Raw genomic sequence first — 71,161 nt, 5'->3', positions numbered from 1 at the left:
TGCTAGCTGAGGAAGTTCTTCCCTGTGAATCCAGGTGCTGAGGTCAGCTGCACTCCTGGGTAAGAAAGACATTAGTTGTTTTTGTAAAAACAACTTAGATGGAGTGAAAAACTGCTAACTCTTGCTGCTGAACAGTAGATCTCTTATATCTGTCCAAATAGTGTTGCTGGGTGCACATATTCCATCAATGCAAGCCACAAATGCTGTACATGAATACCTGATGAGAGAGAAGGACTTAAGAAATCATTGATACTGAGCTGGAAATGCGAGAGAAGGGAAAGGGAACCAAGGAGAAAGGTCAAAAGACGTAAAAAAGAGTTAAACATGGGTTAGCAGTGGAAGAACGAAGTCCAGAGATGAAAAGGAGAGAATGGTCAGCCTGCAGTTTTGTAGATCTTTCTAGTGCTTTTCATTACAGAAGCTCTTCCCTTGCTGTACGGTTGATTTGTTAATCAAGACAGGCAGTGTGTCACCAGAGCTCTGTTCTGAGAGGAGCATGGCATTAGCAGAAACCGGTCCTGATATTTGTTTGAAGGACAGTGATCCTGAAGAGTCTGACAAGTGCCAGTCAATCTGCCCAAAAAAATTACAACCAGTGATATATGTGATGTGTGTATGTGATTGGGGGGGTTCTTTTTCTGGGTGCCAGTAATCGGCAAGTTAAATTTGTAGCTAAACTTATAATTGAAGGAGCTGGACATGCCACTTCATTTCCCCTTTTTCTTGACCTTGTACAAAAGCAGATTTTAAAACCATTTTAACAAAAGAAAAGAAGATACTTTCTTTTGTCGAAGCAGAAAAAAAAAGGGGACACAGTTTTGCTGTTTAAAAAAAAGGCCACTGCTAGGCCATGCATGGAAAATCTGTAGCTTAATGGGGATCGGGTTCCTCAGAAAACTGACAATGTGAAAATGAAGAATTAAAGTGAACTTTTAAGCTAATCTTAGCTTTCACTCTTGCTCTAGCAAAAGAGCTGATATGCAGAGGCCCTGGTTGGAAATTATCCCTTGTCAGGAAAGCACTCAAGCACTTGCTTGAATGTATTCCTGAATGGGGATATAGACTATACACAAGGATAAACTGTACGTTCAGAAATGGTATTTATAACATTGCTCTTGATTGCCACTTTATGAAATCACTGGTGTTGCCAGGGTGCAGAAAAAGATAGAATACGATCCAGTGAGCTTGTTTCTCCTTACTGCCTCAAAGCAAGAAACGTTTACGGTTGTATTACATGGTAGGTCCTGCTTCACATGCTAACGGTTTTCTCAAAGCTTTGGAACAGGCATTTGAGAACATGTGATCGAAAACCAGTTCCACAATTTGGGAATGCTGTTTAAGTCAGCTCTCTGTCAGGGTAAAAAGTCATCAGTGCATCCATTCCTGGCTTAGTCCCTGTAAGGTGACATATTAATGCAGGTCGTCACTTGAACTAATACCTCCCTGTTGTCGAGGTGCTTGATGCTGAGCTCCCTTGGCCAGACAATTTTTGGCAGAAGTATGGGTCAAAGGTTAAAGGCTGGGCACGTGTTCATCCCCCCAGATCTGAGAGCTGAGTATGAGACATACAACTTCATCCTGCAAAGAAAGAAATATTCTCCTCTCAGACACAAAGAACAATTTGAAAGCAGAGAGTTATATTCCTAACATAGCAAAAAGAAAGAAGCAGAGTAAGAAGGAAATTTATCTTCTTTGGGGACTTTAACAAGTAATCAATACCTCAGTCGGGATCTAGCTAGAGCTGGGTGTAGAGCCCAGTCAACAGCAAGAGCAAGGCAAGTCAAAGTCAGGCAATAGAAAAGTAAAGATATACAAGGCAAGCATCTAGGCAAGAACGGGGATCAGAAGCCAAGCCAAAGGACAGGAAACTGGATACGGTTGTACCAAGCCGAAGGGCAAAACAAGAGGAAGGTCAGAGGCAAAGGTCAGAAAGCCAGGGCATTACAATGCAAAGCAGAGCATGGGAAGGGGAGCAAGACACGAGAGGAGCCAAAGGCAGAACGAGCAGTTAGGGTGTGATTATTCCTTTGACACCCGGGGCAAAGGACCGGCCAAGGTCAGCTGGTTGTGTTTATCCGGTCTTTAGGGGGCGGCAAAGGCTGAAAAAGAGGGGCCTGGCAGGTCCCGCTCGCCGTAGCTGCAGTTGAAAGGTTGAATCAGGAAATTGGTCCTCTCTGCTTCCCAGTACTCAGTCAAACAGAAGACTTAAAACACTTCACCCTGCAAGCAGACATTTTTAAACAACTGTTCTGAGACAAGCAAGAAAAGGGCTGAAAAAAACACTCTGTGCCTATGTGCCTGATTTGCTCAGCTGCACGTGTGGAGATGTGGATGTTGAAATAAGCAGGGTCCTGACCTTGGTCCCCAGATGTCACAGAACATTGCACTCAGAGACATTTGTGTCACTAGTAACTATATCCTAAGTATTTCTATGGAAATACACTACAACAGTAGGTATAAAAGAGAGAAAATGGGGTGAGATACCTCGCTGTGGTTGGTTTGAGGGTTATAAAAGTAAGTTTTTAAGGTTACAGGAAAGGAGATACCTTCAGCAGATGGTATAATGATGCATAGGAAGGCATATATTCATGAAGTCTATTCAAATTTTTCCATATTTTAGAATATGTTTTGAAAGAAAAGTCACGCCAAGAAGTTACATTACAGCAATATTGTGATGATGCTTAAATTGTATTTAAATTGATGCTTAAAGTCTGGAAATGATATGGTGATGGAATTTTTTCTAGGGAAAGGGACAGCTAGGCTCCCAGATCACACTAAAAGTCAAAGGCAGTCAGGCCTTTCATTCTCAGTTGTGTCTTTGTCTTTCCTGATCCTGAGGGGCTGATCCTGAGAGGGGCTCCACATGACCTTACAATTTAAGTTTTTCCTTACCTTCCATATACGTTAGAGTACAGTCCTTAATTTCATGATTGCCTACCTGTTCTCAAATCCCACAACATGAACAATATTGTTTCTATGAACACCTTTAATAATAGATTGAAATGCGTGAGCATTCTCTTCTCTCTTGTGCATAGAAGTGGAGAGAAATATGAACATTACAACTGATGTGTTTTTTTTTAATTGGGGCTTCTTGAAGATGCTCAGAACATTGTATTACAAGGGGTTCAAAATGCTCTACTAAAATGAAATATGCGCAACACAGGTGGTGTTGATCATGTGACTAATCAAGAGTTGTGTAATAAACTGAACTAATACCTCTCTTTGGTTTGGAGAACAGAGGGGGAAGGTGGCAGATGGGTGAAGTTCCACCACAAAGGTGATAGGTAATGCAGCACTGCTGTTCATCAAATCCCATGGTAGGAGAAGTAGAAGTTACTCAGTAAAAATAATAGGAGTCTGGTTTAAAACAAAGAAGAGACAGTTCTTTTTGCCCACTGGATAGTGTTCTTCCAGAACTTGCTGCCACAAGAGGTTGTGGAGGCAGACCCTAAGAAGGTCTTCAAAACAAGAGTCAGAAAAATTCATGGACAGCAAATCCATAAAGAGGTATAAAAGGACTAGACAGGGAGATGCCCTCTAAACCCCCTAGTATAACTATTTGTGTGGTAGGGGAGTGCAAAAGAAATGGACTGCAAATAATGACTAGGCTCACATGCTGTCCCTGAATGACACCTCCTTTTGCCATTGAGATGAAATACTGGGCTAGATGGACAACTGGTACAACCCAGTAGCTTCTCATGTTCCCATGCATTTCACTGCTTGTTTGTTTGGGTGACCTCACCAACGTGCTATCTGCTAATCCATTCCTTTTGAAGCAGCTTCAGCAGCTCTTTTCCACCATACACTAAGGATTTCTCTGCTCACTGGCCACAGGGTATCTATCTCTTGTCGTGAAACAGTTGATTGGACGTAGGATGAGGTGGCTATTTGACTAAGCTAATCTGGGAAGACGGAGTGTACATCAAGACTAAATCCTGCTCTGTACAAATTAAGTGTGACCAGCTTGTCAGAGAGATAAAGAGATGGAGAGAAAAAGACCATTTAGACTCAACCTTGGGATAACTACATGATTTTATTCTGTCACTAAGGGTCTTCATTATCCTTTGTAACTATGTGGTCAAGTCTGGATTTTGTAAAAAAAAAAAAAAAAATTATTTGTTTCTGCATTAGCCAGTCTTGTGGTAAGGGTAATGTACAGACTAACTGGTACATAACAGTGCATAACATTCCTAGAGGCGAGGTGGTTACAAAAGCTGAGATGCTGGAGCATTTCTGAAGTTCCCAGCAATGGGGGACCATGTGGTTGCACAGGCTGGCTTGAGCACTGGTGCTGCCAGTGTCTGTGTAAAAGAGGCACCTTCCTGCAAACATGTTTAGACAAATAAACTCCCTTAGCAATAGTAGGATAGAGGAACAGTGACTTAGTGGGATTTCGAACAGCAGCATGCAAAACCAGTGCAAAGATCTGAATTCTTAATGTTGTACTTAACTGACTGCTTTGTTCCAGTTCAAATTTTCTCCATATCATCACTTTGGTCATACATTCCTGGTTGGGAATTATTGGTCATACATTCCTGGTTGGGAATTATTTGACATAGGTTAACTACAAGAATACAGTTACAGGTCTTCTGTAAGTTGAACAAAGTCTGTAGGAGTGAGCAGGGAATGCAACTCACTGCAGATGGTGCTTGAGTGGGAATCTGGGACTCTTAATCCTCATTTTTCTACTGGTCTGGCAAGTCCTGCTTGTTTTCTTCAGACAAGACGAGGGAGATCATAAGACAGAAAGTGTGACTAGATGTTGCCATTTATTCTTTGGAGTTTTCCTGAGGCCCTTTTCTAATTCAGAATTCAAGTTCCTGTGTTCAGGTACATGGTTCTTGCGCCATGTTTCTGTCTCCTGATAAGAAGAGGGAAGGATTTAGGAAGAGGTGAACTTCTGCGTACTGAGAACTCACTTCTAGTGAATATTCTGCAATACATATTTAAATAGTCCTGTTTGTTTGGTGAATATTCTTACCAATGAACTTAATTATTTGAGCATTTTTAGAAGAAAAAGTATATAAGCCTAAAAACATATCAAAGAGAAGATCACTTAAAACATGAATATTTGTGGGCATCTTCTTTAGATATGGTGTTTCGTTTTCATTATTATCCCATTCCTGGCAAGCATACAAAGTTTGGGACTGCAAACTTTGAAATGAGGAAAGCTTTCTGTTAAAGCAATGTCTGTAGGACAGAGCCCATGGTCTGGTGTACTTTCCAGGCATGTGTGCGCTGATGGACCAGTCTGCACAGTGTATTGTGGCCAGTTTCATCTAGTGAGTCAGAATCTTTTATTTATGTAATGCTGACTCCCATTTTTTGATTTATGTGACTCCAGCTCCCATTTTTTTATTAAACAGGGTTCTGTGATATCCAGCACAATATAACCTGTTTCTTAGAGCCACAGTAAAAGCAACTTGAACCACTTCATGTAGATGTTGTCCTTGTATGTTTTATTTTATTAGAATTTTAGATAAGTTTAATATTAAACATTTATCAGAAGACTATTCAGTTTACATAAAAAGTATATCCTCTTTCTAAGACCTCCATTCACCTGAAGAGTTCTGATAACATGTATAAACCACTCAAGTTCCATTTTTGTTTGGTTATTGCAATATCAGATCCTCAGTTGAACCAAAACTGCTTCTGCATTATCCCACATTAAATTTTTAAGCTTCCAGCTTAATATTGTTCCTTCTTACTATTCATCAAGTAGACAACTGAAAAAGTGTTCCCGTTTGTATTGTGATTTATGTGCACTTTAAATACTTCAATCCATTTTCTCTTAAAGTTTCCTGAAATACTAAGTTGAAAGCCAATTGAAATTCACTCACTGAAGGCACTGTGTTGAACTGCCTCAGCTTTCTCTCTAAACCATGTGTTGCTTTGCTTTTAAATCACTGCACTAAACTTTGTTAGGGCTCGTCTGTGAGTGCTACACACAATAAATTGGCAAAGCCCAGAAAAGTAAGGAAGGCAAATTCGGATCATCTGGTGGAGCTCAGCAATTTCTCTTCTTGCTCGGAGATCACCTTACCGTTCCCCTTGCTACCGTGCATTACATCTGGTAGCCCTGGCTCTGGCCTTCTGTCACTCTTTTTGCACACACTCCCTTACCATGTCAGGTTCTTTGTTGTTTTTTTTTTTTTTTTGCCTATAATTAGTAGTTGCAGACATTTTCTGTAGTCATTGGTTGTGCTGCGAAAGTGTAATTTGGTGAAGGGGCATTTGCACAAAGGAGAAAATGGAAGGCTGATTTCAGTAGTAGGGGGCCGAGTGATTATGAGGCAGAAAGAGTTTATGTCAGTTCCCAAGCAGCGTAAGGTCTACTGAAAAAAAAAAAAAAAAAAAGACTTTTATTCCAGAATAGTGTCTGTGCAGGAACACCGAGAGTTACACAAGCAGTAGCTGCTGCAGCATTATAATTATACTGCCATAGTTCTGCCAGTTAATTTCCTCACATGGACAAACCCTCAATTTTTTACTTGCAAGGTCTCACCAAGAATTCTTATTCTGGATTACCTTCACGAATTCCTGGCCTCTTTTTAAAAAATGTATTGCTTTTTAAAACTTCAATTGTTAGAAGATCTGTGAAGTCTCTCCCGGACATCACAATGTCTTTGAAGCACTGTGCAGATTTTATAATGTCCAGGAAATACTCTCTGGGTTGCATTTTGTCATTGAAATGCTGTGCAGACATTGTAAACCCTCGAGATGGATGGATGGACCTGACAGCATTAATAAGAATAATAACAACAAGTCCCCTTTGCAAAAATTACTGTAGCTGCTAATTGCTCTTTAGGCGTTAGGCCCATTAAAGTTGCAGAGTAACGGGTATGCAACAGCAAAGTGAAGGTGTAAGTTACGAGTGGGAGTCTGAAGGCTGAAACGATGCTTGGATAGACAGACTGGCAGTTCCTCGGAAAAAAACAACTTTATGACCTGTGTAAGGAGCATTGCTTTAATGCCTTCCTCAGCCCAAAGCCAGGGAAGGGAACGAGTGGGATCGGACCACATTACCACTTTCTTATCTACACAGAGGTCTGCTGTTCTTCCAGGTAGAGCAGCAATACGTGCTCCACCCATGAAGGGGTAAGCTGTCTCTCATGCAAACCACTGTCTAAGAGACTGGCAATATTGATGTAGTTACCCAAATAAGTAAGTTTGACTTAGGTAGTGGTAGACTATGACTGCAATTACTGGAAGAGGACACCTTTCTAGGAGCGTATGCAAACTTTTTAATGAATCTCTGCATTCATTTATGCTGTACAGCTGGGGCATCCTCATCTCCTTGTTACTGCTAGACTTTTTGTTCACTTGAATATTTAAATAGTGTGAGTGTATTATTCTATTAGTGTAAGAAATACAGAACATGACCTTGCTAAAAGCATACTTAATTTGAAATATATAATTAACTATGGAAGAAAATTGTTAAAAACCTGGACCCAAAAGGGAAAGCCAGGAAGTTCTATAGTCAACATCCTAAATAAACTAGAGTAAATGCCCATATAACCCTGTCAGTACAACTGTACAAGGTTTTTTCACACTATTCTCAGGAGAGTTCACAAGCAACAAAGTGCCTCTCTTTTTTCTGCTTTACTGAATTTCGTTACATTCCAAGGACAAATGTGCATTTGCTCCAGCATAAAGCTCTGATGTGTTCTCCTGTTACATTAGGACCCTATTTTCAAATGGGAACAGCCTTTACATTGGAGACAACCAGCCTGAGAGCCTTCAGGGATCTTCACTGTAAGACAGCGAGTTCTCAGGCTCTTTCAGGCACCTCGCCTACCCGCTAATCATGTGTCGCTGCAAATGGAAGCCATATTTGGGATTTTAGATTTATTTTTCAGAAATACTTAGCTTTATAAAAAAGACTCTCACTGCTTCAGCCAGCCCCCTTGGTAAGCAAAGATTCGTTGTATTAGTGACCACTTACCCTATCCTGATCCACTAGTTATTTCTGTGTACCTGGGCACAGCAGAAAAATGAGCTGCTACTGTGAAGTTGTGTCTCCTTATGTTTATGAATAGGATCATATGCATGGTGTCAGCTATACAAAGTAATGAACCTGATGATAAATTAAAAGGTCACTTCCAGTGCTGTTACTACTAAGAGAATCAAAAGGTACGCCCAGAACCACGCTGGCTTCAATCCATGATCCCCAAAGAAGGGCTGAGGACACACCGGTCTGTAAGAAAAACAATCTGATTCAATAACATTGCTTTTATTAGGCTGAAATAAGCTCTGTAAGGTACACTGACTTTGAAGTCTGTTTTGCCCATCTTAGTTAAAAGTTTTTTGCACCGTATCTCCTTTGTTGGGTGAACAGAGGGTATATCCCCAACTGTTTTCTCTGATTATTCTGGGTAAAATTCAGAACAATTTAGGTTATTTTGTGATTTGTCTGTCACAAAATAGAAGCTGGGAATTTGGCAGAGGGAAATATAGTTTTCCATTATAAATTTGTAGATAACTGCAGTTGCTCACTGCCTTGGAGAAGCAGACCACAGAACATCCTGGAGTTGTTCCCTGTTTGATCAACATCCACTCTATTTAAAATTGCCAGTCTTGGACAACCTGTCACAGTCCCTTGGTAAATAGGATATCCTCATCTGCTTCGCCTCATTGAAAGAAGGAGATAAAAAAGGACTTAGTTTTGTGTTTTGCAGACCTGCTAAAAGTACTGGTTTTTTCTATCTTTAACAGTAGTGTTGGGAGGGAGGCTGGTTTTCTTTCTTATGGTTTTACCAGGGGGAGAGGAGACAGGGTTGCATAAATAGCACAAATAGGAAACTACTTATTTTTTAAGTTCTGGTTTCAGACCCACAACTCATTGATTCAGTAGGAGTTGTAATGCCAGAGCTAAAGCTCGAGTTTGACAGTTTGCATTTATTTTACTTGCAGTCAGTGTTCCAGATAAAGACTTCTGGGAAGACAAAAAAATCCCACAGTGTGGTGTAAAGCTGACAAAACAAGAGAAAATGAGAGGAGAATAATATCAGAGCTCATAGGCCTCCCGTTCTAACAGCTCTGCTCCTAACGCTTTCTTCCTTCATTTAAGCTTCCAGTAAAGTCTCCCTGTGTTTACCTCTAATTTAAGAAACTGTCCCTTAATCCCATCCGTTCCTATTCTCTGTCATCCTCTTGTTACTTCCTTCCTCTTATCTTTTAAAAGCTTGCTCACTCGCTCTCCACCCCCACCCTGGCTTATTTCTTCCATATTAATAATAATCTTAGTACTGAGCACTTATATCGCTCTCTACATGTTCAAAGTGCTGTACAAACCTTAGCTAATTAATCCTCACAACACACTACCCTCCCTCTGTAAGATAGGTAAGTATTATTATCTCAGTTTTACAGATGGGGAAATTGTCGCAATGACTCAGTGGCAGAGACACAAGCACGGTAACCTTGTTCTTGCAACCTCTATTTTGAAAATACCTTCTCCAACCCTGCTTGCCTCTATAAATACCTTCCCATCTCCTTTGTCTCCTAAATCGTCAAGACAAATCCACTGCCTACTCCTGCTGCCACAGCTCCCTTAATTGTTGCCATCTCTCTCGCTCCCTCAAACACCTCCTGCAGGAGCTTTGCCAATGTATTGCTCCTCTGGCTCTTTGAATACCTTCCTCTTGCATCTGCAGTTTTCATCTCACTTCCACCAGGCAAGATTAAAGTAACCCCTTGCGGGGTAACCCTCGTGGCTCTTCTTTCATTCTCCTTGCCTGGGTTTCTGTCCCTGGATCGCATCAAATTCAAGGCGTAGGTGCCTGACACAAGGCTGCGCATTAGGGATCTGGATCAAGATGGCCTGAATTCCCTTCGCGTCATTTCCTAGTAGCCTGGCATTTCTGAAGGCGTCCTGTACCAGCAGGAAAACAGCAGGTGTAGGTTTGTTGGTAGAATTTATGCCCTCTCTATACATGCAGCTCTGAATCGGGCCACGGTGCTCCTGCTCAGGACCGTGTGTTGGTGCAGGTGCAATCCACTGCTTTGCATTTTCTGTTGGTGAGCTGCTACTTGCCCCACAGGCTGGGGCACTGCTTGGTCATTGAAGATGCCGACCTGTCCCACCTGACAGCTTTGTGTGCCCTGAACCACCTTCCTAGGATCTGGCATTTTAATGCTTAAATAATTTTCTTAAAGTAGATGCCCTGAATGTGGCCCTGAGAGCAAGTGGATTGACAAAGGATATTCTTAAATTTAGGAATGAAGTGTCCCAGTTATAAGTAAGCACATCTAGGATTGACCTGCCTCTGTCGTTCCCTGATGTGACGCTTCCTTGTTCCTGTACGTTGTAAATGGGTGATCCTTGCTGTCATGTCCCTGTGATCACAGAATATGTGAGTCACTTGAAACACTGGATCCAACTGCTAATTACTGAGATACTGTCATTGATTTGCTCTCTCCAGAGTGGTGCTCTTGGTCTTATCTCACCAATGAGTAATGACAGATTCTGACAGCGTGGCTAACTGAGGATCTTGCTTAGCTGCAACCATAAGTTTTGTCAGTCTCTTCTTTCAGACCAATTAATTAGACATGATTATATGAATTTGCTTTTTAAAAGACTCTGCCATAATGTCGTGCCCTGTCAGGAACAGTCTCTTTAATGGATCAGTGCTCATTTTGTCATTTTCTGTTCTGTCATATGACACAGTATCATACCTCTGCAGGTGAGCTATCAGTCTCTATGATGCTGTACTGAGGATTTTTTTTAAGATGCCTGCAAAGACTTGTTTTGATGAGACTCCACAGCAAGTTCTTACTCATGCTTATACTAATGAGAAGCTAACCACAACGAACTGAACACAAAGGCACATCTTTCTTTTCATCTTGTATATGCATCAGTGTCACAGAGGCCAGAGACTTGGACGAAGATGTTGCTGGCTTCTTGCAGCTAAGTTTTGCTGACCTATACCCACTTGTACTGCTGCCTTTTTCATTATTCTATGCCAGTTTAGTTTATACATGTGCTATCAGTCCATTACTTTGTCATGCATTGGGTCCTCGCCTTTTGTGAAGGGTGAGCAAGGGAACTGGCCTACCGCAGCACCGTTCTTCAGGAGTCTCATCTCGGTGTCAAATGTAATTTACTCAGTGTTTGGCTTGATGCCCACAGTTGAGGTGGTGGGACCAATGTGCACCTGGATGGCCTGCTTCTGCGTTTGTTCAGGTTTAACGAGGTCTCTGTTAAGCCAGGTTTCTGGGGCACAAAATGTGGCGTCACTGAATTATTCTGTGTAACAGTTTATTCTCAAAAACCCATGAAACTTTGGATACCCCCTTCCTACGTTGTTCCCTCCTCCTTCTGGCATAAAATGAACGCTAGAGGGTGTAACCCACAAACCTCTCAGCTCTCCCGGGGCTATTCACTGTGGTTAGGATTGGCATCGCTTTTGGACACGAGTGGTCGTATCAGTTCATCACCTGTACACTTTTGTGGGTGCTTGCCCTGGTGCTCTGCTTCCTCCTCAGCAGCAGCACGCTCTGCACAGAGACCTCCGTGCCTCACTGTACCTCGCAGGCCAAGTGACCTTGAATACTAGCTCTAACTTCATCTCTCGTCCTCTTTCCCCCACCCCAGCCTATATTCTGTCTCTAACTCTTCTCAATAAAAATGGAAACCAGCTACGTGGGCTAACAAATAGCCAGGTTGTTTGCTTGAGGGGTGGGGGGCTGTTTTTCCTAAGGCCCACAGGTTATTCATTGGCCTTAGAGCCTCTTAAACCTGCAGCTGGAAGTCTCTGCATTATTTCCTGAGAGCTGGGGCAATCGTTTGTGGCTCTGGGAGGTTGTTCTGCCCAGTGGTGAGTGCAAAGATCCTTGGTCTTTTCTAAGCCTGCTTCTGACCTCAACATTCAGTATATTCATTGTGCTCTTTGACTACTCTGTGGAAAACCTTAATATGAAAAGAGCAATCAGGAATCAAACGAACTCAGCACAAGGCACGGGGAGAGAGAGCGCTACAAGCGTTTGAACGCCGGCTCTGGCACCAGCCCCCGTGCCTTCAGCCACTTCAGTTGATTTTTTTTTTTTTGCCTTTCTTTCCTACCTACCAGAGAATAATGAACAGGGCTGTGGCATTAGCCCGTATGTATGTGCTTACTCATACCTATTTGCCGTGAGTATAGTTACTGCTGTCTGCTAGAGTGGATCCAGGGCCTTCTAGACGCTCATTCAGCTAGGCGGCTGTCAAAACCTGTTGGAAAACAATGGCTGGGTGAAACCTGTTCATTGCTGGTTTTTTTCAATTGTGTTTTCACAGGGAATTATATGCGGTGTTTCACTGAAAAGCTTTGTTCTCTAAAGCAGAGTTTTGATGGGGAATTTTTATCATCTCTAAAATTTTTCCCTTTTCCCATTTCCAATGGGTATTTTCCTCTTTTGAAAGTCCTTTCTTATTTCAATTTTCTAAATTCAAATGCTATTTATTTTTCCTATGAAAAGTGTCAGTTCAAGCAAAACCCACATTTAAGGGAATCTTCTTTAAATTTCAAACATTTCTACGCTCCTTTCTAGTTATCTCTTTAAAGTGATATCAAGTTCTATCATCAGGCCCCCACATAAACAGTTTCAGCAGGAAGAACTGGCTCTTTAAAAATATTTCATTATGTTTTTGAAGATGCTTCAAGAATAATCTTGCTGACTCCACCAAAGCCCACAGCTTCCTTTTGGAGCAGGCCTTGAATGAGGGTACCACGCAGCCACTGGTGTCTTGCTGAAGGTCCAAGGTGCTACTTCAGGGAAGTATACCGGCAGGTGCTTCATGTTAAAGTTAGGTCTGTCAGAGTTAAGATGGAGGCTTTAAGCTGTCTAGCTCATGTGCCGACAGCAGCACTGGCTGCAAGTGCTCAGGACTGTGCTTTTCACTTGGATGATTGCAAACCCTGTTACTAGATCTTCTTTGCTCTCGGGGCCAGTTTGTTGTGTTTGTGTGTGCTGCAGTCAGACTTCTGCCTTCCTGTAATCATGCTCTCGACACCCACTGTCCCGCTTCGGCAGCTGAGCGTCCAGGCCAGCTGAACTGCCAGCTGCCCGGTGCGGCAGTCCTGACACGCAGCACTTGCTCCCAGAGCGATGCTCGGAGCGTTCCTCGGCACGATTTCCTCACACGTAGTGTGGCCACAGCCATGAAGACCCATCAGATTTTTTCCAAGCCATGTTCATTATTAAGTACTTCGTTGGATCAGAGCTAGATGTTTAATAAAATCCAATATGAAATGACAAGGAGAATCACATGGTTTCAGGGCTACTGTAGACTACCTGCATTCAAGGAATACTGACAGTAACTGCATCTCTTTATTCCATCCGTATTCTGCCAGGGTGTCTAAAAGTGCCACGTGTGTTCCTGGTGTTTATACTGATTTCTCATCCCCAGTATTTACCTCGCGAAGTACTGAATATTTCATTCAAAAAAAGTTGCAGTGGTAGAGGATTTTGGGCTTTGCCAGCTTCTTGTATAGCAGAAATAATTTCTTACGTAATAGAAAGTCTCTACAATTTTTTAAGAGTAGAATTTCCCAAAAAAATTATCTGCTATGACCGAAACATTAACATTTCATTTAGAGAATTTGTTAGCCTGAGTAAGCTGCCTTTCAGTCTACAAATTCATGTTTAAATAGCAAACAAAGGAAAAAAAACAGTCTAAAGAGGTCAGTGCTTTGTATCTAATATGCTTTTGCAGTTTACTTTTCTTCTGGTAAGCAGATGCTTTGAAAACTGTTCAGCTGCAGTTCAGACAAAGGTCAATATCAGACCAGTCAATATATCACACAAAGCTTGAAATCAATATCCTACGAAAGGAGGCTCAGCACCTTCTGCCTAAAAAAGTGTCTAAAATAGAACTTACTTCTCAGACTCAAGCTGTCCTGCGGGATTTCCTTCTTCATGTTCCCGCTGGAGGAGCCCATCACGATATTGCAGTAATTGTTAATCTTTTAACCGCCTATCCATGTACTGAATTTTGTGATTTAAGTGAGCATATTGATAACCAGCCTTTGCTTTTTTGCACATAAATGTTAGGGTGCCAGGCTTATATTTTCCACATAAAAGATCAGCAACTTTATTACCCGCAAAAGGTGGTTATTAGGGTCTAAGACTAGAATTCATCATAGTAAGTATGGTTATTTACTTTATACATTTATGCAGTATATCAGCCACAGCTTTGACGGTGCTCTGCAATTTTTTTTTCACACGAAGGCATTCAAATCCAAGAAATATATTCATACCTGCTGTCAACAAGTGCAACTCCCTTGGAAAGCTCTGAGCCAATTTCAGCAGTGACGTGAACGGCAGCATAAATTTTAGGTCTAAATTGGTCAGAAAATATGTGAAAGTGGGCATAATTTACATGCTGAGGACTGAAAGAGGAAAAGTAGCTAGCAAAAAAGAGTGCAATTAAGGGGAGGGGGGGGGAATAGAGGATCTACTGGCATGAGTGTAGTGCATCGAGTTTGGTTCTGAATTCAGACAACTACAAGCAAATGTAAATGTTACACTTAATGCAACTAGCTATTTATAGTGGAGTGAACACACTTTCTCTACCTGTTATACTCATTGCTATGCTAAAGGATGGACTAGAGTATGTCATGCCTAGGTTGGCAGACATACCTGTATGTATGTGCAGAATATATATTTCCCAGTTCCCCAGTGGGTTCTACAGGATGATCGCAAATACACGAACTCTTTGTGGAAGGGAAATCTTCAGAAATGAAAAAAAAAAAGTTATCTTGATCACCTTGAATATGTTTCGGGGGTCTTTTTCTTAAAGCAGCCTTTCCTGTCTTCCAGGCCACTGTGGTAGAACATGGAAGGTGAGGAGTATTTGTCACAGAAGCATCACTTCTTTGGTACCTGCTGAAAGGAAATGGCTAAGAACTGTGTAATGAAATGAAGGCAGTATTCAGGCTGCCAGCGGGAACTGCTCAGCTTGGGTGCTGCCGTGCTTCCAGGCAGCCCTTGGCCCAGCAGGTTGATTCAGTGCATCTGAGGTAGACATCTCAATTCCAAATGCAATGGATGGGGAAAGGTGGTCATCTCTGAAATCATTCAAAGTGGCTAGGACCCTATCTCTCTCCACTGTCTGAGCAGGTCACTGAAACTCCCACCTACCAATCACCTGGGAAACCTCTCAGTTTAGATCTGAACAAGTGTTGAACCTCAGTCACCTTCATCCACTTGAAATCCAGAGCACTGAGTCCTCTCTTGAGAGCAAGCAGCTAATGATGGAGGAGGAAGAGGCAGCAGCCACTTCAGAATAACTTCATTGTTTGAACACTCTTACAAGAAGTGGGAAACATGGATTTTAAGCCTTTGTCAGACTGAAGGGGTTTGAACTGCAATTCCCTTTTCCTCGGAGCTTATCCTACCCATCGAGCTAGAGAAGTTCTTCATTCTGCTCACTATAGGAGGCCACGGAGCAGAGAGAGAATAGGTAAGAGGGAGCTTGATTTTGCAGCCCATTGGTGAGGGCAGGCATGAGAGAGTCCTGAGGCTTGGTCCCAGCTGTCACTGCTGTTTAAGTATTCTTTGCTGTTAATTTTTAATACAGGCACTCATACAGTCAAGCAGCCATGGTTGACAGACTGCAGAGGCTGTAGTGTTTAATTCTGCCTGAATTTGTATTAAGCACCAAAAATGTGTGAACCAGATACTGCCCTGAGCCCTGAACTTATCACACACAATGCTAAGCATCTAGCTGAGACTGTAGCAGCATAGTTGCCTAATTAGGAGCAGAATTGTTCAAGGCCTTCTGCAAAGGTAATTGAGAGAGAAAGGAAACCTTCGGAGCAAAAGTGAGCCCATTCTTCCTCTGAATCACATTCTGGAAGTGCCTGTTCTTCTCTGTTGATTACGAAGAGAGCCTAGGATGACAATGTTCCCCAAATAAGCCTCTCAGTTGAATTTAGCATGCCCAAATCACAGGAATATCATTTCTTTTTCCAGTTGTTTTGCAGTTTATTGCTGTTAGTTTCCTTTACATCTACCTCAGAGTGGTGTGGATCTCTGGAGAAGGATACAGCAGAATCATCTAGATTCAACCTAAGTGCATACTGCTACTTAGAACCAGCCTTTTAAGGTGACATGTAGGAGGTTTTTAACCTTCCTTTTGCCCCAAGGAGCTTGTGCACAGCAAAGCCCTCACTCTTTCATGAAACCAGTGTACCAAGAACAGATCCCATTGGAAAGATACACTGCATAATCAGTCTTGAAATGTAGTGTCAGTTAGCTAATCTATCTGCTTTTATATCATTAAATGCATCTCGTCCATCAAAGTGTTGTGCAATTTCAAAGTGTAAAATGCATTCATCATGCTCTTTTTTTCAACCTGAGAACATTTTCATTATTCCAAACAGTGGCTCTCCTAAAATGTGAGAAGTCCTGGAAAGGTAGCGACAAGGTACGCAACACTGCTGGACTGCCAGTGTAGCTTGTGGAGTAGTGTTTAGTGGAGAACCGCAGAAATCCCCTTTGAGGTTCTGTCTTATTTGCTTTCAATATTTTATGACCAAAAAGAAGCAAACTTCATATTATTAATGTGCTTATTTAAGAAAGGTTGCCAGTACGAGAGAGGAAGAAACTCATTGCTGTGACAGTATAAACTGGCATAGTACCATTTAGCCAAATACATAGAGGAAAGCTGCCCTCAACTGCAGTTATTTCAAAGGTGTATCTGTATTACAGACTGGGCCCTGTGGATAATTCTGGACCATAAGGTCTTCCTGTGGCATCTTCCTATATGCTTCCAAAAGCCCTTGTTTCTGGCTGGGGTTATCAAACTATTACTATTGTAATAGTAATAACAGCAAAACCAAAATTAGGCCACTATAGATGATTTTCATTTTTTCTGAGATGTGCCTTTTAGGAGCTTGGAGTGGAGGAACAACATTTTGTAACTGTAATCCAGAATATATACAACTAGACACTGTCCCAAACAGAAGACTTTACTAAATCATACAGATATCTTCAGTCCTCACCGCTGGTGTAAGTGGTCTGTTCTTCCACCAGTGGAGCTGAAAGGAAACTCTGACTATGTAGGGGTATTTTTCTTTTTCCTAAATAACAGAGCAAATAACAATTGTAGGGGAAATGGTGGTTGATGGTGAAGACCATACTAAATTGGGATTAGCCAGCTTCAGCAAACACAGTGAGAAGGCTTGCCATTTTTGTTTGGGAGAGGCTTCAGTAATAATGTCACAGAAATGGCTCATCAACCTTTATATCTCTCTGGGCAGTGTTTTTCACCTTTCTCATTCAAAGCTCTGTTAACCTGTTAGCGAGAACCGAATAAAGGTCATGTAACTTGAGTTCTCTGATGGTCTCCACGTATTCATCACCATCTTTCGTGACCATAATGATCCTACCATCTGGAGTAAGCTGTGCGTAACCTAGCTATGAAAGAGGTGTTATCAGTGGCCCAGGGAAACTTCTGGAGGAGCTGGTTGTCACACAGCTACTGTCTCCCTTCAGGCAGTCTGCCATATACAGACAATTTTACTGCAGTCTGAACACAAAATTTGAGGCTTTTTTCATCTCTTACACCTTTGGGATTTAGGAGTTGTGCTTTCAACAAGTTTTCCTAGGATGATATATAGCTCTGTAACATTCAGATGAGATGACTGATGGTGTATCTTCCCAAAACCATTCACAGGGCTTGAAAGTGAACCATTCTTTTTGCTGATCAGTTCAAGAGCCACGGCAGTGGTGTTTACCTGCTCGTTTCACTGTACCAGTTGACTTTACTCCAAAAACAAGTAGCACTGATTGGAGAGGAAAGTACTAGGGAAGAAGCAAGGATGTGCTTATTTAATCTATAACACAGATTCCTCTTGTTATGGATAAAGAAAACACAGACTCTCTCTTTGAGTTTCCTTAAACCTCCTCCCTCTTCTATGTTACCTTTAAAACCCTTCAAAACTATGATGGTAAAAAACTCCTGCACTATCTAATTTCAATGTGAGTTTGAACAATTACTCACATTAATAACTTCAGGTTAAATCTACCAGCCTTGCCAGAAAGCTCAAATAGAGAAGCAGCAAAGGCACCAGCTGAACGCTATTCTAAATGGGAAACTTCCCCCAAGGGCACAGCTTTCCCCTCATTTGATATCTTTTCCATGCTGGTAGGGATGATTTTACTTATGGATTCTGGCAGCTTCCCTTCTCATCATTTTGTTGTGCCAGTGTGTTATGGGAATGTTTAATTTCATTTAGCAGTTCTCGTTTCCTGTTACAAATTTTCAGAGTATTTCACCAGCATTAGGTAGTAATTATCACATCACCTTCTGTCTGGAGAGCTGAAAAGATTACATTTTAACTGATAGGATCAAGTCAGGAAGAGACTCTTTCTCTCTCTAAAACTAGCTATTCCAAAAAAGTATACTGAAGTTACCAATAATTTAATTATCTGTGTGCTAATTCAGTCTGTGGTTTCATCTTTATTATTATTGCTGTTACTGATGTTATTAATCACTAGGGTTGCTTTCTGCTGCTTTCTTTACTGTACTTAGGTGTCATTACCTCTTGCATCTCTATGAATAAGCTTTGCTCTCCCAATCCCATAAAACTCAGTGTCTCTGCCTACGCTACTCTAAGCTGTCCTGGGATACCTGTAAGCATACAGCATGGGGCCTCCTGCCAGCTTTCCATCCATGCGGCTGCTCCACGCGTAGCCCGGGGACGCCAGCGGGGCCGTGCCTGGCCGGCTGCGCTCGGGCAGGAGGGCAGCACCAAGAGCTTGCTCCGCTGCGCCGAAGGCTGCGCTTGCAGGTTCAGGAATCAGAGCACGGCTAGGGTTATGCCGGCAGCCTCAGGATCCCCGTGAAGGCAGTAAAATCCTAAAGCCACTGATGTGCTCGTTGGTGTCGCCATTTAATCCAGAGTCCTTCTGCTGATGTAGAAGTCGGGATGGCTTCCACACAGCGGTTCCGAAGGCAGAGGTCTGTACTCAGGCAGGATCTGCCACGTGATCCTTCCTATGCGGAAATTCTGGCTTATTATAATCTATGGACTTTTTTCAGGTGCGAAGTCACTCCCACACCTCTTCTGTCACAGTCTGTTCTCTCCGTATGGATGTGCGCGACAAACAATGTCCCGTTGTTTTGTGACTCCACCGTGCTTCAGTAATGCAGATTATAGGTTCTCCTCCAATGCCTGGCAACCTGGTTTTTGTTTTTAGGCCTCCTGTAATGGTGCAGAGACATTTACAGGAATTTCATCTTTATCTACGTACCAGTGTTTATTTAGATCCTTTATTTTATACTGTTATTTTTATACAACCAACCCTATGATCTGATCCATATCGCTTGCATCTTAGTCATTGTATGAGCTTTAGAGAGTTACTTTTGTATTCCTCAATCTATCTGTAACTGTTATAGCTTTTATCCTTGAGTGTTACCAATTCTAAAAAGTGCAGTTACCTTCGAATCTCCAACAGATGTCTTAATAGGACCTCAGTGCTTCTCAGCACGTGTTTCTTCCCACTCCTGGTTTAAGTAAACACACATAATAATTAGTTTTCCAAGCCAGTAATCTGGCTTCATTTCGGTTAGGCAAAAATCTGCCCTTGCTGTACAGGTGTTCTCTTTTAAAGAGGAGCCCAAATACTTTACAAATATAGTTATGTTCTTTTTCTGCCACTTTCCCCCCTAAAGTGGGGACCCTGACACCTCCTGTCCTTGCCATCCTATCCAAAGAACTGTCAGGGAAGACTACCTGGAGGCCTGCAGCATCAGTGTTTGATAATATGACCACAGCTCCTAGATTTCTGCCTTTCTCTCTCTCATTAGTATCAATCTATACCTAAGAGCACAAGACACCTGCTCTGTCTACAAATCTAGACATTAAATGAGATCTGTGAGCTGCATAGCATAAGTAACAGAGGTACTGATTTTTCTACGTGACTGAAATCACTATTGCAAAAACTCATTTGTACCAGGACACTTTCTTGGAAAGTCCTCTTTGAGACAGAAGGCACGTTTGCTTTCTTCTACCTGTCCAGTGAAGTGGGCTTGTTTCATGTGTACGTTTATGGTCCTCTTTCACTATGAAAGAAAGGGGATCTTTAGGATCAGCAAATTGAGAGCCCTCGTTTTGCACACACTGCCTCATGTAGCACCCGTGTTGACCTTTTACAAAGTCAAGGCTGCCAGACCACGTGGGAATGGTGAAGATTCAGTAGATTAAACAGTAAATTTGACGTATCAAGAAGAGATACAAACCAGTCATTTTTACACGGAAGGCTTTTTTAAAGGTTCTTTGGCCCAAACAGAGTGTCCAATCAATTCAAATTTCTTAGACTTGATTGGAAGAATTTCAATGCCCATATCAAGAGCTCAATATTTCCCAGCCTGGTTAAATTTGCAACAGTATTCTAACCATTCTGTGGCATTAGATCATGCAACAGCATTAGTGTATGATAAAGGTAACAGATTAACTGAGTTAGACAATAAATGAGCTAGATGAAAAATGGTTCAAGAGCTGGGCTTCAAGCTTCCCAAAAGTCTCCTAGATATCTTCTACCATGACATATAGTTAAGATATCATAATACAAATGAGACATAGCCCAAAACTGAATCTATTCCATGTACTTAAGTAGAAGCAAAGAAGGGGGAACTTTACTTATATAAACTGACATGACTGTCAGCATACAGAAGTATGACATTCATAAGCATTTGTTCACTGCAGAAAATAAAAAAATAAGAAGTATTCATGCCCCAAAATAGCTCTGGAGAATATATTGATAGAAAAAAAAAAAGTAAGAGTTGGGTTTTACTGCATGCTGGAGATCAAAGTCTCATGAATGTTTGTGGTTTGATGGGGTGCTTTCTGTAATTGATATGCCATTACAGAGCATTAGGGATTTACATTAGCAAGAAGTATGCAGAAAGGAAAGAGGTACTGAAGGGAGGAGGATGAGGTATGTCGTTCAGCTGAAGAGAGACCGAGCCTTTTATTTTGTTCTTGCAAAAGAGCCTTTTTAAATTTATGATCACAGAATAAATACATTAATATATATATAAACACTTCCACTTTCAGCTACCTGTTTGCTGATGGCCATATCCCAGGAAAACAGGCTGGTCCCCAGAATTGAATTGTGAGTGCAAAATGTGAACATTTCAAATGTCCGAGTAGCTGAATATCATAGTGGAAAAATATTTTGGTAATAATGCAGATTACAAAGCACAGCATTACAGTGCATTCCCCAAATCAAACGGAGAAGTGCAATAAAACCAGCAGGACATGTACACTTCTAAATAAACACCTACAAAACCTAACTTAAAACCAGCTGAAGGTGTTTGGGAGTCTGTGAAGCAGATATCTCTTCAAGGAAGTCTATCACCAGCCCTAGCTACAGGTAATGGCTTCATCTGGCTGTATATTTTTGAGTCAACAATAAAAGCAAATCTAAGGCTTCTTAGAGCTAAAGATGTGTGGTCCTGCTCTGTTTGCTTCATGCATCACTAAGCAATGTAAGAGCATATTGGTCCCTGAGGATTTCTCCTTTCAAGACTACTTTGATGTATACTGCCAGTTTAGTAGTTCATACAGCAGGTTTGATCTAGGTGCAAGTCGCATGACTTCAGCCTTCTTAAAGTTAAGTGTGTAATCCTGGTTAGGCACCTTCAATAGTCAGTGAGGAGAACCAACTATCTGCAAATGGTGGTTCATCCCACCTCATATAGTGTCCTGGTTTCGGCTGGGATAGTGTTCATATAGGTGACTCTCTAGTCTCACTGTTTGGAGAAGACTATCTCATGCTGTCAATTAGAGAGACTCTCTGGATGACAGGTTTAGATTAGAGACCATTGATGGGTGTCAGTGCATGAGCGCTGCCTACGACATAAGATGTGAGTGAGGTGTTTCTGAGCACTTGCCATTCCCAGCAGGTGATTCAGAGTAATCTCTTAGACCAGCAGGTCATTGGGCCATAGTCTGCCTTCACCTTTACAAGTGGCTGGGCTGCTCTCAGGGTGCTTTGACTGGCAGAAGAAATGGACCCAAACAAGGAAAGGAACTTGGTCTTCTTGGATATTGTATTTGAAGCTTTGGTTTCTATTTCTCCTCTCAGCAAAGTCAAGAGATGGAAGAAATCTTCCGAAGAGTTAAGCAATACACTAGTGGCAGCAGCAAGCACTGCTGCAACTTAAAAAGGACAGGGAAGTCTGAACAATTTTCAGTTGAAAATTTATTATGTACGTGCTGCAGGGAAAGAGAAAGTGTATTCTACCAGTGTGGTTGAGGTTTTGGTATTAGCCACTAGAAGAATTTTACTTTAGCCCTAAGAACTGAGTATTATTCTGGCATACACAGGGTTGTTAGTTTTTGTTTCTAATCACAATTGATAACTGAATTAAAAGGGGGGGGCAAAATTTCGGGGGGGGGGGGGGAGAAAACTAATTTTTAATTGTATTTACAAGACAAAATTACCAACCCTACTTGAACACCAGTAGCCTTTCCCACCTGACTCGAGACATCCCTTGCTTCCTCCAAATACCTTGTAAGCCTTGTCCACAATGGGAAGAGATATTGCACTCAGTTTGGAGAAATAGTCAGCTGATAGATGTATTAATTTTAAAGTAAACATAAGGAAATTAGTTATTCTTTAATAGCCTTGGCAAGAGCAAACTGAGTAGGAGAAGGATGCAGATCATGAAACAAGAGTCCTCTTTCTAACTTTGGGACCACAGTGTATACCCTGTATATATCCTACAAAACCAAGGACTGGCGCAATTGCTAAGTTTATGTAGTGTCACTGGATGCTCTTGAAGTTCCCCGCTAACGACCTGGTGTGGCAGCAGCTGGCAGGTGTCGAAGGCTGTTACTCCTTGCTCTTCCCTTCTTCCATCTACACTGCTGCTGGTTTTCCAGCATCAGAGATTCCTTTGGTGGGATTTACGTCATCTAATTTTAGATGTCCACATCTGATCTTGTTACCTCCAGGTCTCTTCATATCCAGTGAAGAAAAATAGGCGTAGTTCTAGAGAACTATGGTTTAGACACATATTTTAGGAAGAAATCAGTCATGCTCCTGAAAAAAACTCTTTCTTTCCACTGACTTTACAGAGAGTTCAGATCATCAGCTCAGATGATACAGACCTTGAGAACACAGACTTTTGGCAAGGTGCATCCTGCTCAGTTTGTCTGTATATATTTTCAATCACAGAACCATCTGCAACTCAGTTCTGATTATCTGAAAATAAGAAAATTGTATGTCATTTTTCAGCTTCTTCAATGCAGGTCATCCAAATGGACGTTCTTTGGCAGCTATTTCACTTCCCAGCATTGCTTGCAGGGCTACTGTTAAATTAAGCTCAGCTGCTTCCTTTTCTCTTCATTGACCTTCTAGCAATTATCCTGTTCTCTTTATTACACCTTATTTTAATGTCAACAGTTTTATGCTAGAGCTCAATCATTTGGACGCTCGAATGACTTCACAGAAGACTAAGAATGAGAAAAACGTCCTTTTAATATATTTAGATGGAAATTATAGTAGATAATTAACTTTAAAACACATTTGTATAAGTGAGATTTACTGAGTCCATACAGCCAAACCAAACACAATTAAAGTTATTCCATTCATTACTTGGACTGTGTTTTTTATTTTCTGTGTTCTCTAAGATGTGCCATTAATTCTTATAAGATAACTTCTCAGCTTTTATTTCCAAGCCAGGCTAGCAGAAAAAAAGACGTTCAGTGTGAAGGACTCTGAGTTCCTAAGAATTCTCCATGTACACCCATATCTGTAGGAAATACCTGGTTTCACTAAGAGATGCAGAGCTTAACACATAAACTGTCTTGGGGAGTGGAGAGAGAGGGAAGAAGTAGAGATGGAGGTTAAGAATGGCCATATTTTGGATAAGACTCTTTTCTCTGTGCTAGATATCAAGCATCCCAGATTAGCCACTTCTGGCTGCTTGGAAGACTCACAAACTTTTTGTTATCGCAGGGACTTCAGAGAAGTACAGTGAAAAGAGCCTTATCATTTATTTCAGTGTCTTTACTCTAAATAAATATCATTAAAATAATTAACAAGCACAGTAGTCCCCATAATTAATCTAATATCCTTGCATGCATCTGTATTTTTTCTGGTATTTGTTGGACATAGATGGAATTAAGGGGAATCTGTATAAATTTCTGCATGGAGTTTGCCTGAAATAAAGTACCCAAGCAGAAATGCATAAAGACCAAAAAAAAGGTCTAAAAAACTTCTCAGGCACTAATAGTATATGACACTATCTCTAGTACTGGTTTTCAACTTCTCCTCAAGGGAACATTAACTTAATTCTAGATGTATTCTAATATACTCCACATCATCCACTCATACAGTTGTTTTCTCCCATTGGACTCCTTTGCATCCAGCAGGAGCTCTGTGGAAGAAAGGACTGGTGAATCAGGACCATAAAATCCAGTTTAGGATTTGGGAGATATCTTTTTTTCGGATATGTCTATCTCAGGTCCTGTCCACAAACATTTGTTTGGGCTTAAGTTGTGTTTCCCTCTGCCACCAGACAGACCTGCCACCAGCTATCCGTGGCCATTTTCTTTTGAAAACCTATGTACCCATCTCACTGAAATCCATACATTCCATCATCCAATCAAATACTACAATAAACAGAAATATGTATCCTTCCTTTAAAAAGACGTTATTAAAATGCACAGAAAGCTACACAATAGGTGTTCTAGACTTTTGTAATAAAATATATTCCAGGAGAGATAAAATACAGCATATTTAGTTTTTTGTGGGGCTTGGGGTTTTTTTTAGAGAGAGCAACTAAGCTGAGATAGTAAAACTCTCAAAATCTTGTGTAATCACTTAGAATTTTTTTTTTTGCTGTAACATATGTTCATTTCTACTCTAAGTTTTCAAAACATTTAAAAATTACATTTATGTAAATTTTTATTTGTCCAAGCAAATGTACAGAAGTTCTCTGCCAATAATGCTCATGCCCCTGCTGTGCAACTGGCAAGTTGCTTTTCACGTATGAAGAAACAGTTAAACATCTTCAACTATACATCTTAATGTGGTAAAGCACACACTTAAAGCACTGCCCTTTTACATGGACACCAAACAAAATATTCTTTACACGTTAAGACTCCAATAAGGAAGCAGGAGTGAGATGCCAGCTCTGTAGCTGGTATCTTATAACCCTGATGAAAACAGCAGGGCTGTGTGGAGAAAAAAAAAAAACCAACAAACATAATAACAAATAATACCAGTAGGTACGCAGGGTAGAAATTGATTGTCTGTGACTCCAAAACTCTTAACTGATGAGAGTTTAATTTGTATTTTTGCATGCAGATAGGTGAGTAGCTTGTTAGCCACCATGATTAATAGAACTGGAGAGCTTGTTGCTTTGTGGCAAACAGCAGTCCAATGCAGCAGCACCAGTGGCAGGGAGAAGGAGAGGTACCACAGCCCTTGCTGTACCTGGGGACCCAGCACTGTGGACAGGCGGGCTGCAGGCTCAACAGCTGCCCTCCTGTCCCCTCTCATTGATCCACCTCTGGTGGACACCTGGCCAGCACAGCCCATTGCACAGAAAGAGTTAGCTGCAGACAGCCGTTCGGAGAATTCCCAGATCTTTGATTTACTGTGATCAATTGCATGATTAGGCTGGATGTTGTGGAGAGCGGTGATTATCTAATGGGGGCACTATGATCTCTGTTACAAAGAAACTCTGCTGGGGAGGAAAAACTCACGTGAGACATCAATATGCATTTATACAAAATACCTCGGGACATCTGCGCAACCAACAGGCTGTAAGTTAATAGAGCTTTTCCTCTGTTAAGTCAGTGGAAGGACACACGCTTGCATTACATCTGTGTCAGAAAGTGAATCTTGGTGTTAGCGGTGTTCTTTCAGCTAATGCATTTAGCCACACTAAGGTACGAACTTAATCACTGAGCTATTTGGGAGGTATCAAGCACAGACATTAAATGGGATTATGCAACAGCCGTCTGCTCTTGCTAATTAAAATGTGGAAAACAGCCAGTATCAAATTATTTTGTTTAGACAATTCGTGGCTGCTTTAGGTAGTTCAGCATGTACTGCAGCGGTTTCACTATTTGGTAGGACTTTGAAGATTTCACAGTGACCCATGTCATTCTAATATATGGACTTTAAGTACAGCCAATGTCATTGTGCCCAAAAAGAAACTTAAAAATTTTTTATTGAATTAGGGTTTTTAATAAATAATTGTCATTTTATTTATGTATTTTGGAAAAAATATTCTAAGGCCTGCATTCTATAAATTATGTTCACCAATAGCTTCAGCTACCAGTTTCATCTACATTTCAACTAAATTATGTGCCATCAGTGCTTTTAGAAAACTCATCTTTAGTTTAAAAAAAAACATATTTGAGCTACATTTTTGCTTTTAAATGAGTCCTATACGTTTTGCTTTCTAACAGTCCCTTATTCCAACAAAATTTGCTGTTGCAAGACTGAGTTGTAGGAATGAGTTGTACTGATGTGCTTACCATATGTCCAGAAAAACAGTCATTCAAACCTGTAGCCTCTTCCCTGTGACCCACCAGCTTGCCCCAGGGAGGGAGCTGTAGTCTGGATGTACTGTTCGGGCAGTTCGTGTCCTGTAACCTTCTTTCCCAAGGGACCCAGCACAACCCCCGCCCCAACAACATGACCAAAAGTGCATCCCTTGCATCTACAACATGGTATGGGGTCCACCTTCCTTTATGTTTTTTTTGTTGAACATTCCCCCGCCACCTTGGGTGAGTGCGGCCGTATCCCTTGTTGTAGGGTGCGCACGCTCAGCAGCACACCCAACAGCCACAAGTCTGGATGGTTTAGATCAGGGAACCCGCTGGCATACGTGCCACAGCTCTTTGCCAATGCGTCCAATGAAAAACTGAACACTGGGACAGGATGGTGTGTGTCTTGGTCTACCTCCATCATGGAGCTAGTTACAGGTCTGGGCTGTCTCTCCAGAGCAAAGGGCTGGGAGAGCACACCTATGTCCTACAGTGTGATACAGCTCATGTGGCCCACTGGAGCCAAAAGGTTGGGCACCACTTTATTACTGCTTGAAAGCTCAGTATGTGCCATCTCTCAGAGCCTTGTCAGATAAGTAAGACCCCAAAAGAACCCTGGTGCAAAACCACATGTGACCATGGGTAGGGTTATGGTGACTACTGTAGTGACTTCGGTGGCCAGCGTAGGAGATCTGGCAGATCTGTTCTTCTCACGGTCGTTTTGTTGCGCCCCAAGTTCCTTGTTCCTCTGAAGAAACCATGCATTGCATTTAGTTTTCTCTCAGGTATACCGCCCTGTGTCCACCTCGGCATTCAACCAAGGTGGCTGGTGTATTCATTAGACACATCGCTGAAATGATCAGCAGGAGCACAGCTTAAAAAATTACATCTATATTGCCACTGTTATGATTTAGGGTCAATGCCTGCTACAGAGGAAGGGAACTCCGGCCCCTGCTAGATTTATATCTGCCGTACCATGGTTTTGCATCCTCTTCACATTTGGACTGTTATCATTAGCAACCCAAGTATCAAAAACTTTTAAAATTAAATCTTGGATTTCACTGCACAGGTCTGTGGCAGAGCCAATTCGGTGACAAATCTGCAGCCCCTGCAAAGGAGTAAAAGGAAGCTGGAGTTCTTCAAACTTCAGACTTAGAAAAAAAGATGGTTTGAATAACCCTTCTAACAAAACAAGCCGGGTTTTAACCAACATGGATTCAGTAGAGAGTCTTAAAATCAATGAGCAGAAAGCTTTAATAACTTCCCCAACCACTGTTTTCCTCCTTGCATGAAAATGACTCATTAAAAGGACACATCAAATTGCTCTCCATGTCTGTGAAAGCGAACACCAACACAATTGGAGAATTTGCTAAACTGTTACATTGAATGCGATATATAACAAGAGGGCTAGGAAGCTGCTGCATTAACATGTGGGAGATGTTAAGAGAAAAACACAAATGTCGATGTAAGAATGGGGAGGAAATTTGAAATTGCAATTATGCTGTGGATTTTTTTAAACAAATGTTGCAGTTTGTAAAACAGAAAGAAGCCTAGTTTGGTAGTTCGTGCTCCCAATTTTCAATATAATTTTAATGTAAGTATACGGAATGTTTGGTTTCATGCTTTAGGTTTGTTTAGGTTTTATTGTAGTATTTCTGCCCTCCGTCCTACACAGAGCACTCATGACATTCATCTATCTCAGCTGTTGTGGGAAACAGAACCACATTTTTAGGCCCACATATTGATACGAAGTGAGGCTTTATGTTTATATTCAGTGATTATAGACTGTCAAATATAGAGATTTCATAGCGAAGAAGTCTTTTAAATGGAGTGTCATATTAATCACAGAAAATAACTTCTGCCCATCCTTCTGTAGGCAAATCCCTAAAAGAGCCAGGAGTGAGAAAACTGGGCTGTAAAAAGAAGAAAAAAAAACCTGCCTCACTCTCGCAAAATCACAGACTCCCAATATCACAATGGTCCTTTTTGGCTGGAAAGGGAAGTCCCGCCGCGCCTGGGTTTGGGGCATGGGTAGGAGCATGACAAGCACATCCAGGAATACCATTACTTGACAGCCCAGTGCTATCAGAGAATGCGCATCAAACTGCGTGCACGGTGCCTCTCTGTCCTTTAAAAAACTGCCATCTAAATCAGCTAGCAGTGGGTCAGGCTGACGTTTCACTTTCTCAAGCCCGAAATACGTTTCCCCTTCAAGCATGCAGAACTGATACAAAATACAGCACTATGTTTTTGAAAGAGCCACAAAGTACTCGTATTGCTCCACAAACTAAAGGGATGAGCATCCTCTAGGGTCCGCTCCACAGGCTGCAGAGGGAGACTTCTCCAGTCCTCCTCCTTGCCGCCTACCCTCTTGGGGACTTTTGTTTCAGGCTTTTGGTCAGGGAAAGGTGGGTGAGCTCCCAAGGACCTGAAGATAGCTGGGATCAATAGGAAGTTGTGCAAGGGTCTCTCCTCTTGAGAGCATTGAAAGAGCATATTTATGGACATTATTTCACACTCCATTAGAAAGATGTAAACCTTGTGAAACTCAGTGCAGTTATTCCTTATTAATATGTCTAGCTGAAGGCAGCATTTGAATCAATGTTTTAGCAGAAAAGGCTGTTTACTCTGATAATTAAGGAGAGTCAAACAGTTAGCCTATCAATAAGAGCTGTGCCCGTCAATTCAATAGATCTCATTTTCATAAGGAATTCAGGTGGAAGACTCTGCATGCTATTCGGTTTCAGAAAAGAATCTAGTAATACTGCATTTAAAAAAAAAAAAAATTGTTTGAAGCAAATATTTCATTAATTTGACCTATCTGTGATAACATTTTTCATGACACAGTAATACCAGTGAATTTTACTACTTGCCGAGGGAGGCGTGTTGCTATCAGAACGCGTCCTGAATGTGTTCAGCTAGTTCAGCTCAAAGGAAACAATGGAGCTTATAGACATGGTAGGCTACCATTCAAATTGGCAAGATTCCCGTTACAAATATTCCTTCCTTTGAATATCTCTTGCCATCCAAGTCCTACATGATGCATATAATTTAAGCGTTCTCCTTAATGAATCACAAATGAAGAGCAATGTCTACAAGGGAATTTCAGGGGAGGTGGGGGTCGTACCCTGCGTTACACTCGGCGAGCATCTCCAGGGGAGGCAGTGGGAGCAGAGGCCCTGATCCAGAGACTCTTGGTGGGAATATGGCCACAGCAAGCTTTGGATCTAGCCCGGAGAGTACACAGCACCTCTCCAGAGGTGTTCAGCTGCTAGCAGGGTAAAGCCTCAGCTAAGCGTATATAAAACTAGTGGCCTTTATACACTTTTTGACATTTAAGGGTAGTCCTGCAGAGCTTGACAAGCTGAGCTTTGCCTGATTAAAGAGCATGGGATGGGACCCTAAATTACTGAAAATAAAATGTGTATTGTTATATATTGCTACTATATGTTTTCTACAGTTTGTATATGAGAAAGTATGATTAAAAGTCGATGAGAGACTGTTTATAAATTTTGATTGCTTCATAATTTTAACTCTGAGCAACATTTTTATCATAATTATAGGCTTTCTTAAAGCATTTATGCAGATTGTTTTATTCAAAAGGGGTTTATTCCATATAAACTCCACTCTTTTATCTCTCCATAAAATCAGTGTGTGAATTCCCAGCAACCACAACTCCACTAGGCAGTCATCACATTAGTAGCAGAGATATTTTCAAACAAGGCAACATTCCTCAGATCTTCTGAACATTATTTCCTGCTTTCCCATCCCACTGAGTGTCGTGGTGGTAAATAGTAATAATAATCCTTAGCACATTTGTTACCTCTTTATCTCTCTGTAAAAGTATTAGCAAGTTTATACTCATAATTCCTCTGTGATGTTCCTGTATATTATGGTAGCCAGTGTATCTATGGTTCAGTGGAGGCTTGGGGAGGTTAAGTCAGATATCTCAAATCTTCAGCTCGAGGAGACTAAAATCCAGGGATTTAGATGCAGAGCTTCACTTCATTTCAGTGAGAATTTTCTGTCTAAATATTCTGGATCCCTACAAATATTGAAGTCTAAAGGCCTTACCCAAGGACCTCAGGCTGTTCTTAATCATTGTTAACATTCAGCTGATTGCGTGGTGTGAACTGCTTTTGTGGTCTGCAGCAGGGAATGAGTCCATGGCTCCCAGTTCAGATTGGTTCATGTCCATGTCGCCTATAAGGAGAGGGCTCCAGAGCAAACCGTCTTCTGTCCTTCCTCCAGGTTTCCTCACGAAGGATATGAGACATCCATCCCAGCCAAAAGCCCAGGATTTCTCCAGTGGGGACAATCAGGGCATCAGGACACTTGGATGAATCTTGAGGCAACAAATTGACAGCACAGCTGGACCTAATGTAACAGAAAAGCAATTTAACCCACTGGCTGAATCAGTGGCAGTCCTGATAATAACAACTGAGGAGCCCAGCAAAAGTGAATCATCTTCACTGGAAGAGGAGCTGAAAGGGTCAAATAGTTTCATAGCAGTCACTGTCTCAGCAAGCTATGCCTCTGTATGGTCTTCTCATCCCAATGACCCGAGAAGACGCTTCTCCAGCACTGGAACATCTATAGAGTTAATAGAACAAAATATATACCCTCTATTTGCGTATACAGCTAGGGCATCAAATGGACAATGTGCTGTCACCTCCCCCAGGAAATACAAATATATAATGTTAAATGTATATAAAATATGTGCAAACATTTGTGCCATCGCGGTAAAAGTTAGACCTTTTGGTACGTGTGCTTGGATGCCCAGAAATAAGCTGACTTCTTAAAGTCGTAACATGTTCTAGTGGGCTCAGGACAGTGATGACAGAGAGTCTAAATGCTTCATTCATCAATGAGGAGTGTTAGTTTTCCTCAGCCTCTTTGATCAGCCACCAGGCCTGATGCTAAGCCACGCTCCATTTTACAGCACTACCTTCAAGTTTAATGATTTCCTCAAACGACTGGATCACGTTGCAGTGGGATGACCTGATCCCCACCCTGTCCTTTCTACTCACAAGCCACTTGAAAAACTGATTTGCACCGCAGTCTTGGAATGTATATTCTGCACTTGAACGGTTCAGACTTCAGACCCTATTCAAAGGGGAGGCAAATCTAAGACCTAAAAAACCCCACTAAGAAAACAATTCAATGACTATCTGCTGCTCTAAAACGAAATTAGAGAATCAACACAAGCAGTGTAAATACTGAGTTCTGTGCAGCAATGCAATTAGATTTCACCTGTTGATTTTCATAGCTTGCAGCCTTCATGTTACAGGTCTTGTAGCTTCCCTCTGATTTCCCTCCAGCGTGGATCAGGTATAATTCCACTGCAGTCACAGGAACCAAGCCCATGGAAGACACGATTTTAGCGATCCTTGTGTTTCCTATCTACAGCACAAGCCCCATACAGTCCTTAAACAGTAAAATCGTAGTCATCTTTATTTCCATTTCCCATGTCATTTTGCAGTCATTTTCCAGCTCTATCATCTGAATTTGTGCCGTAATATTTCCACCCTGAAAACATACTAATATCAACGCTTGAAGTATGGGAATAAATACAAGTTGAGTGCCTGGATTTCTGATGACACTGCAGCTAGAGAGGGTGCAGATCTGTATTTCAGAGCAATTTTAGGACAGTCAGGTTGTCACTGGACTTAATTTCAGGACTTAATAAACTGCCACATTTGAGAAAAACTATTTATCTATGTCAATTATGTTTTTACTTCTGAGGTTCAGAACTCTTTCATGGCAGTATGCTGTAAAAGGGACAGCTGTGTCTGTGTTGGAAAGCAATAACATACTCGTACAAGTATACTGGTAAAAAAAGCAGTCACATTAGAAGTAACAGAATGTCCATTGTTGGGTGGCAAGAGGCGTTTTTTATTATCTCTCAAGGATATCAATAAATATCTTTTCCAGATTTGTTGGTCAGTTTCTTGTTTGAAAATGAGGGTCATGGTTTTGCCATAGCCTTTCTTTGCAGGCAAATGGGCTGGATAATAGCTACAGGCATTTTTCTGCGTGAGGGAATTGAATAAAGACTGTCCCCGGCTCCGCTCGAGAGCCAGGGACCGGCCGCAGAGCCCGCCTGTGTATTTTAACAACCTGCTGCACACCAAAGTTGCAGCTACGATTGACTTACAACAACTCGGAGGCAGCTGTTCCAGCATAAAACCTGATTCCTTCTTCGCCGATTTTACCCGGCGCTAGGCTGTAGTTGGCGTTGTCAAGGCATGGAAGAAAGCTGACCCCGGGGCTGCTGCCTGTGACCGGCGGCGTCCCCAGTAACCCCAGCCTGCAGCGCTCTAGGCACCGCTGCGCTTTTCTTTACCTTTTGTTGTTGTTGTCGTTTTTCCCGAATCTGGGGTTTCTGATCCGAAAGAGGCGGCACCTTCCAGGTCAGTGCTAAAGCAGCGTGCCTGCTGTGCTGACCCAAGAGCCCCGGCAAGGGCTGGGGGGGGGCCCTGAGCCCCTCTCCGAGAGCCCGGGGGTGCTGCCTGCGGCCCCGCCGCCCAGGCGGCGGGGGGAACCTCCCAGCCGCCCCCGGCGGGGGGCTGCGGGCTCGCCCTGCTCCCCGGGGCTTCTGGACACCTGAGGCAGGGTTAGCGGGCGTCCCAGGCATTCGTTGTCGTTCCGCAAAAGTACGGGTTGAAAGCCCCCCGCGAAACGGCAAGCAAACAAAAACCCGCGAGGAGGAAAACAAGCAGCAGAGATTTGGGGGGTGGCGGGGGGAGAGTTCAGATCAAATGGGACTTCAAGACAGCAGACAGCAGTAACTGCGTGTGATCAATAATCATTCCTCTGCATTCCTCTACTCATTTAGCATCAGCTAGGACCGTGCAAATATTGCCACTGAGTACTCGACAAGGAAATCAGCTGAGCGTGTGTTTAAACGACGGTTAATTATTAATACGAACAATTCTTTTCAATTAAATGGTCCATTTAATCCCCTCATGTCGACTTGTTTAGGAAGCTACATGTTCAGCTTCCAAAACGATAATGTGGGTGCAGACTTATTCTAGGGAATTTGATATCATCCATATAATATCATTCGTGCAATGAATTATCATCTTTTCTCTTCTTGCTTCGTTCTAGCCAGCTGAGGCAACGAACAATTCTTGGTATAAATATTTATGGCGGTTTTTAAATGTTCAAAGGCAATTTGTCAGAGGGGGTCCCTCGAAGCACAGGGGAAAATCGCACCTCGGGGAAGAGAAGAGTCTTGGAAAAGTGAGTTCAAAAAGAAAAGCAGCTCGTATTTCGAATAGTAACTTCAGAAGGAATTAACCGTGACTAATATTTTTTCCTGCTACCGCTCCTACCCTCGCTGGCCGTGTCACCCCCCTCGGCAGCGGCTCTGGCCGCCTCCTTGCCCGGCCCTTGCCTCACCCTGCGCCGGCTGCGGCTCTGCAGCTGCCGGCTCGCCGCCGCCGTGCTCCCGGCCCCCGCCGCCCTCTCCTAAGCCGAGCCCCTCGGGTCCCGCTGCAGGGAACAGTCCCTGCAAACTCGGACACTGACAATCCCTTCTTGCCTTCCTTCCTTCCTCCTTTCCTTTCCTTCCTTTGCTTCCTTCTTTCCTTTCTTCCTTTGCTTCCTTCCTTCCTTTCCTTCCTTCCCTGCCTTCCTTCCTTCCTCCCTTCTTTCCTTTCCTTCCTTCCTTCCTTCCTTCCTTCCTTCTTTCCTTCCTTCTTTCCTTCCTTCCTTCCTTCCTCCCTCCCTCCCTTCCTTCCTTCCTTCCTTCCTTCCTTTCCTTCCTTCCCTCCCTCCCATCCTTCCTTCCTTCCTCCTTTCCTTTCCTTCCTTTCCTTCCTTCCTTGCTTGCTTGCTTGCTTGCTTGCTTCCTTCCTTCCTTCCTTCCTTCCTTCCTCCCTCCCTCCCTTCCATTCTGCCTTCCTTCCTTCCTTCCTTCCTTTCCTTCCTTCCCTCCCTCCCATCCTTCCTTCCTTCCTCCTTTCCTTTCCTTCCTTTCCTTCCTTCCTTGCTTGCTTGCTTCCTTCCTTCCTTCCTTCCTTCTCCCTTCCTTCCCTCCCTTCCTTCCTTCCTCCTTTCCTTTCCTTCCTTCCTTCCTTCCTTCCTTCCTTCCTTCCTTTCCTTCCTTCCTTCCTTCCTTCCTTCCTTCCTTCCTTCCTTCCTTCCTTCCTTCCTTCCTTCCTTCCTTCCTTCCTTCCTTTCCTTCTTTCCTTTCCTTCCTTCCTTCCTTCCTTCCTTCCTTCCTTCCTTCCTTCCTTCCTTCCTTCCTTCCAGCACTTCAGATTTGGAAGAGCGACAGCGAGTTGAGGAAATGAAGAGCCCCGGTTTTTTTCAGTATATACGGCAATCAGCCCCTTTTCAATGAGCCATCATATTTGTCCTTAATTTCGACTTTCCCAAGCACTGTTCTGATATTCCACTGTTTGAAATGTAGGAAGATTTAGCATAATTTGGAGGTCAGATTTCTAAATAAGCCTGCTTTAAATAACAAGCCCACACGGGAGATTGTCAGTATCTCTATTTTGTATACAGTTTACACACTGGCACCGCTTTTTAAAACCTTATATGTGGGTTAAAACTCAATTTTACAACCCCCATTTATATGAGATGTAGGTTTGACATCTGTTTGCCAGAGTGTTTTGCACTTAGCCTAACACCCACTATTAAATGACAAAATTGTGGCAGGCTGTCAAAGCCAGCTGACTGACAGCTGCTCTACTTTACAAAAAAGCCCCATTCAAATATTTGCAGGGTTTGAAGCTTTCTGTAACGCTGTCGCCATTCTCCCCGTTATTTAGCATGTAAAATATAAGTCAAAGTTTTAAAGCTGCTTTCCAAAATGTTGCCATTTTTCCATATAAAAGAGCGAGCGGTGGTTGCTGGCGGGGATCCAGCGCCAAACGCATTGGATGGGTATTTCGCTGGGTCCCCGCGTTCCTCCTATCTGCACAAACCCGATAAAACTGTCATTTAGCAGCGTTTCTTAATATTGCAGCTAATTAGAGCCGGCGTGTTATTGAAGTGAGAGCAAAAATCCACTTAAAAGAGAGGGGAGAGAAAAAAAAAAAAAGAAGGGGGACACACACACCCACACACACACGCACCCCCCCCCCCCCCCGTAAAATGTTTCTGCGCAGGCAGAGGAGCGCACCCGGGCGCGGCGCGCAGCGAGACCCCCGGGAACGGGACGGGCTCCGGGGAGGGGGCACCGGGGGCACCCCCGCACCCCCCCGGCCGTGCCCCCTCCTGCCCCCACCCCCGGGGGTCCCTCCGGGTTATTCGCCAGCCCAGGGCAGCTCCGGAGGGGACGGCGCCGATGGAGGACGAGCGCTGCGCCTCGGCCGAGGTCGCTCCCGCTCCCAGCCCCGCTGGTGAGGGCGCAGGGTTTCATTCGGGTCGTTAACACCCGCCCGGCCCTTCCCCTCTTCCCCCTCCAAGCGCGAACACAAGTCTGTAAATGGCAACGGTGGTCTAAACTTAAAAGCCAATTGCTTTTTCTTCCAAGATGTCTAATGATTGTATGTGACTGAGCAACGCAAAATAGCTGGCGAGGTAACAACCTCTGCATGTTAAGAAGTCTTTGCAGCAATCGCTGCGGTTTATTTGAACCTCGGGTGCTTTCCGCAGCCTTTGCGAGACGAGCAGGGCTCTAGCTGTCAAGCGAATCGGAGGTGAATGTTGGGGGGGTATTTCTTAATTTTTTTTTTTTAATGAGGACTAGGTCCGTCCCCCCCTAAAAGAAGAAGCTCTGCGACGATCGGAAGGCGCCCCAGTGCCCGTTCCGAGCGCCCTGGCCCCGGCGGGGCTGGTGGTCCCCCCGCAGGGGAAAGAAAGGCAGCCACGACCCGCCCGGCCGCCAGCGCCGGCGCCGGCAGCCGGCAGCAAGCGTCCCCTTCTGCCCCCTCCTCCCTCCCCGCCGCACACCTCCCTGCCTGCCCCCGGCACCCAGGGGCAGGCAGGCGCCCTCCCGCAGCCGGAGCGGAGCAGAAAACGGGTTACTCTTCAGCTTTACCTGGAAATCTTTAGCTGATTTGTGTCCATTTTAATAACCTCTATCGACTGCCTTTCCTAGAGCGGCTGTCATGTTGATGGAAAGGGACTGGAAAAGAGTATTAAGGGGAGGGGAAGAAAAAAAAACGCAGGAAGAAAACTAGCGGCGCTATCTGGGAGAGGGGAGGTGATGGCAGTGAGCGGTACAGGGCGGAGAAGGTGCGGACCCTCCGCAGCGATCCCGGGCGGAGGGGGGGAGGCTGACAAAGCCCGGCTCCATCCCGGGGAGAGCGAGGGGAGGCAGGGAGCGAGGGGGAGCCGGGGGCGGGCGGGTGGGTGTCTGAGCCTCCCTGGGCAACCCAAGTTTATTGTCAACAAAGGCGGGTCTGGCCGGGCTGGGAGCCTCCGCGGACCCGAGCTGCCGGGGACCGGCGGGGCGCGGCGCGGGGGGCGGCAGCGGCGTCCCGGGGCGGCCGGGGAGAGGGCCGGGGAGAGGGCCGGGCGGCGGCGGGGGGGCCGCGGCGGCCTCCGCGGCGCACAGGTGCGGGCAGCGGCACCTGGGGGTGGCCCTTGCCTTGCCGGAGGCATCTCCCCCGGAGAGAGGGGCAGGGGAGAGTGGCCCAGCGGGAGCGGGGAGGGAGGAAGGCAAGGTTAGAGCAGAAAGTGCGTGTGAGAGAGGGAAAGGGGAAGAGAAAGAGGAGGAAGGCTCCGGGCTCCACCTCCCCGCTCGGCGCGGCGCTCCAGCTGCTCTCAAACCAACTGCTCAATTCTATTCACTGCCGCGACGGAACAAAAAAGTGGCTATTTATTAGAATACTTGTTTGGTATTGTTCGGTGCCACACAAAAGGCGTTTCATTATGTTGGGGTGGGGAGAAAAGCCCCTCTCCTTTTTTTTTTCCCCTTTCCTTTTTTTTTTTTTTCTTTTCTCTCCAGAGCGAAACAATAACTTGAAATTGTCTTTAAAGTCTTTTCTATCAATAAGAAATTTCATTTTCTTCTCTCTCTCCCGCTCTCCCTCTCTCCCCCTCTCCCGTGCAGGGTGTGTGTGTGTGTGTGTGTGTGTGCGTGCGTGTGTGTGTGTGTGCGAGGGAGAGAGAGAGAGAGCGAGCGAGAGAGCGAGCGGGGCTGGCGAGTGTGCGTGTGCCGCCGGGCACTCGTGGCTCGGGCACAGCCGCCTGGGAGCTGCGGCTGGGCGAGGGGCGAGGAGGAGCGCTCGCCGGCCCCGCCGCCCTCGGCCGGGTCGCGCTGCCCTGCGCCCGCCCGGGCACGGTCGGAGGAAGGTGTGAGCTAGGCTAGAGGAGAGGAAAAAACAACCAAATAATACTCATACCAATAATAATAAGGCTGCCCCTTGAGCTGATATGTTGGGAGGAGGCTGGAGCTGGAAGAGCAACTGTAAGTGTGCCTCTAACTTTTGAGGGGGTCTTCACCCCGTCTTGGGAAGGGAGGAGGGGAAGCCGGCGAGGGGAGGGCTTCCGAGTTACTTCTGCCGCAAGGAGGGAAGAGCCGCCCGCAGTCACTGGGTTATCGGCTGTGACACGGGTGGGGGGGCCGGGGGGACACAGTGTTTCGGGCTGCCCCCCTCCGCCTGCCCGGGGAAGACGCCTCGCGGGGTTTCGAGGCGGGGGAGGGAAGCGGCGGCCGGGCCGGGGCTGCGGGCGGGCCGGGGCGGGGAGGGCGCCGGGGGCGGCGGCGCTCTCGCCCCGGTTCCACGTTCAAAAATTAACATGTCGGTGCGCGGGTGCCATTTAGTGAAAGGTGTTTTGGGCAAAGAATCAATTTCGCTGTGACTGACCGGCGGGCTTGGCTGTATTACTACTGCCAAAAAAGGGAAATCAATAGGCAGAGCAGCCCTCCGCTATTACAACTAATGCCTGCTTAATCTCTGCCCCTCGGAGCGAGCATTCACATGGGCTCTTAGCATTGCTAATGCGGCCGGGCTGAGCCCGGCTCCATCTTCCCAGGGAACGGGGGATCCCCGGATCCGGTCCCCGGTGAAGGTGACAGCTGCCGGGACCTTCCGACGGGGCGGCTCTCCCGGCCTCTTCCAGGTCGAGTCCCGGCGAAAAGAAACTCCCGGGGGTTAGGGCTACCTGGGGCTGTCCCACCCGGGGTCTTACCCTCCCTCCCCAGCTCCAGGGTGGCTGTACAGCTTTCCCCTGTTGCCGTAAAGTACCGGGATGCTTAAAAGGTGAAACTGGCTTTTTCCTTTCTTATTTGCCGGTGGGGTTTGGGGTCGATCAACAGGCAATGGAGCAAGGCTGTGCATCTATCGATCAGGGAGGGGACGGGTTTTGGCTGAATCTCTTTTCAGAAACAGGTGTTTAAACATGATAGCGGCTCCAGTCAATTAACCCATTAAAAACCCGTTTTATCGCATTGATTCCCGCAGGCTGCCATAAAAGGTTGTGGTTTGAAAGCCTCTTTGTTAAGGGGGGGGTGTGTGTGTATATGGATGGATGGATGGATGGATGGATGGATGGATGGATGGACGGACGGACGCGGGGGGGGTGGGGGTGCAAATTGTCCCCAAATGTACGATATCGAGCAGGCGAGTAAGATGCCAAATTACCGTTTCTTGTTTGCCTTCCCACCCAGCCAGGCTGCCCCGGCTTCTCAGCCCCGGCTGCTCCCGGGCCCGGCTCCGCGGAGGGGCAGAGCGGCGGCTGCGGGCCCCAGGGGCCGCCGCCACCCCCTGCCCGCCGCCGGCCGCCCGCCTGCGCAGCCCCCTGGTAAACGTTGAGACTTCCCCCTCGGGAAAGGGGGCTCCCGTGGCGGGGGGGGACGGGACGGACACACGGACACCTGCCCGGGGAGGAGGGGTCGGGCCGGGGGTGGGGGCTGCCGCCCTGCAGCGGCGGCGGGCCGGGGGCGCAGCTGAACGGTAGCCCTAGAAAGTTGCAAACGCTGTTTTTCCCTAAACAGGGCAGTCTGTTAGCGGCCTGTCGTCCCGTCCCGTCCCCCCCAACACCTTTATCAGGTTTGCCAGTGATAGCGCTATAAAATATTTATTTGCTAAAGGCGTCAGTAGCCCTCTTATTATCCCGCCTTACGGTGACTACCAGGGAATCCGGCTAAGGGTGATGTGAAGCATCAGTCAGTGACCTGGTGAAAAACAGATCTGTGAAAATCACCCCTTTTCCACAAGGCAAATAATCACCGGATCCCGGCTGCGGCCAAGTTGCCGGTATCTCCGGCTGGTGGGAGGGAAGCGGGTTTTTCCTCCTGGCCTCGCTGGGGTTCCTTGTCCGCCCGCCCATGGCCGGGGGCTGCACTGGATGGACCAAGAGGACCACGTCTTTCCCCTGGGCACCTTCAATTTCCAGACTAGCGGTCTGAGCTTATTTAGATGTTTGTAGTTTTCCCCTTGTTTGCTGTTTTCTGAAGTAAGGGCTGGATGCGACTGAAAAGGTTTGAAATCGTGTCAACGTGATGTTTTAATCTCATTGAAAAGTGTATTAAAGGAGAAGATGTAATTTGTGTGGGATGTTTCGATGAAAGGAGAGATTGGAGTGGATGATACTTTTGCTCTCCTGTGAACCTCATGTCATGTTTATATTGAAGCCTGCGAAGCTAATCTAATTTGCAGTAACGGGATGGCCTGCAAGAAAGGAGCTTCCATACGGTTTCATTTCTTTCTTTCCTCGTTTATTTTTTACACAAATTCATCCTGACTTGCCCTGAATGATGCCTCCGCAATTCGGGGGTAACTGGCCAGGATGCAAACCAGAAATATCTCCTTTATGGGGTTCTAATCCCCACTTCTCCCAGCGGCGCGCCACAGACATCAAGGGCCAGGTTGCCCTGCTGCAAATGGGATCCCACACTTCGGCTTGTGAAGCTCTTTTTTTTCGTGGCTGACATTTCAAAAGCGCAATTTTAAAGACTAACTTCGTAATAGCTCCCGCCTCACGCCAGTCCGACGAGCGCTCCGTCCCCCCCAGCTCTTCTTTCTCCTTTACAAGTTTGCCGTTGCAAAACTATGCTTTCAAAATATTTTCCTTATGGTAGAAAGTAAATTGCCGGGTAGACATTTGGTTGTCTACAGGGGCTCTCGATTAACATCTCTGGAAAAAAAAAAAAAAGGTCTGGCCGTCCCTTTGGATGGAAAACCCAAACCCTAGAAAAAAAAAAGGCAGTGCAAACCCTCGTCTCCCGCGAGATGTTTTTGCTGGCCGGTTAGGACATATTCCCGGCGTGTGCCTTAGTAATAATAATAATAATAATAATAATAATAATAATAATAAATATAAAAATCTGAACAGACTTGAAAATTACAACTTTTGTGTAATGTAAAAAGGTGTATTCAGCCTGTTAATTACAGGGGGTTGTGTCATTGGAATGTTATCAATGACCCGTTTAATTTTCCTGTAATTACTGACAAAATAAGACCAGGGTAGATCACAATACAGAATATTCCTCTTTCGCAGCAATATTGTGCTGGAAGTCGAGCTAATACGTAACATCAACGAACGTTTTAGAAAATGCTCCTGCTGGCAAAACTTCGTTATGAGCCAATTCTGCTTGCTCGACCGACCCGTCACTCCCACCGGGCTGAAGGATCGGGCCCGCTCCCGGGCGAGGGGGCAGTCGGTATGTCCTGCGAGGGGAGGGGGAGGACGGACATCTCTCCTTAGGCGGGGGCTGACCGTCCTCGCCGCTCCTCCTGCAGTGTCGGCCCCGGGAGCCGGGCTGGGAGGCGACACCCCCCGCCCCCCCCGGGCCCCCCGCCAGCCGGGACCCGCCGTCGCCTTGGGGCGGCCGCCGGCTGCAGCGGAGATCAAACGTGCGGGAGATCGATACTGCTTCTTTTAGGCGCAACGAAAATATAAAGCCCATTCTTAAAGCCAGTAAAAACTAGAAAGGAAGGAGCAAAAACAAAAAGGCTGGGATATACAAACTCTTCGGAAAGGGGCGATTTATCGATACTGGGGAGGGGGGGTGATGCGAATTCCTTTAGAAAAATGGCTCCAGCCGTCCTTTTATCTGACACAATAAATAAATAGGTGGAAGTACCCACACGGAGCAGCCGGCTGCCCTCCGGACGCTTTGATTTTCCCCGGGGCAGGCGGCCCTGAGCGCACCCCCGCCCTCCGCGCCGCGCCCCCGCCCCAGCGCCCGCTCCCCGCGGGGAGGGCGGCTGCCGGCAGCCGAGCCCCGCCGCCGGCCCGGGGTGCGGAGGGGCACCTGCCTGCTCTCGCTGGGACTTCGGAAACCTTGCGGCCCCGTCTCCTGCCCACCCTCGGTGTTTCCCCGCCGTGTCCCCCGCCTTTGCCCCGCGGCACCCCCGCAGCCGCCCGGGCTGCCCTTTCCCCGCGTGTTTCCAGCGCGGCGGTGGGCGACCCGTCGGCTGAGGGGGAAATACAGGGAAAAGGGCCTTGGAGGCGAGCCGCTCCCCCGACCCGCTCCGGGGAGCCGCAGCGAGGTCCCGCAGCGGGGCGCCGCTCGGGTCGCGCTGGTGTCGCGACAGGCCGGGCTGGCCGGGAGCGGCGGCCGGGAGCGGGGCGCGCCGGGGCGGCGGCAGGGCAGCCCTTACCCTCCTCACGCTTCCCGTTGGTTGCCACGGCTCTCCTGGGCGAAGGGGGGAGACATTTCTCGTCAGGGAATTTTAGCCCTTTCCTCCCCCCCCCTTCCTTTTTCCCCCCTTCCCTTTCATTCATAAACCTGGTGGCTATAGACGCAGCTTGAATATTGACGTCTCTTCCCCCAACTGCTCCTCCGTTAACCCAATTACAGAATTCATCAAGAACTGTGGTGAATTATCTCTTTCCATACAGTATCAGCATTAGCCTAATTAAAAGCTATAATGTCTGATATAATGATTAAATCGTTAGCTCTGCTGTAGGGAAGCAATATTTTGTTTTCCCTTCAATTAGAAGCTGATTGAGGTTTTCAGAGCAGGTCAGCTGTGAAATTTGAATTATATGTGTGAGTACCGTTCACAGGGTGAGCCCCTACTCGAAAGCTCCAGAGATTCTCCAAACGCTTTTACCCAGCAAGCTGGGAAAAGACAACAAAACACACAGAGAGCCTGTAGCTGATTTGGGACCAGGGCTGCAGGATCCTCGGGAACTGTTGTTAGTGCCGGAAAAGAAAGCGGGACTTTATTCAGGCGCCCTTTTTCCTCCATCCTATCCCGGCTGGGTAGCAGTTTGTCTTCAAAACCGTGATCCCCGGGCGCCAAGTCACCGAGGCAGGCAGGGGCTTCCCCTCCCTCCCTCGCCGGCCCTCCCTGCTCCCTCCCGGGTGCTCGCTCTGGCCCAGGTAACGACGGCCCGGGAGCGAGGGAGCGGTTTGCACTTCGCGCTGGCCAGCGGGTTTTGCAGTAAAGTGCCAGAGGAGCCGCAAACGATCCCCCCCCCCCCCCCCCACGCGTTTCAGACGGGGCTGGCGAGGGATCAGCCAGCATCTCCCCCGAGCATCTCCCCACCGCGTCTCCCCGGCGCGGGCTGCCGCTCGCCGGCCCCGGCCCGGGGCGAGGGCGAGGGAGGCGCGGCGGCAGCCAGCAGACGGCGATAGCCGCCTTGCTCCGGGGCGCCCGGCTCGGCCCCGCCGCCCGCTCCTCGCCCTCGGGGCCGGGCGCGGCGGGGGCACGGCGGGCGCAGCGCCGGCCGGGCCGGCGGCGGGCGACCCCCGCCCCGAGGGGGCGGCCCTCCCGCCACAGCCGGTAGCCGGGGGGAGGGCACCTGCCCCCTCCGCGGGCCCGGAGGGCGGCCAGGGCTGCTGCCGCCGGACCTTTAGCCCTCCCCGGGCCCGGCTCCCTCCCCGCTTCCTTGCAGCGTTCACCCACGCACCAACCCCCCGCCGGGCCCCCCCTATCCCCGCCACCACCCGACTCCCGGCCGTTTGCAGCTCCACGTTCCCCCGCGGGAAGTCCACGGACCTCTTCTCTCTGGGCGCAGCCCCCGCCTGCACCACCCCGGCCCCCGCAGAGCACTCCTGGCTTGTCGCCTCTTGTCAAGCGGCACTCGCAAAAGTGCTTGACCTCGTCCCTGTCCCGCGAGTCGGGATCTGCACCACCTTTACCACGGAAGAAAAGCCCCTGTCTGCCTCCCGAGCTGGTTTTTACCCCACCCCCCCCCTTCCCCGGTCTATATACACCCCCCGGCCGCCGGGGAGCGAGGTGCACCTGGGGCAGAGGCAAGGGGGCTCAGGCCAACAGCATCTTCTTGCCCTCCGCTCCCCGTCCGCATTTATCCACCCCAAAGGATCGTGTTCATGGCGGTTTGGCTGCTTTTAGTGGAGGGAAGAGGCTCTTGGTGTTTATTTGCCGGGGGGGAAGGAGGGGGAAGCCCCACACGGAGAGAAAACCCGGGAGGGGGGCAGCCCCCGGGGTTGGGGGTGAGTGGCTGCCCCCTGCAGCGGGGAAGGGCAGGGTCAGCCTCGGCCACGGTGTCCCTGCATGGAGGGGGAGGGAGGCGGGGGTGTACCCCCAATTCCCAGGGGTGAGCGTGTGTTCCCACAGGGGCCGCCGGCTCACAAGGTGCACGGGACTCGTATGGAAAAGGTTGCTCCTGTCCGATTCGTCCCATTTATTTGTCAGGAGGCCTTCGGGTACCTTTATATCAAATTTCAGGGAAAAAATACCACTAGGGCTTTGGGTGGATAATGTGCGAGCCATGTCACTTATCTCGCAGTTTTTACTCCTAATACCTTCGCTTGGCCATCCAAGTGGAAATGCGCCTTTCTGCAGTAACCTTCTCTCCCCTCCCCCGCCTCTCCTACCCCCACCAATTATATTTTTAACACATCATTTAGCAATCACAGCGGCCTCGCTTGTTTTGCCCCTGCAAATGTGGCAACCCATCAGCTCAGGAAAATATCAGTCGGAGCAGCGCGGGCCCAATCCCGCACCACATCCCCTCCTCCCTCCCCAGGTCTTTGCACACTTAGGGCTGACTGGAAGGGAACAGAGCCCCCCCCAAAAGCATCCCTGCCGGCCCACCGAGGCAACAGCAACGCTCTGGCTGAGCTCAAAGGGCCCAGAAGCAGGCCGAGCTTTCAGCCATGAGAAATGAAGAGAGAGGAGCTTTCCTCTCCTTGGCAAACCCAGATTATCGTGATGAGATCACTATTTCATGATGAGTGGTTGAAAATTGAAAAAAAGAAAAGTCTAATCCTAGCCCAGCGCCTAAGGCTGGTGCTTTGTGCATGGTGCACGCTCCTCCCGCAGAAAACTTCTGGCGGTAATAACAGTAATTGGGGGAGCTGCAGCGTGATTCCAGCCCTTGGATGGCCACTAGGGTCAGGAAAATTAACACTCAGGGATGGGGAAAAGAGCAGGAATGCCGTGTATCCCTTTTCTCCACCTGGCGAAAGACGATGGGGGTGGCGGTTTATGTGTGTGGGCATTTGTGCGATGGAGCGGCCATTCCTATGGCTGCAATTAAAGATTACAGCATGAATTTCAGCGCGGACCATTTTCTCCCCTCTGTGAAATAACTATAATCTATCTTGCGGGACAGCCAGGGCACAAAGACAGTCTTTTAATATTTTCAGGGAAAATGAAATTGTGCGCCTGTACTTACTTTATACAAATATAACATGTTTCCGTGTACCTTCATTAGTCTCAGATGCTTTTAACTCCCCTGGGATTAAGTGCATAACGACCGTGTCCAGCCTCTGCCTTGCGCCCGGGCCTAGGCCTGGGAGCAGTTTTAGCGCTGGGGAGAGCCGTCTGCCCCCGCCCTGCCCAGGGAGCTCCGGGGAAAGCTCCAGCCCGGGGGAAAGGCGGGTTGGGGCACCGCGGCGCTGGCCAGGAGGGCTGGGGCGCCTCAGCCTCCCCAAACGCCGCTCTGCCGCCGTCTAAGTTTCGGGCGGCCCGCGGCGCAAGGCCTCCCTCCAGCGATGCCCGGCGGGGAGGGGGTGGCCGGTGTCCGTCCGCCGGTCCGTCCGTCGGTCCGTCCGTCCCGCCGGAGCGCGGGGCGGGGCGCGCCGTGACCCCCCCGCCCGCCCCCACCCCCGCCTCTCCCCGGGCACGGCGCTCCCCGCCGGACGTCACTGCTCCGCGCGCGCCATGTAAATCGCCGCCCGCCGGCGCGCCCCCATTGGCCGCCGCCAGGCGATTTAAGGCGGGCCCGGCGCGCGCCGCATGGCTGCAGCGCCGCGCGCCCGGCGGCTCCTCCTCTCCCGCCCCGTCCCGTCCCGTCCCGTCCCGCCCGGGCCGCGGGAGGGAGACCCCCGCCCGCGAATGAGCCGGCCCCGGCTGCCGGGCCGGGCGCCTGCTTCGGTTGGGTTCCTTTCCCCACCCGCCCACCCCCTCCCTCCCTCCCTCCCCCCTCCCCCGATCCTCCTCCCGCTTTTTTTTTTTTTTTTTTGTAGTTAACGTTTAAATACTTTTTTTTTTTTTGCCTCCTTTTTTGCGTGGCGGTGGGTTCTCCTCTCTCTTCTGCTCCGTTCACCTGCGATCAGCGGATGCAAGTCACACACGCTCCCTCCCTCCCCTCCTCCCTCCCTCCCTCCCTCTCTCTCTCTCTCCAAGTTAGCAAAGAACAAAAAAAAAAACCATAGCTCCGTTAAGGATAAGAGCGGGAGCGGAGGGGTGTGCGCGCGTGTGCCGGGGAGCGCCGGGAGCGGAGGACACCGCCGACGGCTCCGCACACTCCTCCCTCCGCGCCCAGGGAAGCAGCAAGTTTGCCGTGCACCTGTTTGAGCCGCTCGAATCCCCGTCGCCGCCGAGCCCCGGGAGCGATTTGCCAAAGGGAGAAAGTTTTCCGCCGGCGGGGTCGCCGATCGCTCTCCTCGCGGCTTTCTCCTCCTCCTCCTCCTCCTCCTCCTCTTTTTTTTTTTTTTTCGCACGGCGGTCGCTACCTAGATACAAACGGGTTTTGCCTCGCTCGCTCCCCGTCCTCCCGGGCTCCTCTATGTTTGATTCTTTTTTCACGCCTGGCGCCGGTGGAAAATAAAAAAGCTACTTGAATGTACAGCATGATGATGGAGACGGACTTGCACTCCCCCGGCGGAGCCCAGGCCCCCACGAACCTCTCGGGGCAGACCGGAGCGGGAGGCGGCGGCGGCGGCGGCGGCGGCGGCGGCGGCGGCGGCGGGGGGAACAAAGCGAACCAGGACCGGGTCAAGAGACCCATGAACGCCTTCATGGTGTGGTCGCGGGGCCAGCGGCGGAAGATGGCCCAGGAGAACCCCAAAATGCACAACTCGGAGATCAGCAAGCGCCTGGGGGCCGAGTGGAAAGTCATGTCGGAGGCCGAGAAGAGACCGTTCATCGACGAGGCGAAGCGGCTGCGGGCGCTGCACATGAAGGAGCACCCGGATTATAAATACCGGCCCCGGCGGAAGACCAAGACCCTGCTCAAGAAGGACAAGTACTCGCTGGCCGGGGGGCTGCTGAGCGCCGGCTCGGCCGGGGGAGGCCCGGCCGGCGTCGGCGTGGGCATGGGCGTCGGCGTCAGCCCCGGCGGCGTCGGGCAGCGGCTGGAGAGCCCCGGCGGCACGGCCAGCGGCGGCTACGCGCACATGAACGGCTGGGCCAACGGCGCCTACCCGGGCTCGGTGGCGGCGGCGGCGGCGGCGGCGGCGATGATGCAGGAGGCGCAGCTCGCCTACAGCCAGCACCCGGGCAGCGGGGGGCACCCGCACCACCCGCACCCCCACCACCCGCACCACCCGCACAACCCGCAGCCCATGCACCGCTACGACATGGGCGCCCTGCAGTACAGCCCCATCTCCAACTCGCAGGGCTACATGAGCGCCTCGCCCTCGGGCTACGGCGCCCTGCCCTACGGCTCCCAGCCCCACCAGAACTCGGCGGCGGCGGCGGCGGCGGCGGCGGCGGCGGCGGCCGCCTCCTCGGGGGCGCTGGGCGCCCTGGGCTCGCTGGTGAAGTCGGAGCCCAGCGTGAGCCCGCCCGTCACCTCGCACTCGCGGGCCCCCTGCCCCGGGGACCTGCGGGAGATGATCAGCATGTACTTACCGGCCGGGGAAGGCGGGGATCCGGCGGCCGCCGCCGCCCAGAGCCGGCTCCACTCCCTGCCCCAGCACTACCAGAGCGCCAGCACGGGGGTGAACGGCACCGTCCCCTTGACGCACATCTGAGCCCCCGCCGGCCGCCGGCCCCGGCCCCGGGAGCGGCGGAGGCGGGCGAGGGCGCGGGCACCGGCCCCGGCTCCGGCTCCGCCACCGGCCCCGGCCCCAGCCCCGGGCCGCCCCGCAGGACTGCGCGCCCGCCGCCGCCGCCCGCTCAGCCCCCGGCCCCGGCCCCGGCCCCGCTCCCGCCTTCCCCCCTCTTATTTTTGCCTCTTGCTCCCCTTCCCGCCCGCCCTCCCCCGCCTCTCTTTTTTTTTTTTTTCCCCCCTTTTCTTTCTTCCTTCCTTTTTGTACAGAAATGTTTTGATGTTCTTGTAATAATAATAATAAATAATAATAATAATAACGAGAGAGAAAAAAGGTAACGGTTGCTTTACTTACCTTTTTTTTTAGAAGGACTAGTTTATGAAACTAGTTTTAGACTGAACTTCTGTGTTTTATCGAGACTTTTTGTACAGTATTTATCATTCACCCAAGAGACATAGAGCGTTTATTTGCAAAAGAGGAGAGAGAGAGAGAGAGAGAAAGGGAAAAAAAAAAAAAAACGACGGCGAAAAGACAAAAAATATCAATAATAACCACACAAAGTTGTAGGCGATGCCAACTTTTATACCGCGCGGAACCGCTACGATTTCGGTCACGGATGGCTTCTTGCGAAGGCTTTTTATTGCCTAATTAACTCCGAGTTGATGGGGAAACAGTTCTCATTTATTACTCATGTACTAAGGCAAATCCAAAACAACACTTAAAAGTTTTTTGTAGATGTTGTCGCGGTTTTGGGTTTTTTTTTGTTTGGTTGGTTTTTTAATTTGTTTGTTTATTTATAAAACTCTTTTTTCCTTTTGGAGGCTGCAATGTTTTTTTTCTGGGTTTTGTAAAACTTTATTGTATCTGGATTTTTTTTTTGTTTGTTTTCTTTTTGCTTTTGTTTTCTTTTTGTATCATTTCTTGTAAATGCATTGTGAAATAATTTTTATTTAGGCGTTATTACGAGGGAGTTCAGATTGTGTATATAGTTTACTAAAAAGCCCTTCTGCTAAACAGAAATCCTAAGGATGCGTTCAATTTTGAGTTAAATAAATTTCAAAGCGGAAAAAGTCACCTGTTTTTTTTTAAAAACAAAACAAAACAAAACAAAAACCAACAAAACAAAACCAACAGCAAACCTAACCGGAGAACCCGGTCGTGTTTACCGTGGTGTGCCTGGAAATGCAGCAGGCAAACCCAGACGGCGGGGAGGAGGTTTTAACCCGGAGCGGCAGACAGAACGAAGTGCGATCCCGCCTTGAATGTCGATGTCTCCTAATCCGTATCAATCCGGAGGGATGAAGGTAGCTTTATTTTACTGCTCGTTCCGTATTGCGAGGGAAGGCGACTGAACCGAATGACTCTTCCCAGCCGTGGACGTTCATTTGGCGCGTTTTACGGCCGGGCTGGCGGTGCGGACCTTGCCCGGGGCCGTAACTGTCCCCCCCCCGCCCCGGGCTGCCCGCCCCTGCCCGCCGCCGGCCCGGGGGGCACCGGCCGCCCCGGGGGCCGCCAAGGCACCGGCGGGGGCCCGCCGCTTCCCCTCTGACTGACGCCACGAAAAGCGAAAGCGCTTCGGTCCGAGCGTCCCGAAAAAGGAAAGCGTCCTCTAAACCCCGAGCCCGAGAAGCGGCCCCGTCCCTGCCGAGCATCCCGGGGGGCGAGCGGGGAGCGGCGGGGCCACGGGCTCCCGCCCCGCGCAAACTGGGGCGGCCAGTTTCGGCCACTGGTGCGGAAGCCGTCGGGCAAAACGCCGCGTGTCTGGTCGTTGCAGAATGTTGTTCAAGGCTTGGAAATTTAATTCTATTTTTTTTCCTAGCACTTGATCGGTACCTTTCGATATGTTGGAATTAAAAGTTTGCTGTAAACTTCGTCTGATAGTAATAACAGCATTAAGCATTGCGTTTAAATATCGTACTGTAGCAAATAATTTTTTAAATTGGTCATAACTGCCTAAACACAAGGAAAAAAAAAAAAAAAAGAAAACAAAAAAACTTTTAACTTCCAGGGCGGGAATGCCGATCGCATCAGGCTGTAGGGCTTTCTGAACCGTCTTGGGGCACCGGCGAATGAGTACTTCATCCCTCCAGGAGCAGGGAAGTGTTAGCTGGTTAATGAGGAGCCGTTTCGGTCCGTGTTAGAGATTGCACTTCACCTGTGATGCTGACATGTCAGTTGACATATATAACTCTTCGCAGTCATTTTGATGATTTTGTTTCAATCGCTCATTCGTTAAAGCGAACGCAAAATTTTCATGGAAGCTGTCTATTGATTTCAAACCAAAATCCCCTCCACCCCACCCCCCTTTTTTTTTTTTTTTAAACTATTCGAGCCTTTATTAAAGCGAGGTGTGTGCGGGCTCAGAGTCAGCAGGCTGATTTCGGAAGTGCTCAGCGTACAAACAGCGCACACAGAAAGCCAAGAACCTGTGAAAAACCTTCTCTGGCGTTGGTTACCTCCAGCCAAGCACCGTCCTATATGTAATTTAAAATATATTATGGGTATATTTCAAGGTACGCCTTGAAATATAAGCTGAGTACCTGTTGAACTGTTTCTTGAAACGCGTTATCCATCATGTGTATACGTACTCATACATATCTACACACACTACAGATAGCATCATGACCGAAGAGAAATGTATGTGTGTGTGTGTGTGTGTGTACGTGTGCAGAAGCAGACGCATATGCAACCTTGTTACGTGCCGTTTCTTTAAGGGTCAGAGCTGTTGAGAACCCCATTTACCGAGGGCTCGGAAGAGAAGAATCCCGGCGAGACGATGGTGTGTGGCTGGGGGCGGCTGGGGCAGCGGGCGGCTCGGGGCCGCCAAGAGAGAAAAGCAAATAAACATCTGTGCGCGTCCGAACCGCAGCAATACTAGGGGAAGTGCTTAGAAGAGAAATATTACTGCTCTCTAAATGAGCTCCTTTTAACGAGTCTTCCCTCCTCCCCTCGCAGTTTAGCGGCTCAATGGCGTTATGCCTAGAATAATAGGAATACCTGCACTTTCAACACAAGGGGATTAAACAGACCCAATCTCGGCTATATTCAAATAAGCTTCGAATATTCTCAGCCCGCCTTTCACAGAAATACAATCCCCTCTGCTAATGCCCAACCTCCCCCCCCCCCCCCCCCCCAACACCATAAGGGTAGAATTTTTTGCTGTTCGTGGTTTACTGGCTTGGCGGTTTAGTTTGAGTTAAACTTCACGTTTGGGTATACAAACAAAGTTAGAACAACTTTGCTAGGCAGACGAGTTGGGTTTAGGTACAGTAAAATAATTCGGTCTTCGGGCTTTTTGCTGTGCGGGTTATATATAAGAGAATAATTGAAAATGCACAACTAAGAATAGGTTTAAGCGATTTACGGTTTAAGTACATTACAGCTAAAATTGTATGAAATGTTCCTCCTATAACATGATTGACAGAGCTATTAAAGTCACCTATGTGGAAGAATTAAAAAAAAAAAAAAAAAAGGCAGCTATCTCCTTTTCAGTAAAAGGAAGGAAGATCCAGGAGTAAGGCGAAGGGGAGCGGGGCGGCGGTGCCCTCTCGGCGGAGGGAGGCTGCGTGTAGCGGGGGGGCTCGGGGTCAGGCCCCCGCGGCCCCCCCCGCCCCCCCCGGTGAGGGCTCAGCCGGCGGGTCCCTCTGCCCCGGGAGGGGGGCGGCGGCGGAGGAGCCCGGAGGACAGGAGGCACAGTGCGATAACAGGTTTGATCCGCTCCAAACTTCGAGCCAAAACGCCAACTTGGCCTGAACTCCACAGCTCTTTCCCCAACGATTCTCCCTCTTTTATTTTCCTTTTCAAATTTTTTTTTTCTTTTTCCCCTCCTTCCCCACCTCTCTCCTTTTGCCGTGCGTGGCTCGCTGAGCTCGTAGGAGTGGCGCTTGGCCCCGGGGAAAAGCCTTTCCCTCCAGCTCCACTCCTCCGCGCCTTCAACCGGAGTCACACCGCAGCAAGCCCGGGGGGGGCTCCGATGGGACCGCTCCGGGCCTCCGGGAGCAACGGAGCGGGGGAGGGGGGACACACATGAAATTGCCCACCAAGATAAAAAGAGGGACGGCTCTAGAAATCCGCGCGGGGGGCCGTGAGGAGGCAGCCCCGACGCGCTCGGGGGGCGCCACAGCGGGGCGAGAAGCCCCCCGAGATGCCCCTTGGCGGGGCGGGGGAGTGCGGGGAGGGTCCTCCCTCCCAGCTGCGCCGCATGCGGGCAGCATCAGGCCGGGGGCACCTGAACGCCTGACGCGGTTACAGTTTTTTGTTATCATGCGTAAACTCCCACGGAAGGGGGGAAAAAAAAAAAAAACCAGCCACAAAACACCACCCCACACCGCCGACAACCGAACCAAAGAGCTAATCTGAGCGCTGCTGCAGAGTAAAACGCAGCTAAAACACGCGAGCTGGCGGCTGCCCGTGGGTCTGACGCGCTGGCCGGAGGGGATGCGCTCCCGGGCCGGGCGCCGACCCTCTCTCGCGCCCCGGGGCGCCCCCGCCTTTCCCGGGGGCTCACCGCCCCCCCCCCCCCCGGCCCTTTTCTGCCCCGTCCCCCCCGCACACTTTCTGCCCGGCCCCCGCCAGGCTCCGGCTCTCCCCTGCCCTCCCCCGCTCAGCAACACGTGGGGAAGCGCCGGGAAGGGGCAGCCCCGTGGGGGCGGGCAGCGTCAGAGCGTGTCTGTCTGTCCGTGTGTCCGTGTGAGTGTGCAGGGGGCTGATCTTGCGGGAAGGCCCCTCCCCGCTAAGCAAGCCCCCCGGGGCCGTGGAGCAGTGGGCCTGCGGGGTGTTGTTCACGGGGTGTGCGTGGGGGTCTGCGAGCTGCAGCCCCACGAAGCGAGGTGCCCCCGGTGCCGTCAGAGGGGCTGCAGATGAATGATGCAAGAGGAAGACGGGGGTGAAAGGAGGAGGGGGGAGAGGGAGGGAGAGCACGGGGGGGAGGAGGGGGGCCGGTGTTTGGAGAGCGAGGGATTAGCGAGGAGAGTCCTGACCCCGGGATCAACGGCCAGTCAAACCCGTTTACAATCACCCAGCGGAACACCGACGGCTCCCGCTGCAAGCCAGCGGCCGGCCGGGCAGCCGGCGAAACCAGAGCCCCCCGCGGGGCGGGAGCCTGCTGGGGGAGGCCCCGGCCCGGCTCCGGGGAGACGCCGCAGCCCTTGGGGGGCGGGGGGGCTGGAAAGGGAGGTCCCGGCGGGAGGGCAGGGGCTGCAGCGGGTGGCGGGGGAGGGATGCTGCGGCGCGCCCCGTCTCCCGGCCGCAGCCTCCTGGCCCCTCACCGACGAGGAGCGGGGAAGGGAAGGGAAAGGGGGGATCCCGGCGTGAGAGGCGGGGGGGCCGGGGCGGGCAGGCCGAGAGAGCTGGGAAAAACAAGCGCGTTGCTGTCAGCAGGGAAAGGCCGCTCTTGAACTCCAGGCGGGACCCTGCCGGGCTGGGCCCGGGGCTCCGGGCGACACCAAAGCCCGGCTCCAGTCAGGCGTGCAGCGGCGGGCGGGCGCAGGCCGCCCTCCCGGGCCGGAGGCCATCTGCTGCACGGCCACCGGGGGCGGGGGTGGGAGGGAGGGGAGCCGCCCCCGGCGGGCCGCTGAGCGGGGCCGGCAGCGGCGGGCGGGCGCCTCGGCCGCCGCTCCACGCCCCGCGGGGCACCGGCGCCGCCGCTCCGCCGTGCGGCTCACGGCCCACGCACACAGGCACCGCACGTCCTCCCCGCCCAGGGGGAGCTGAGGCAGCGGGGCCCGGCCCGCCCGGAGACACGGCCCCCGGGGGAGGCGGCAGGCAGGGACTGGGAGGTACGGGTCAGGATGAAGCGAGTCTGCGTGGGTTCGTGCTGAGGTTAGGGGTGGACGCTGCTTCCCGGGGGGAAACTGAGGGCTGGGGCGAGTGGTTTCAGACGACTGAGGGGGAGAGGAGCGGGACAGCGAAGTGCTTGGCTGAAAAGTCACTTTTGGGGAGGCAAGGCCAAAAGAGAGGCAGAGGAGACGGAACAGAAAACGTGGCAGGGCACGGTCTTGCAGAGCTCCGAGCCGGGCACAGAGGGGAGGGCTGGGGTGAAGGGGGGCGGCTGCAGCGAGGGGCGTGGGGGAGCGGTGGGAGCCGAGCCCCGCTGCCCGGGCGGCGGGAGGGAAAGCAGCGATTATGCATATGGGGCAGGCAGGGCCTTGCCTGCCTGCCTGCCTGCCTGCCTGCATGGCTGCCTGCTGGCTCCGGCCCCGCCGCCCCTCTGCGGAGTAATGGCAGGAGGAGCCGTGAGACGGGGGCGGCCCCGAAGGGGAGGGCGGCTGGCAAAGGAGCCGAGGCCTCGGGCACCGGCTGTGCAGGTGCAGATGTAACGGGAGGCTTTCGTTAGCAGAGGTTGAAGGGAAAGCCCGTTGACTCTTACATGCAGTGAGCCATTCTGCTGTCGGGGGAAACTTTGTGAAAGTGAGGATAAGCAACCCAAACTTTGGAGACTCTCGAGGAGCTTTGCTGTAACAGCGGTGCGGTGGATGGAGCCTGCATACACCGCATGCCTGAGATGGTAAGGGGTGCTAGCAGGTGGCCTGGAAGTCCTTCCTAGTCCTCATGCCTAAAAGGGGGACACCTCTAGCGATGCCTGTGTAGGGTATGCCAGAACTCAGTAAGAGCTGGCTGAGCTGAGTCGCACCACTGTATGTGCTGTCAAAAAGTCTGGAGGGACCAAAGGGAAGAGGCCAGAGAAAACCCTGTCCTTTAAACCACCCAGAGCTGGTGTGGAGTGAGGAGCAGCCGCCTAGGGAAAGCACGCTGGTCCCTGGCTTTGGGGTGGAAGCCGTGGGGCCTTGCGACAAAGAACCCCCCGCGTCCCCTTTACAAAGCCTTGGGGTGCCCCCGTGCAGTTGCATGCCTGTCTTTCCTGGACGGTGTAATTCCCTGAAGGGAGGAGCCCTCAGAAAGGTCTCATTTCAAGAAAGTCATTCAAGTGCTTTAGCATGGCCTGTCAGGACGGGTTTGGGGGCAATATGCTTCATGCTTAGTAAAATCCCATTGTCCACGCTTTCAGCCTGGGCACCTCTCATTGATTTGGGGAAGACGTGTGCCACGGTTAACTGCGGCTCTCGGACAGAGGGACTATCCTTCAGAAACCTTAAAAAAAATAAAAAAGGGGGGGGGGATGACAATGAAACCGAGGAGAAGGAGGAGAGCATCTGGCGGTGGTCAAACAATTGGGCAAGTGCTAGAGGGTGAGCTGGGCTCCAAGGAGTGGGAAAACGTGGCTTCAGCCCGGGGCAGGCCAGCGTGGGCTGAGGAAGTGCAGCCGACACGGGGGGGAAGGACTGGGGTCTGCGAAGTGTGCGTTTAGGAAAAGAATAGCTTTCACCGGGAGGAGGTGAAATATAGTTTACCAAGGCGTAAAACTCTCCATAGCAACTAGGATCTAGCGGTGAACAAAGGCACCATACATTTTGGGCGGTATAATTTATCCACGGGGGGGGGGTGGTGGTGAGGGTGCGGGAGGGGTGCAGGGGGAGTAGGGAGACGTTTATTTCATTCCCAAATATTGTCTCGTACAAATTTCAGGAGTACCGAATTCAGCTCATTTATTTACTCCTATACAGAACAAGTCTATAGGAAGATTGTCTTGCTAAAACTGTTGGGGAGGGGATAGTTCAATCCTAATCAGATTAGCAGAATGAGGTAACAGGCTCTCCAGGCCTGGAGCTGCAAACACAAGCTGCCCAAAGCGGGAGAAGAGACCTAAAACTCCAGGCACGGAAGTTCAAAAAGAAGTATCGACATGAAAACACAATTCCGACCCGGTGCGGGAAGCTGGGGGCTCTGAAACCATCCACGGTGCCTCCGGGTTACACACACCGTAGGCATGGGCTCCCCCTCCTGCCTTACACACAGCTTAATGTCTTTATCTTTCGGAAAAATCTTGAGTAATGACTTGATCAAGTGATCGGATTAGCTTTCCACATTACCTTTTGTTTTACCTGTCCCTAGCAGAAGACAGAAAGGGGCCTTTGCTTTGGTTTAGGGTTTGCTTTTTTTTTCCATTACCTGTGCCATCGTGCCGTGTCAGTCCTACCTTCCTCTAAACTGCTTTTCAGCCACAGGGCAGGTGAGGGCTGCGTATTTCCCCCCTCGATGTTAGAATGTAGAAAATAGTGCGAAAAACGAGGTGCTTGTACACTCGAGTCGCTGGGAACTCGTTTATTTCCTACCTTGAAGGACAGTGGAAAAGAAAACTAGGTGGGAAACGCTTTTTCAAATACACAGCTGTAGGGGAGATGAAGCCTGCATGTTTCAGGACGGAGAGGTCCGGAGGAGAACTGTGATTCAGATTCCAGAAAACAGCTCAGGAAGGTTAAAATTTGCAAAAAAAAAAACCAACAAAACGAAAACAAAACCGAACTAACCAACCAACCAACCAAAAAAACCAAGAAATGAAGAGCAGAGCAAGGGAAGCGTGGAGTTTAGCTTACCAAACTTCTCAGCGGTCCATCTTGAACCGCCGTGAGGGCGAAGAGGACGGGATACGGGCAGGCAGCGCATTTTCCAAACGGGCGCTTCCCATGCTCTGGTGTCACATCATTACTTACGTGTCTTGCGGAATAGCTGAAAGAACGACGGAATGAGAGCAGAACATGCATTTCTCCCCCCAAAAGCACTTAATCTGTTAATGTTCCTCTCAGTTTCTAACTTTCTAGCAAGGCTGAGGAAGTTTCTGCTAGCCCTCCATCCAAAAGGTCCATTTAGCAGACCAACTTTTGGGCCATTACATAGGGAGAAATGGTCTCCTAATCCTTTGGCTTTGACTAGGCAGCTGCAGGGAAAAGCCATGCATGATTTTCCCGAATATAAAAACATCTTCTCAGTTCTAGGAGTCACAGACCAAAACTCCCTAGATAAATGGGACAATCTCATCATGATAAACGTGCCGCAGATCCAGATATTCAAGATAAGAAAAGCAATGACACAGCGTTATTGCAAAGGAGATCCTTGGGCGACCAAATGAGCTATTCGGAACAATTTGGTAGGAGCTTGCTATTTAGTTGTATTATTGAGGGGGTAGTTCCAGGTAGATAAACTAAATGTGTTCATGCGTCTCAGACATGTTTTAAATGTTTCATCATAGCTAAATCATGTGTTCATGTATTCACAGTTATGATGGGTTCCTATTTAGACGGCTGTATTTATCGTCTATCTTAGAGCAGCCTTAGATGCTGAATAAGAGAAGATGCTACAGCTGATAGGTAAATTTATTCTCATAAAAAAGGCTAAACTCGGAATCCCTTGTTCAAAACACGGTCTCTGCTCCTCGGGATATTCTTGCTGACCTCCTTTAACCAGCAAAAGCTAATACACATTAAAAAAAAAGAAAGTCATTCATCTTTAATAAAAATCTGCCAGTGTGTGGATAGCAACTGCTTCATAAATACATGTCATGGCGTCATTTACTTGGGAACATCCCATCATAGTTTCCTGACATTCGCTGGAGAATGCAAATCTCTCTCCATACGCACACAGTTGCGCACCAGATTCGGATACCGGCGAGGCGAGGTGCCCTGTGCTACTTTTTAGTTTTAATATCACTAGCCCATTGCCTAACAGGTAGGGGACTCGCTTCAGACATGAAAATCGAATGATGGACAGAAGCATGGAGGTGGAAAATCAGAGCTAAAATTCACAGAGGATCGGGTTGGGCTTTTGTGGTACGAGACATAATAATAAAAATTTGAAGAAAGGGCAGAAAGCGTATTACAGAAGCTCTGTTCCTATTCTGTGAAACAGCTGGGCAACATCTGGAACGGAGCCTTTTCCCTCATCGGACATCATACAGTAAGCAAACGGAACGGTGAAATGTTACTTTAAAAAAAAAAAAAAAACCAACAACAAACTCTTGGAGTTTTTGGTGGAAGACGACTGCCTTTTTCCTACGAGCAGGGAGAAAAACTGTTTGGCGGGGGAGGCGGGGGAGAAGGCAGCTGCGGAGGAGCCTCCCGCCGCCCCGCCGGCGGGGTCAGCCGTGCCTCCCGCGAAAGGGGCTGCCGATTAAAACCGGGTCAGCCTTTAGCGTCCGTTACTTACGCTGAAAATCAACCTGATTAGTCTAACTAGTTGCCGAACGTCATTTAATGAAGTCCGGGAGCCGGCTGTATCCTACGCGCCCTCCCCCGCCCCTCCGCGGCAGCGCCAAACAGTTTCTCACAGAAATGGGTGTCCGCGGCCCCTTCCCGCCCTGCCCCGGCCCTGCCACCCGGGGGACAGCCGCCCCACGGCCCTGGGTCTTCCCCCGGAGCAGGTTCGAGTCTGCCCACCCCCGTCTCGCGTGGGGCGGGCGGGCCCCGGGCGGTCCCCCGCCGGCTGCGGGGGCGGCCGGGCCGGGGAGGGGGGGAGGCCGGGCGCTGGCTCCGTGGGTGCGGGCGGGGAGCTCCACGTCCCCGGGGAGCAGCTGCGGGGTCAGGCTGTCGCCTCGCAGCGGCCGTCACCGCTTCGTGCCCCGCGGAGAGGGGAGGCGGGACAAAGCCCGGCCCCGCACCGACTGCGCGGGCCTCCGGGCTGCCCTTGCCGGAGTGCGGCAGGGGGTCTGGACCCCGCTGATTTCAGCGAGGGCTGGGTCAGGCCCCGGGCTTCCCCGATGGTTCCGTGCCCCAGAGGCTGTCGTGGTCCTCGGGCCTCCCCCTCTCCCGGTTCCCTTTATTTTTGTCCGCTAGTGACCAAATGGCGACTTCCATGACCTAAGTTGCAGCCTGTCTGCTTGCCTGCTGCCTTCTTTCTCCAGCGATGTATTTTGGGTCGTTTTGAGGGAAGCCAGCTACCTACGGGAATTTGAGAAAGCACGAGTGCTTTTAGAAATATTTTTAGGAAACCTGTGAAAAAAGTTAAGCTTGGGACTGCAGTATTTTTGCCCACGCACAAGACACAAAATACGAACCAATTTAAAGGAACGCCTCAGAGAGGGAGAGAAATAAATCCAGAGTCATTCTGCAGTAAAACAAAAGGCCAAGAAAATTTCTCGCCTTTAACGAGTAGTCACTAAAGGAATATCTTTCCTTATATCAACTGAGAGAGATTTTGAAGAGTTTTCCTCAATGAAGCGCTCCTGAGCCGGGTGTGTTCTGCCTCAGCAGCAGGGCTCTGTGTTTTGCTGGGTATCGTCGTACCGCCAACACAGGGAAAATGCGGCTAGAGAAGCCAGGGGTGTTGACATGCAATTTAATAGTCAGTGACTTTCTCAAAGAACAGGTTATCTCCACCTGACAGCAAGATGCTAACCGAAAATGACGGTTAAGAATTTTGCCACTCTGCAGAATACTTTCTGAACTTGTCTGTAAACATAAACTCCACAAGTAGTAGTCTCATTTTGGAAACTTTACAATACAATTACTGCAGGCTACTAAGATCACTCCACTGACCCTCAACTACACCACAGAGATGTTGCCAAACTGAATTCCCTTATTATTTCTCAGAGCCAACGCTTGTTAAAAGGAGAATGCAGCATCCCTAATTTAAATGTTAGTTTTCCCGGGGAAAAAAGAAAAAAGAAAAAAAAAAAAAAAAAAGGAAAAAGAGAAAGCAAGAAAAAATGGGGAAAAGCTGTCTTTTAAAGTGAAAGAAATTTGGGGAGTCTGCAGGAAAACGCTCTAAAGCTGACTAGACCAGCGTTGTCTCTTGTCCAACCTACAAGTCTTCTGCAGGTGATTTTTCCCTAGTACAAATGCAATTTAATAGCCGAGATGGATATTGTTTCACTTTCAGCTATCTGCTCCATCCTGCGGTCTCATTCTACACTAGATGATTACCTTACTGTCCTATATGCACAATTTAAAGGGAATTACCTATTACTTCAATTATTTGTTTCTTATCAACTGATGTTACACTACAAGGATTTGCATTGAAAGGACACAAAGAAAGAGCAAGTCATGGCACATTGCCAAATAAAAGAGTAATGTTCTGGTGAATTTAGCCTAAATAATTTACTGCTATATAAAAGTGGAAAAGTGGAAGGTGAACCCTTTGACCAATAAATCTCTTCTGCATGTGAAACCCTTATCTTGTCCCCTCCAATATATTCCACACTAGGAAGCCATCATCATTGGCTCTGGTTTGTTATTTGTAAACCTTGATCTTCTGCACTCGGTGTCCTAAATATGGATAATTAGCATCAGTTTATCACGCCTCTGCATATTTTCTCTTCTCTCCAAACATGCATGCTTCTATTGGCTGCCATTCTGTCACAGAAGATTATGGAGACAGATTGCAGAGAATGAATGTGCTAAACGAGATTAGGAAGGAATAGAAATAGCAACTTGGCCAATAAATTCCTCGTGAGAGCCTTATCATACAATTACACGTTGACTTGTTTCACACTCTCCCAGCCTCTTAATCCAACGCCCCCACCAAGAATAAAATTTCACTAATTTCTGAATTACTGCATATCCTCATGACTTGTCACTGAGAATGGTTGGAAGAAGCAACACGGTCGAAAATAGCGCATCAAACTTCCGAACAGAAGAGAAACTTTACAGACAGAAAGAGATGGGGCTCTAAACCATTTGTGGCCGTACGGAGAAGCTGCCGTGCCGCCGCCGGTTCGAGGGTCAGCAGAGGCGTTGGTCTGCGCTTTTACTCCCTGGCGCTCTCCGTCGGGTGTTACGTCATCCTTCAGAGGCACCTGCGCGTCGGAACGCGAGGCACCGACGCTGCGAAACGATTTTACGTGATCGTCTGCTGTGCGAGCAAACTCTCACCGCTGAGCCCTTGCAACCTCGCCAGACAGCGATGGCGAAAACACCTACTGCCGTCCTCGGTTTCTTGGACATGCCCGAAACCGCGGTAAGAGAGAAGACGCCAAAAAGCATGGCAGCAAAGTGAGACGAAATCCTGCTGGACTTAGGAGAAACATCTACGAGAAACATCTACCAACGCTGTGGAGTTAGTCTGGTCCGTTCTGCCCGAGCTTATTTCAGTGTGGACGTCAAAACCCCCCATGATTTGCATGACGTAATTAAGAGGCATGGCAAAACCCTTCAGGAGGCATCGTCTCTGGAAATGCTGGAAGGCTCCGTTTTGCCCCTTATACCAGCCCAGGAGGAGGACTTGCAGAAATCTTAATGTTGTGGTAATGTTATTTTCATTGGTTTAGATACGTGTAGAAGAAGAAGAAGAAAAAGCCCCAAGATCCGAAGGGAAATCCTTGCTCGGTGGATCTATACTCCTAACGTAGGTTGGATGCCACAGTGCGCTTGTCTTACAATTTTAGCAGGTTTTAGGATATTTTTAAGGCTATTTTTAGGATATTTTACAGCGTTTATTACCGTGAAAGGGCATCTTTAGAAAGCAAGGTGTTTGCACAACTCGAGTAACTGTTTCCCCTAGATAAATGTGAACCTTCAACCACATACAGACTTCCAGAACGCGGATGAAAAGTATGACAAAGTCGTGCTACGTAGCCCGGAGTTGCTTAGCGTCACGCCTGCCTGTGCAATCAGATGCCGGGAAAGTTGTAACGTAGCAGTGAAGCGGTCCACGCCGCAAGTGTTAAGGATGCTCAAAATAAGGGGGTTCCCTCGAGTGGGACTTTCCCTGCGCGCTTTTTCCCGGGGTGGAGAAGATCCAGGAGGCAGCGGAGCATCCCGAGATGGGGACCGCGGGGCGGGGGGCGGCGGGGCCGCCCCCCGCCCCGCGGTCCCCATCTTGGGGGGAGCAGGGTGGCCGCGACCCTCGGGTATGGCAACACCCCCCCCCCCCCTTGCGAGTACCGTAGGGCACGAAGAGCCCTGTGAAAACTTCACGCCTGGGCCCTCTGAGTTATCATAAAGCGGGTTTAGTGGTGGGGGTTACTGTTGATTTTTTTTTTTTTTTTTAACCTGCCCATTGCCCACGTTCGTAGTGGGCATTTATTTTTCGCTTACTCTCCCACGGATTTTTCCTCTAGATGGGAAACCAGTCTGCAGTTGAGTGTCACCTTCACCCTGAGCCTTAAAACCATACCGTTGCAGAAATTACTGAGATGATAGAAGCGTGACCTTGTGGGATAGCAAGACAGCCCGCTACCTGTTTGCTGCTGCCACAAGAGCTTTTGAACATTTGCGGTCACATAAAGTAAACAAACAAACAAACAAACCAACAAACTAATAACGCTCCCTTATTTCCTTCTTCCTTTTCTTGTTATAGACGTAGGCATGCATACCTATTCATCTGCACGTATATCTACATGTATACACACTACACACACATATATATATACGTGCAGACACATCTCCCGAGAGAATTGGTTAGCTGCATCAGGGAGAGAGGCGTTTGCCATTAATCTGGGAACAAACCGCTAACCTCGGTGACTGGTATTTTAGCTTTTCTTTTCTCGCTTCTCTCAGTGCGGGGAGAGCAGTAAAGCTTGTGTGGACTGATTGTGAGGGGCTCTGCTGGAATTTGGCAGGCCAGGGGCTTGGAGAGAAGCCCCATGCTGACTCCTATTCAGCGGGCCAGTTTTCTGCGAGCTTTGGAAGTTTCACTCAGCCGTGCACTCAATGGCTTCACAAAGCTGATTACAAGCTTCAGCGCATTCCTGAAGGAGCCAAAAGCGACGCAGGTGCAAACGAGCCGAGGGAGCCCCTTATCCCGGTGACAGAATGGGACAAGCTGGGAAAGGCTTGGACCACACAAATCCAAGGCTCACCAGGCAGCAGCGAGCCTGCCTTGGGAACCGGGGATCATTATCCGCTCCATTCAGCGGGGACCCAGCGGCGGCAGCGGCACGTCCCGGGGCTGGGGACGGCGCCCGGGGCTCCCCGTCCCGGGTGGGAGCGGCGCCGCTTCACCTCCCCGCTGCCTCACGCGTGCACCTGAGCTGCCCACGCTGCCCCGAGCTGATTCCTACCCCGGCGGCTGCTGGGCTTCAGCCCGGCGCCCGAAGCACTTCGCCGTTTTTTTTCCCGGGCGAAAAGCCCCTCTGCCCCTCCTTCCCCCGCGTCCCTCTGCCCTTCCCCAGATAAACGCGGTGCTTAAGGGTCTGTCTGGAAACCCAGCGCAGAAAACGCACTGATCCGAAATGGCAGGCTTCCTCCCGACTGAAGTTCTCTAACAAACACCCTATTTTGAAGACTGCCTTTAGTTCCAGAGAGAAACCGGCCGAGAGTGCCCCCGCCCCCCCCCCCCCCCCCCCCAAATCACTGGAGCCACCCGATTCCCACAGAAACCTCCCGCCACGCAGCCGCCCGGTGAATGCTTGCTGAGTCGGTGAAAGCAGCCCACGGGCCCGGCCCTTCCTGCCTCCCCGGGGAGCGAGGGGGTGGCGAGGAGCCGGGGGGGTCTCGGTGCCGGAGAGGGTGAGGCGTGATTTCCTCTAACGGGGGGCTCTCGGGGGGAGTTCCGCTCGCCTCCGCTCCCTCGCCCCCTTTCCCTCTCTCCTAGCCCTTCCCCTCCAGCCGGGAGAAGAAGCTGCACTTTACTTCGCTGCGAAATTAATTACGGCGCTTCCCCGCTATCAATTACGCAGGAATCAGCCTTTCCTAGGGAGAGGAGAAATAATCAAAAGGCTTTTCAGTCGCGGGGGGGGGACCTCGGACCGCCGAGCACATAATGCGGCAAGGGGACTGCCGCGCTTCTGGCCGCTGGTTTCATATGCAAATGGCGAGCTGCCTCCAAGTTATCATTATGGTTTTATTTTTTTTTTTATGTTATTATTGTGTCGGGGTTTTAATAGCCACATGCTCTCCCCTTCCCTTTCAGCGAGGTTTCCTTGGCGATCAGCCACGCCGCTTCTTCCCCGGGCGCGCTGCCTCCCTCCCCAGCGCCTGCTCCCCGTCCGTGTTAATTTCGCCCTATGGAAATGAAAGCGGCCCGGCCGGGCAGCTGATATTAAAGCGATCCCCCCCGGCCCCGGGGCTCGCCCTCCCCGCTCCTCGCAGCGGCCGTGCCTCCGCATGAGCGTGGCGTGTCCGTGCCGTGACCCTCCCCCGGCCGCCCCGGCCCCCCCAGCCCCCGGCCCCCCCGGCGCCCCCGGCCCCGCCGCCCCTTTCATCCCGGCGAGATGCTGGGGAGGCAGCGGTGCGTTTGCTTGTGCGGAGCACACCGCCTGCGAGCCGTTGCCTTGGCAGAAAGGTGCAGCTTTCTGATGTTCTTTTGTCTGATAACTAATTCAAGTTAATGCGATCTTTATGTAAAGCTAACAGCGGATAATTGTCTATTTTCTCGCCAACAATCTCCATCACAATCACTTATCTGGAAACCTGCGGTTGTATTAATCGTTATATTCCCCGAGATAAGCGTCTCTCGAATTATCAGTAAACACTGGAGGGAAATTAAACAAACTCCAGAGCCACTTAAGTTTCCTCGGCAGCTTTTAACGCCCTTCTCTGAGGGAGAAAAAAAAACAACCAAACCAACCTGGGACCGGAGCACAAGACGTGTGTGTGTGTGGGGGGGTATGTGTGTGAAACAGTGGAGAAGGGCCTGAACGTCGGGATAATTTTGAAGAGCCGAGTCCTGCTGAAGGCGCCTTCCCTTCGAGGTGCCGGCGCTGCAGAGGCAGGCGGGCACCTTGCGCCCCGCTCGCCGGTCGGGGGGCGGCCCTGAGCAGCCCCCGGAGCTCGGGGGCAATTCTTGCAGGTCCTCTCGTTAAGGGTATTAGTCGCTGCAGGGGAAAGCCCAGCAGCTAGGAGAGAATACGTCGAGAGATTAAGCAGAAGTCGCATGGCTTTAGGTCTGCTATAGGAGGAGGAGACAGTTCTGCTTCCTTCTGAGAATCACCGTATTAGCACAATTATTGGCAATATTTATACTAGAGAGTGATCCGAACCCCAGGAGGGTAACAGAGAGTGCGCGAGAGAGAAACTACTGTGGGAATACGTGTTACTGCTCAGATCCCATCAGTTCCGTTAGGTGTAAAGAAATGATAGCAAATTGTGCTGGAAACCCCTCCAGGGAAAACATACTTGTATGACAAAGATTTTGTCTTTTTGAGATGAAGTCAAAACATCGGCGTGAAATGAAACTCATTTTAGGGGCGCTGCCGTGTGTGTGTTTACTCGAGTACCGGGGTGGGGGTGGGGGTGGGGTGGGGAGGGGAAAAAAAGAAAAAAAGAAAAGCCCAAACCGTGACATTTCAGTCGGGAATCTGGGACAGCAGAGAGTTTGCAACTTCTCCGGGGAAAAGGAGGGGTGCTGCAGGCTCCCCTGGCTGCCCGCCGCCGCCCGGGCTGGAGAGGCGGCGGTGCCGGCCGCCCCGCGCCCCGCTGGCCGGCAGCTCCCCGCCGCTCTAGGAGGGGTTTTGCACATCGAAAGGGCTTTATGAACATTAACTAATTAATCCCGGCACTTAGTTACGGAGCAGGCACCAAGGAATTTCAAAACTCGCCTCTATGATGAGCTTTATTTATTGTCGTCTTATGATTTTTTAGTAAGCAAACTTCGATTCACAGAGGTTTCCAGTGGCACGGCTCCTATCTTAGCCGGGGGTAGGTCAGGTCTGGGGTGGGAAAAAAAACCCCAAATCAAAAAAACCCAAACCCCATAACACAACCAAACAAAATACCGGAACGAAACACACAAACCTCCTCTTACTAGTTTGTGTGTCAAGGCAGCGTATTTCCAAATACGATCGGTTTCTTACAAAAAGAAATATATTTAAAAAAAAATCCTTTAACTGCTTCAATTCTCGAACTACTTCTCTTGCGCTACAAGTTCCCAGGGTAGCTTTTTCTTATGGCATTCGAGAATCATCCCACTTCATCTCTCACCTGAATCTTGTCATCTGTGCCATCTTGAAGTGATCTGTGAACAATGCGGGTCCCTTGGACAGCCCAAGCTGGTCAATCAGGCAGAACAGACTATGCAAATGGAATGGAAAGGCGAAGCGATGGAGAACAGTGGCCCCCATTGTCTTGGGCATTTCAAAGCGAAGCCCAGCTGCAGCAGGCGTTGCTGTCTCGGACCCTTGGTTGCTACTCTAATGTCATCATTGCAAAACATCACATTTTGAAAACTCTACCGACTGAATGCATGAGCAGCCCTCAGCAAAGATTTCACTTCGCCGTGACATCTTTCGAAGTCACCAAAAAAAAAAAAAAAAGGGAAAAAAAGGGAAAAAAACCCCACCCCACAACAACTGGGGACTGGGATCCCAGCCACATTGCCCGCTCACATCCCTCAGTCCCTTTCCCTGCCCTCCTAATAACTGCGGTGCAGCTGATGCTAAATGCCTTTTGCAACCTTTTGGTGAACGCCTCACCTTTCTTCTTGTTTTTAGAGTCGAATTGGATGAAGATTTAAGTTGCATTTAACTTATTTTCTGTCGGGTCTCTTTTAGGCACCCTAATGAGCTAACGCCGAGGAAACGTGGCTGTGAGCAGGCAGTGAAGTATTTATTCACAATCACTTCCAAAACTTCAGATACGCGGGGCTTTAAAAGAGTCAGGCAGTGTCTTTGCCAGTGATTAAACCAGCAGCTAAGCTGGGCACTTACGGGTCCGTTAGGAGTTTTTTTGAATACTTGGTTTCTTAATACACTCATGCAGTTGCTGCTCCTAAATATTGCTGCCAGCCCTGCTCCAGCTCTGCTTCCCAGCACTGGTCCCAAAGTCCGCCCCGCCATGAGAAACGAACTTTCACTGCAGTAAAGCTGAGGGCTGTCGGATGATTAATGTGCATTTTCAAGGGACTAAATCATTGCCCATGTTTCACTTATCGTGCCTTTTCATTTTCTTTTGTCTGTAGGTGACATTTGTGATCACCATGTGGTGAGCAGAGGAAACTCCCCTCTCTTCCACCCTCATGTCAGGAGCCTGCGCTCAAGGAGCAAAGGTCTGTGCCACCGGTATCTTAAAATGTTGGGAGTTACCTTTCCCTCCTCCCCATCCCTTATCTCGCAGGAATTAATGAATCCAAAGCTGCTTCTCCAACAACAGCCTTACTACAGCGAGCCTACAGAGATGGATAATGCCATAGCCAGCCTCAGATGCTGCCGAGCTCGTAGATGGAGTGGTCACCCATTTCAGTGGTCACCCTTGAGTGCGGACTGTGTTTAGCGTTCGTGCAGGAACAGAGAAGAAAGTTTCATCGGACTAAGAGAGCCGAGCTAAGAAACTCTTAATTACATTCTTTGCAGGACCAAGAATAATTCAGTGCTGCTTTCCCGCTCCTTAAACTGGCTGTTTCCCGCTCCTTAAACTGGCTCTTTCCCTTTTGCTTGGGTAATGCATTCTGTAACAACGTCACGTAAATTACAAAGGAAGCAAAGGATGGAATTACTTAAAACTAAGTAATTATCCACTGCGATTTGATTAGCTTCCGAAATTTAAGCTTGCCCCTTTTAGAATGCAGTGTGTCGGTAAGAAGGAAAAGATGAGAGTAACAAACAAAAGCAAAGAGAGGTTGAAGTGAATGGGGCAAATAAATTACTGCATAGGTGCCATTTCATCTTCTGGCTGGAAGTTTCTTTCCCCTTGCCAAAGAGTTTTCCGAGGACAAGTACCGGGTTAAAAGAAAAGCAGTTTCCAACTACATCGGCCTCTTGGTCAAATGAGTAACAGCAGGAATTCAGGCTGCTACCTGCTTCATACAAATGTTTCAACAGAGATAATACGTGCTGTAAGCACCCTTCCCTGCCAGGTATTTGTTAGCAGATGTCCCCAGGGCTCTTTCCCCTATCAGTTCACCACCTTAAAACTTACCTGAGGCACAAATGTATCTCCCAAAATCTATGTCCTAGGAGGTCTTGGACATGCTTCAGGTACCCTCTGGGCCCCTCACTTGCTAACCTGAATGCAGAAACCCAGAGGAAAAGTAATGTTGTGCAGCCAATGCCTACACAGAGGGCAACAGCAGTGCACATGGCCAGGGGCCAAACGCCCTGTTGCTGTAAGTGGGTGCACCTCCATCTGGATCTCTGCTAAAGTACTTCCAGAAAGAGGCTGTGAAGGAGGAAGATGCAGCAGCTTTCAAAGAGGAGCAGCTGCTCTGTATGCTTCCTGTGGAGGTGTTGCCATGGGGCTACGCAGAGGTGGGGGTCCTCTCTGTGGATACCTCACCTCCCACTCCATGGTGGGATGGATGATGTTCACCAGGGCCCAGACCATGGGTGGGGGACGGAGGCCGACAAGGCCATCCCACCACCCTTGACCCAGACACATCCCTCTCCCCCAGCAGCCCTATTCCCAGCCCATGTTGCCAGCCTGCTGGACTCACACCCCAGGGGTGGAGAGCCCAGAGGTGGGTTAGCCACCCCGTGCTCAGGCCTGCTGTCCCTCCACAGCACCAAACAAGTTCCCATCACCCCAGGTTAATGGGCTGGGCTCTGACGGGAGGGAAATGGCCTCAGATCTGCCCCTCGGGCAGCGTGCTGGGATAACCAGGAACAACCTCCTTTCCCAGTGGTCCCGCGTCCCCCTGCCCACCCCAGCTAATTGGAAACAAGAGCAGCGACTCCCTTGAGGAGCTGAACTTCGCTTTTCTCTCACAGCTGGAACTTCTGCCCCTTCCCCCTACCAGCCCCAGCCCTGGTACATTCAGCCAGAGTTATCTCTGCTCGTGCACTGACTGTATTTTTCATGTTTATTATCATCCAACCCAGTGTAGTGCCATCTGGCACATGCACACACGGGGGGAAGAAAACCATATATTCAGCAAATGGAGCATACAGGGTTTAGGTTTTGTTTTGTCTTGTTTTTCTTATTCTTCCAGTTTCCATTTAAAATTATGCGGAAGGGATAGCTGAGCAATTTACCCTCAGGAAAAATGATCAGAAACCCCAGTTACTAAATTAAAAATTACAGAAGAGCAGTGACACCAGGAAAGGACAAGAACACCCCTTCTTTTCCTCCTTCTGTATTTCATTTCACCTTCTGCTCAGATAAGGAACAGAATTACTTTAAAATGATTGTGTTAACTCTTTTTACTCAAGATTTGTTCTGGTCTTTCAAATCATTATTTTACTGTAAGACATGTATTTTAAGCAAGTGATATGTAACAAACCACCCTCCTCCGAAGCACTAGGGCACTGCGAGCCACGCTGCAGTCCTTGAGATCTTTGCTATTCTCACTGCTGCGATAAAAATGGATGTAAAAATACATCTGCAGAGTGGATGTAAAAACGCACATAGTAGTTTCAGTGAAAGGTAGCAACTAAAGCATTGCTACCTTATTTCAAAGATAGTTTTGTAACAGAGCTGTATAATCAAAGCGTTTTCTTCCCTGATAATTCATGCACTGTAAGATTATCGGTGGAGTTGCCCATGGAAAAAGTACTACACAATGTATTGTATTACTTGATTCATTTTCTTTCAATTTTTATTTTAATTTTGTCTAATTACTGTATTGTGATCTAAGTCAGCAATCTTAAATTAACTATCAACTTAACTTTTGAAGAAACCCTACAAATGCATGATAATGATGAAATTTAAATTACTGTTGGTTATTGTGTAATGTCTACACCATGGAAAAGCAAACTTTCAGGTATTTTAATTCCGTTTGCATATATAACATTGTATTTTTCCTGTTTCATTTTTCAGAGTAGAATTCTCTGCCATTTCCAAACTATAAAAATACTATTAAACAAAACTGTTTGGGGTAGTGTTGTTTTTTTTTTTTTTCTGAACTGAACAATAGCTTTGATGAAAACGTGAAAGAAAATAGTTCTTGGGACTAAATTATCAGCTACTCAGACTTTTTCTGAAAAGCAACTTGTTGTTTTACAAATACACATGCAGGGTGGTAAAACTGTTCCCTGATCCTGCTAAAATAGAGAAATACATTTCAGTGCAACTGATACAGTATTTGTATACTGAGCCAGGTTCTGGTCTCACATCTGTTTAAAATTCAGTATATCCTTTGCTCAAGCCCTGATCCAAGGCTAAGTGATGTCACTGTAATGACTTCAAGTGGGCTTTGGATCAAGGCCTTTTACACCTCTATGCCTCATGCCACTGGGCTGAGAAAGGCTATTTTTACCACATCTTTCTTTTCCTGTGAAATCAGATTAATTTGGAATGAATTGGAAATGCTTGAACAGAGATGCTTGGGGTTACTTTTTATGGCAATACTTTTCATTTGGAATATTTCTTACAAATACAATTTGATAGCAAAATAAAAATTTACACTTTCCAGTATATTTCCGCTCATCTGTGATTTTTGGGTGAATCGCACTTTACTTTTACATGCGTGTGTTCATTGCCTTACTTCTGGCAACAGAGCATTGCAATTTTTAGGCAAATAACAAGTGAAAAGAGAATCTATTGTGAGATACAATGTATGACAAATTCATTGAAACAAGCAAAATAATTTAAATAATGGTTATTCAATAAGTGTCAGGAAAGCAATCCCACACCTTTGCTGATCGAGGCTGCTATGTAACTTGGAAGAAAGCGATCGAGGGAGACTTTTTATGTAGTAATATGTGGAGCCTGTGCCAGTTGTTAAGCACATAATTAGAAATTCAGCAAGTCTTACCAAAGAGGGTCATAAACAACCACAATTAAAAACTCAAATCTCTCTCTCCTTTGTATGGCAACGTATACGGGGAAAAAAAAAAGTGTTTGTTTTTTTTTTTTGGTGGTGACTCAGATTAGCTACAATTAAACTTAGCTTTAACTCTGAGAGCTGCAAAGCGAAGCAAGCAGAACTTTGCCGCTTCCTGTTAGAGGTTTACTTACAAACCGGTAGAATTGCTTTTAAGCATCTCCAACAAAAGAGGTATAAAAAGAGAAATCAAAGTGGAAGAAACAGTCAGAATGCTACAAGTATAATGCAAAATCCTTATGTGTCGGTAAGCATTAATAGGTAACAAAGCCAACGTGAATCTACCCGTTGCTTTCCTTCATCCTGTATGCACTGAACAGGCTGATTTATAATAAAATCTTGTCATAAATGACCTTAGTTTTCAGAGTTTAGAGTGTTTCCATAAATATTATTATTTCAAATATCCAGAATCAATATAGTCTGGTGAAATGATCTATAATCAATAAAATCTTAGCAGTGATCAGACAGTGTCGGAAAGATATTTTAATATGTTGAAACTATCTCATGCCACTTATGTGAACTGAAATGGCAGAACAGACTTGCCTCATTAGACTGTGTCTGAGAATACAATATGTGGGGAAAGAAACCCCATCATAATTAAGCGTCCCATCTAAATTATCATATTAGCGTTAGGTCATTATAAATGGTGGCTAAGTGAAGCAATGTTTCTTTTCAGCAGTAAGTGCTTTGAAAATTTTAAGGAATTTAAATGCTTGAAAACGTTTTCCAGCTCACCTGCTTTCAACGTCAAGTTTAGCCCCTGATTTCCCTATTTATTCCTCTAACTCTCTTGAAGTGGCCTTCAAAATGCATAAGCGGGGATTTATTGTAAACTTCGCTGTTGCAGCTTCACTGTGGTTGTTCTGATCATTTCAGTACAAATGTGACAGTTCAAACTAATGACTGAACATCTATTGTGTTAGTGCTGTTTCCTGGTTATCTGGTTATTATTTATTTCCTGCTTGTTCTATTGTTTCTTGCCTTAGGAAGACTCCTGTTCACTCTGATAAAATTCCTTATAACATGGCTGCAACACCAAGTGTTGGGTAAAAGGGGTCCTCTGAACGATAACACAAAGAGCATATAAAGAATCCATCACAGCAGTCAGTAGTATAATGCAATTTATTTTCACTAGACATCCTCTTCACCA

General features: G+C 48.3%; 1 protein-coding gene and 1 long non-coding RNA gene across 2 annotated transcripts; both read left to right on the top strand.

The window, feature by feature from the left end:
- The first annotated feature begins 37,682 nt into the window (after nt 1–37,682).
- LOC148055818 (uncharacterized) lies at nt 37,683–67,046 on the top strand. The gene is made up of 2 exons (XR_015704839.1): nt 37,683–37,872; nt 66,214–67,046. It is a non-coding gene; the product is annotated as an uncharacterized LOC148055818 (long non-coding RNA).
- Nucleotides 45,997–47,529, top strand: SOX1 (SRY-box transcription factor 1). Its single transcript, XM_087757839.1, has one exon. The coding sequence runs from the start codon at nt 46,396–46,398 to the stop codon at nt 47,527–47,529; it is 1,134 nt and encodes a 377-aa protein (XP_087613965.1). The 5' UTR covers nt 45,997–46,395.
- Nucleotides 67,047–71,161: the final 4,115 nt, after the last annotated feature.

The sequence above is a fragment of the Nipponia nippon genome, unplaced genomic scaffold (assembly GCF_047370975.1).
Source record: "Nipponia nippon isolate SJK-2023a ecotype South Korea unplaced genomic scaffold, ASM4737097v1 scaffold_2, whole genome shotgun sequence".
Lineage (NCBI taxonomy): Eukaryota > Metazoa > Chordata > Aves > Pelecaniformes > Threskiornithidae > Nipponia > Nipponia nippon.
The sequence above is the reverse complement of the archived record's forward strand: the minus strand, read 5'-3'. Positions and strand labels throughout refer to the sequence as shown.

Bases quoted from the DNA above. Each gene is read 5' to 3' on its own strand.
- SOX1 (XM_087757839.1), top strand. From the start codon at position 46,396: ATGTACAGCATGATGATGGAGACGGACTTGCACTCCCCCGGCGGAGCC.